At 48.3% G+C, this 52,340-nt stretch overlaps 1 protein-coding gene across 1 annotated transcript; it reads right to left on the bottom strand.

Moving 5' to 3' along the window:
• Nucleotides 1–14,305: 14,305 nt before the first annotated feature.
• Nucleotides 14,306–51,852, bottom strand: FAM207A (family with sequence similarity 207 member A). Its single transcript, XM_039728579.1, has 7 exons — nucleotides 51,718–51,852; nucleotides 51,333–51,371; nucleotides 50,798–50,906; nucleotides 22,646–22,714; nucleotides 19,455–19,608; nucleotides 16,251–16,319; nucleotides 14,306–14,914 (listed from the first exon to the last, which is right to left on the bottom strand). The coding sequence occupies exons 1-7, from the start codon at nucleotides 51,850–51,852 to the stop codon at nucleotides 14,788–14,790; spliced, it is 702 nt and encodes a 233-aa protein (XP_039584513.1). The 3' UTR covers nucleotides 14,306–14,787.
• Nucleotides 51,853–52,340: the final 488 nt, after the last annotated feature.

The following is a 52,340-nucleotide window of genomic DNA, read 5'->3' as shown; positions in this document are numbered from 1 at the left end:
AAAGGACATTATTCCAAACAACTGCAAGAGCCTTCATAGGGAAATTTAAAATCTTTGCTCTGTCTCCCCCGTGCTTCAGCCCCCAGGGGCAGGGTGAGGGACTGTACCCAAACCTTTTGTTTTCTTCCATCACCTATGATGATGCAAGATTGCTTCTTAGATCACTCCTCTTGGCTTTCACAAAGGAAAACAAGGGATACTTAGGAAAATAAGGACCTACCTTTTACTGGAACTACTTATGAAACTTGATTTCCTGTTTGACTCACTACCACAGAGCTCCTCTGATATCCAATAATATTTGCACTCCAGCAACAGCTTTTCTTTCAGCAGGGCACTCATGTGAGATTTCCTTCCTCACACAACTCAGTACTTACCTGTGACAAATCCACTCTCTTGCCAAATATGATGGACTTTTCAAGGTGTTGACCAATTTCCTTCAAGGGCACTAACAGTGTGATGCCAGGCAATGGGAAATTGAGCTTGGAAGCAGAGGAAGACAACCAGAGTTCCCAATAAAGACATTTTTTATGAACCAATCCTGAGCTGGAAGTATAGACAGCTCTCAACCACAAAGAGAGCTACCCTGGAGCATCAGGGAAGACATTTATCCAAAAGAAAAACAAAGCACCCTTCCTCTTCAAGCACATAAAGCTTAAAAAAATAATTTTAAAAATAAGTAAGTTAAAATAAAGTGTAAAGAGGGAACACAACCCACAAAGATGAAGCGATAATACTGCACACAGGAGAAGCTTCTTGTCTCAGAGCTCCCTGGCACTTCCACAGATGCTCAGTGTAACACACTAAAAAGGCACAGTAACAGATAACTTCCACCAACACAGAGAATTCAGGAAGGCAGCCCGACATTCCCAAACCCCTGTAAGCAGGTGATACTCACAGAGGACAGCTCTGGAATGAGGTTACAGGCACACCCTGGCTGTGCTGTGCATTGGAGGGGACAGCACTGAGTCACAGCCCTGGGCAGGCAGCACTGACTCAGCCCTGCGCTCCTGCTGGGAACAGAAGCTCAAGGTAACCCCGGCAGCTTTTGTGGAGGAGATGGATTCCCTTGGCTTGGGGACAGACACACACCACAGCTGACCCACAGGCAGAGAACAGGAAAAGAGCCTGAATCCCTCTGCAAGCAGACATTCTTAAGAGGATGACTGTACTGAGCATCCTCTGAGCTCCCACAGTAATAGCAGTTACATGAGTTTCTTTGGGGTTTTTTTAACCTTAATTATTACGTAAATGCACTCATGTGCTGCTGCTCTGGTCAGCTACAGTCCCAAATAATCATATCTGGCTCCTGCTAGCTCCCACAGCCTGCTGATGACCTCTTTAAGGACTTAAATTGCAAAAACAACTATTTCTCATACCTACCATACAAAAAACATTCACTAAAAGGATTTAAAAAATGTTAAACGGCAGGAAAGAGGAAAAAAACCCAGCCACGCTGGCTCCAAACAGGAAAGAAACTTTTGCTTTAGAATGCCATTTCACTTGCTTACATAATCATTTCACCAAGGTTTTTTTTTTTTTTTTGGTCAGGCAGCATTTCTACTATAAAGGTATTTCCTTTAAAACCAAGATACATAAATAACAGCATCCACTGACAAATACAGCCCAAACCTACAGCTTCAATCATCAGTACTTAAATATAAGCTGAAATCCACACTGCAGCAGCTGGATGGCCTGAGTTTCAAACATGCCAAGCACCTACCAGCTTCAGAAGCTGCAGGAATAGCAAGAGCTCTGGTCTCTCTTCATCACAGCAGACATCCTCAGGCAGCCAAACAAAGACCCTCAACTGCACCACCATAACTTCAAACACAAGAGCCTAACAAGGCAAGCACCTGGGGACAACCCATTTGAGCCTCACCTGAAACCACCTGAAATCCAACCCAGCCCTTGTGGCCAGGGAAACATTCCCCACCTGAAGCACAACCAGCACTGCCATCCCCAAAGCCTCCTCAAGGCACACTGACACTGACAGCACTGACTGCTGAGAGGGGATGTCACGCTCATGGGCTCTCTCACAGCAGTGTCTGCATCACCCTGTTCAGCAGAACTCCTCGTTCCCATGCAGAATCTCTGACTGGGAACAACTACAGGCAGCAGCCTGGGGTTTGCCAAGTGTAGGCATCAGTTTGCTAGGGAGTAGCAGAGCCTCACCTGGTCCCAGTCCCAAACTGTCTGAATTAATAAGCCCAGCTATTCAGGCTTTACTCACTTAAACCAAAGAGAAAAAAGTCCCATTTAGTTAAAAGTTCTCCAGAAGACCTTTGTGCTCATAGCAAGCAGAGGCCTGCCACTGAGGGCTTATGGAACTGCATTTCCATTCCCAAAACACAGCCCACAAAAGGGTGCTCAACTTCCAACTGAGCAGATAAAACTGGATAACTGGGGGCAGCATCAAAATGGGTTGGGGTCTGTGAGCAGTGTGACCAAAGCTGAGACAGTCCTCTTTCCAACACTGAGCACAAGGGTACCTTCTCAGAAAACAAGTGCTCACAGAGCAAACACTGCTTCTGGTGAAAAAGTTGGTGATTTTTTCCTCTCTCAAGCTGAGGAGCCAGCACTTTTGAACGTCAGCAACACAGAGAAGCCTTGGCCAGCATGCTGGCTGCTGAAAACAAACCCCAAAAAGCACGTGCACTGGAAACAAACCCCAAAAAGCACGTGCACGTGAGAGGCTGGGCCAATGCTCACCCGTCACGCTCTGATAAACCACCCAGCACAACGTGAGAACACTCCTCGTGCCATCCTCCCTCCTAACTCCTGAGAGCAAGGACGGTGTGCTCGCACAGCTGCACCCTGGGACACTTGGAAGGCATCCCAGGAAGGACCAGCACAACCAGGATCACACCCGAGCTGCTCCGTCCCCGTCTCACGGAAAACTGTGGGGTTGGAGCACGGATGAACGGGGCCCTGTGCTGAATTCACTGCCTCAGAGCAGCGCTGATGCAGCCACCTGGCAGAGCCCACTGCTAGCCATCTCCAGCTGAGCATGGATTTCATGGGAAAACCAGGACTGCCCAAGCCTGGGCTGTCACAGGAGCAGTGGGAAGCTTTTCTGTGCAGCTGTGCCAGCCCTGAACAGCGAGGGTTACTGAGCCTTGCCTCTGGTCAGTGCATACAACTGGCACAAGGGCCAAGAAACATAGTTCACTGCAGAGGAAAAAAAAAAAAGTTAGAAGATTTGGCAAATCCCCCAAAGGCATCTGTCTTGGACATCCCAAAAGTAACAACAGTCATTCAAAATATGACTTGTTTACACTACGAGGCTCATTACAGAGGCCTGCCTATTTTTAGAGGTAGATATCGCTACAACTGAGTGCTAGATAAACCCAAACAATTATTTTAAAGGGGTATTCCATCACTAATTATTCTAAACATCTTGTGCGTCCAGGAAGGTTGGCCTGCTGCCACTCTCCAGCATAAAACAGCTCCAAGAACAATGCTACAGCTTCACTCTCGGGAGTGAAGAGTAACTCACAGAGCAAGCAGGGCGCCTGGGAGATCCCAACAGCTCCAGTAAGCTCGCCACCACTTGGGCAAAATAAAAAACAGTAAGAAACGAAACCCTAATATTGTTTATGCTAAAAAATTACATGGAGTTGTTTTTTCCTTTATATACCACCACAAAGTAGATAAAAATTTAAAAAGAATAAATCTAAGCCCAGGCCAAGGACCAGCATGATTGATGGTGGCTCATCCATCGATTCTGTGGTTTCACCAGCCTGAGTGCAGAGTCCTGGATGCTCTGTAGACCCTCTCTGCCATGACCAGGGCTTCCCTCACCTGAGTCCTGACAGCGACAAGGTGAGATGGGCAGAGAGCAGGAGCAGCCCAGCCCAGCGGTGCCCCTCGGCACCAGACAGGCGCCCTCTGCAAGCCTTTCATCCCTGTTATTTTAAGCAAAGCACACTTTGAAAAGCACAACCACAGATCGCACGACTGCAGTTTTGCTCCGGCACACCACAAATCCCAAAGGAACACCGAAACCCACCGGGGGCCACGGCAACAGATGGAGCAGGGCTCTGCCGGGGTCATCCGGCCGGGAGGGAAGGCGCTGGGATGTGCAGCCGCGTTTCACGCCCGAGCTGCTCTCCAAGGACGCGCCGCCTCCCCACTGCAGAGGGCGGGCGGCGGTGCCGGGGGCGGCCGGACCCGGCGACGCCGGCGGAGCTCGGCGGCGGCCCGGGGCTCCCGGGAGAAGGGCAGGGCGGCCAAACCTTCCCCCGCGGCGGCGGCTGCCCCGCACGGGGCTTCTCCGCTCCCCGCGACCCCGGGCGGGCGCTCTGAGCCGCTGCGGAGCTGCCGCGGCTCGGGCGGCCGGGGCCAAACTTCCCGTGGCTCCCGGGGGGCGGGGCCGCGCGGTGCAGGGTCCGCGCCCCCCCCCAGCGCCCACAGCCCGAGCCCCGCCGGGCCCCGCAGCCCCGGCCGCACCCCAGAGCCCTCAGCGAACGGGGCCCGCACCCCAGACCCCTCACCCGAACGGGCCCCGCACCCCAGAGCCCTCAGCGAACGGGCCCCGCACCCCAGACCCCTCAGCGAACGGGTCCCGCACCAGCCCGGGGCGCCAGCATCTCCCACGGGGCCCAAGGACCGAGCCGCTGCCGTTCCAGCGGCATCCTGGATGCGGTGTCCGCGTCCCAGCGCGCCGGGAGGAGAAGGCCAAACGGTGTTTTCCAGAAGCGGTGGGAGATGTCCACCCTAACACCGTCAGTCAGGCTCGGCGGTGCTTCCAACGCGTGCATGGCTCTTGATGTGCGCTAGGGCTTCATTCTCCTGCGGAACGGGGGATCCGAAAAGGAATAAATAAGTGCTTTAAACCTTGGCTGTGTGTGACAGCAGGCTGGGAATGAAGGCAGGGGGTCACACAGGGAGCAGGTTTTTGACCTGCACTTTGCTCCTGACAGAGAATCCCAGAATGGATCAGGTTGGAAGGGACCTTCAAGCTGTTCCCATTCCAGCCTCTGCCACGGGCAAGGGCACCTTCCACCATTTGCTCCAAGCTCTGTCCAAAGTGGCCTGGAACACTTCAGGCATGGGGCGACCACATCTCCTCTGGGCAACCTGCCTCACCAGCCTCACAGCCACGAATTTTGTCCCAATATCCAATCCAAACCTACTCCCTGTCAGCTAAATCCACTGCAGGTCATTGCAGTTTAAGGACACCCGCAGGTCCTGAGCCCAGCCATCCCTCAGCCCGTGGGATGCTGCAGGACACACAGGAATGCAACGCTGGCCTTGCTCTCCCCAGTTTTTGTGGCACAGGATCTTTACCCCACCAGAAGCTGGGATTCAGGCTTGCAGCCTGATATCATTCCTCATCTCTTCCCTTCAGAGCACTTTCATCATGTCCCAAAATCTCATTCCTGGCCGCAGCTGACTACAGACATCAGGTGGTCAGAGAAATCTTAACTTTGCCAGCTTTCTGTCCCTTTGAGGTTACCTGACCACCTTTTAGTGAAGGAACTTTTCCCACTATCTAATCTAAACCTCTCCTGGTACAGCTCTAGGCCATCTCCTATGGTCCTGGATATGTGCTGACACGTGCTGCTGCATCAACCACCTTGGCATTACTAAAACGTGGTGCTGAGAACCCTGTGTGCTTTCTCACCTGTCTCTCCAGAGTGTTTAGGGGGTGAAACCCACATTACCACGTCCTTTCAGTGCCCAGCGTGGGCTCCAGATGCAGCACTGAGAGGCTCGTGGCTTCTTCCTCCTCTCCCAGTTCCTGGTGAGGTAAAGATCCACGCAGGGAGAGGGTAAAGAGGATCAACACAAAAGCAGTTCTGGAAACAACAACCTATTTTTATACTTCCTTCTCTCAAGGCACCGCCCTTCGCCTCTGCCCTGCTCAGGAGCAGCAGGAAAAACGGGCAGGCAGCTTTTGGCTGCTGATGCCTTCACCTCTGGGAATGCCTGTCTGTGTTTCCTTATCCCATTCTGCACTCAGGAAATTTAACACCAACTACTGCATTTTTTACTCTGCCTCACGATCAGCAGTGAAGCCACGAAACAAAACCACGCTCCTCAGTTCCACCTCTGTGTCACCAGAGTGGTTGTGTTTCCCTCCAGGATGTTGGAAAAATCACTGCTGGACACAGTCCTGTGCCGTGTGCTCTGGGATGATCCTGAGCTGGGAGGTTGGACCGGGTGGTCCCTTCCAAGCTGACCCCAAAATGTGGCAGGGACAAGGCTGGGGTGGGAGGCACAGCGTGTTCCCAGGCTCCTCATCCTGCTCAATGGCAGACCCAGCTCCACCATGGATTAGTTGGCTCCCTGCCACTGTGGAATGAGAGGGGCTCCCTCCCCAAAAAGCACTGGCCTTGCTGAGCTGAGCCACTGTGACTCAGCTGCTGGTGCTTATGAAACATCACAGTTTTCCAAGTAATTCAAACCTTGGTGTGGGTATTTTTTTTTTTATTGGTCGGGTTTTTTTGGCTTGGTTTGTTTTCTGTAAACCCACTTTAATAAATGAATGGCTCTTTAACAATGGCTTTTTCATCAAAGTCCTGGGAAATTGGAAATATTAGGCAGTCACTCGTAGAAGCAAGCACGGCACATTTCAAACACCCCAAGTCAAAAGCAGCTTCACGGTTTCCACACTCTGACAGTGATTTTCCACCTCAGGGAAACACGATTTGCAAACTGTTCTTGCTCCTTGTGGTCCCCAGATGTGCTGAGCACATCCCTGTGTGCTGGTCCTGGAGCACGGTTCCGCAAGGATTTGGATGGATTCTCCATCCACACCCACCGTACTGCAGACACACCTTGCATCCAGCATGCCAGCTCACACAGACCTACTTTTGGAGTCCTTAACCTCACCTGAGGATGTGGTGGATGTACTGCCAGACCCAGCACCTCCTCCACCATTCTGTGCCACCAACCCAACAGAAGCTGCATCCCTGAAAAGCCCTGGCAGCAGATCCAAGCTTGGGAGTTTCTCCCTGCTGTCGCCATATGATCCTCAGCGGGGCAGCTGCCAAGCCTGGGGAACCTGTTTCCAAATCCATGCTGCAAAGAGAAGGAGGGAGGATGTTTAACCCATTCCTTGCTGAGTGGCAGGCTGGCAGTCCTGTGGAAGGACAGTGGCATTGTCACCGGGGTGGTGGCTGCTGCTGCAGGACAACTGGGGAGCGTAGCTGCCTGATCAAAGACTCAGCTGCTTCACAGATGGTGTGTAACAGGGATTTCTAAGGCCAGCACATGCTTCAAGGCAGTTTGGCAGCTCCTCTTGCAGCAACCTGCTTGTGTAGACCCCTGAACAATGCCAGGGTGTGTCCTGAGCTGGGTCTGCAGGCAGGATGGTGGTGCCAGACTGCCTGTGGCCAAGCAGAGTGCCCTGCCTGGTGGCATCCAAGGGAAGAGCTGGATCAGGGCAGCCCCAGGACAGAGAGGCCCCACACTGGGCTGGGAACACATCCTAAAGACAGGGATCTCCATCCACAGGGAACTCCATCCTTGGGGTTGGAGGAAGAGTGACATGCAATGCAATGTCACAGGAGCACCAATGGTCCTGGTCTGTTCACCCCACCTGCAGGGACCCCACTGCAGTACAGGGCAGAGGAAGGACTCTGCTCCTCATCCTCTCACACCCCCAGGCTGGGCATGGGACTGTGTGGTGCCACCCATGGCAAAATGTGCCCTTGGGGTCACAGAGGGCAGGCAGCACCAGACACCAAAATGCAGAACTGCCCTGGGGACAGTCTGAGCACTGCCCAGAAACAGGTCGTGAACCAACCTGCTCAGTGACCAATACAAGGCCAGTTTTTAAACCATGAGCACCCAGGGAGGTTCTGGTCATGGCAGATGAGCTCCAGTGTAGGCTGGCTGTTACTGCTCAGCTGCAAGGCCCTGGCACCAAGACAGACCAAGCTGACCTTTTGTGGAATTGTGACAAAGACTGGTCAAAAAAATAAAAAAAATGAAGTTAACATTGGGAATTAGGAGGAGGAAAAACTGGAAGCAAGATCCAGCAAGTACAAGACAAGACATCTCCAGCTCAGAAGCCCCAAGACATGAGAAGTTGGAAAAATGCATGGAAAAGGACTGCTTGAATTGGTTCACCACTTCTGTTTACTCTGGTCACCAGCAGCAGCAGCATCCAGAGCTCACCCCAGGTTCCTGCAGCATCCACTGCTTGTCTGATGCACCTGCACTGCACACTGAGCAATGATGAGCGTCCCAGTGCTCTCTTGGAGCCCACCACCACCATCAGGCATCGTGGCACAGCACCCTGAAAGCAGCACGAGCTCTGCCTTTACAGAGAGGGCCAAAAGGTGGAGGAACATCAACAGAGCTGCAAGAGTTAAGTGTCTTCCCACAGTAACACCTCCTGCTCCCAAAGCAAAGGGATTCATGAGCAGGCATGGGTTGTTTCACCAGTGAAGTGGAAGGTGTTTAGATGAACCATCACATTGGTGAGCAGTGATTACATGCACCCAGGACAGCTGTTAAGTGTATCCAAAACAGCTGTAAACACAGCCACGTCCCCTCTGCCTGGAGCACCAACACTGCTTCCAGCCTGCAGCCGCCAACACAGCTGCAGGCCGTGGCTCCAGGGCTGTGGATGTGCTCATAAACCCGCCTGGGCTCGCAGCTGGGGGCACTGCTGCCCCCCGGCCCTGCCCCACAGCAGGCTCTGAGCAGCCCCTTCCTCCAGCCGAGCCTGCAGACAGCAAGACCAGGAGCAGCAGCATCCCCCGGGGATGCAACTCTTGCCTTTCCCCTTCCGTGGGTTGGCTTCTGTCCATCAACCCCTCAAACAGCTCCTGCTAATGCCAGACAAGCCACACTTTAAATACAGATCAAGTGTTCAGCTGAGAACCCTCTGTCCATCCCCCCAGCACCCCCACCCCCAGGCTGGCTGAGCTGGAACAAAGAGGAGACTGCCCCGGGGTGATTATCTCTTCCTTCATCTCCTTCACTTGGGAGGATATCCTGGTATCATCTGCTTTTACCTGCTTGGGGCCTGACATTTGTTCCCTTTCTAGCACCTTCCTGTTTGGGACATTTCTTTGTCTAAGCTTCCTCTCCTACTTGAGTTGCTGAAACCAAGTCCAGGGAGCACCAGGCAAACAAAGTGTTGTACATCACTGTCAACATCCTCCATAGCAAACCCACTCCTTGAGCAGACAGACCAGCAGCAAACCCCTGTCATGGCTTACTCAGTCTCAAAGAGAACCTGCTCTGCATTAAACCACAGAAATTCTCAATTCAGGAACACTGAGCATGGATCCAGACCCCACTCCTCACTGCCCACCATCAGGCACAACTGTGGCTCCCCAGATGTTTGGATACAGGCAGACCTGTATGGTTCATGTACAAATCACACAGAGTTCAAACAAGGTCACCAATACACCCCAGCTGGCACAGAACACCAATCGTTAAAGCAGAGAGAAACCCTTAGATAATATTTTATGCATCCTACTTGTAATCAAACAGGCTGGAAAATCTCAGAGAATCCAGATGCAAAGGTCTAAATCTTAAAAATGCTGCTAGCAAGGCACTGTGTTTTGTTTGCACTATTTAAATATGTTTGCACATATTTAACTTATTTCGTAAGGAAAATTGAATTGATTAAGGAAAAAAAAAAAGACACCACAAAATCCTTGTCACCCTGTCAGCAACATCACTCCTGATGCCAATCCCAGTTTGGGATGCCAGAGCACCCAATGAGGCATCAGGACCAGGCAGAGAGAAACCACAGAGCCACACACCAGCTGCCTCTCCCAGAAAAAAATGTCTGACCAGCATTAAATTGCTCATCAAACTAAAAATACAAAGCCAGGTTTAATGCCTCACATAAAGCAGCCATGGTCCAGAGCACAATCAGCAGATCCCAGATAATTATCTCATTGGGAAGAGTCAGCATGCAGGGCATGGCTTTCCCTCACAAGGAAATGGTGAGTATGGAGATAAGGGTGATCCAATTAACTGGACTTTATGGGGATTTCAAAATGGTATGTGGCAATGTTCTTAAGCACTTAAAGAATACCCAAAAGCTCTTAAAGAAACTCAGCTGCTGTGGGATAAGAGGTAGAGCCCTCCTGGGATTAGCAACTGGTGAAAAGGTCAGGAAGCAGAGAGCAGGAACACGACTGCACCTCTAAGGGAAGGGCTGCTGCACCCTACCTGAGTGCTCTGCAAAGGCCAGGAGCCAGCACTGTGACAGCACATCCATGCACGATGGCCACCAAGGGCAGTGCTGCCAACAGACAAAGGCAAAAACGGTGAAACCTGTTCCTCTGGGCAGGGACAAGTGGGGCTGGGCTCTGAAGCAAAGGCTGGATCAAGTGATTCACCTCTGCCCCTCTCTTATGCAACACCTCAATGAAAGGATCTACTGGTGCCAATCTCATCTGCTTCCAAAACCATCTCACAGCTCAAATTTGCATGCAGTTTTATTTCCTTGGGTTCCCTAAGGCTGATCCTGCAAGCACCCACCCAGGTTGGTTTTAGAGGTAAATAAAAGGCAAAAGAAACAGATACAAGTGTGGGAAATGTAACGATCAAGCAGGGAAGAGGGCAACTGGGAAAGGAAATAACCCCACACAGGGAAAGCACTCACTGCACATGCTGGAACATGCAAGAGTGGCAGGAGGTCAGAAGTACCAAGTCTCTGCTCTGCCAGCCACTTTCTGGGCCAGAAGGAGCAGGAGATGCTGGAGTTTCAACTGTGTGGAGCTCCCTGAGTGCTGGGTCAGCAACACTGCCCACAGTGGGACTGCTGAGGGCCATCCCCATGGCTGGAGGGGTCTGCTGGCACCTGCAGCCACGTCCCTGGCAAGGTGCCCCAGGCAGAGTCTCCTGTGGGCTGGGGTGTGACTGGTGACGTGCAAGGTTATGGAAGGGTAAGGAGTGCAGGTCTTTTTTGTGAGCTGGGAGACAACCTCTCACCCCCAGGCAGCAAACCTAGAGATACACCCCCAAATGACCCACAGAGGCTCAAAGCTCAGCCTGAGCAGTGGCTGTGGTGAGGAAATGCATGGGAAGGCAGTCAGTCCTGCTGTGCCCCAGCCAGGGAGCAGAGAGAGCAACCATACTGCAGCAGGGACCCCATGCTCCCAATATTCCCACTGCTCCTCACCCTAAGCACAGAGTAAGAAGGGGAGCTGAGGGCTGGAGTTGCATGATCCAGGGCCTGCTCTCAGCTGGAGAACCTGGGAGTCACCTCAAGGAGCAGCCCCCAGCCCCACTGCTCCCAGCCAGCACTTGGGATGAGCCATCTGGAGCCCAGCAGCCACAAGGTTTCCGTGGCAGCCTGGGAGGCAGCAGCTCCACCCCAAGATCCACAGCACCAGCCCATGCTTCAGTGCTAGTGAAAGCCATTTCACGTGCTTAGTTAGCTCCAGGGGATCAAAGAAAGCCATGGGCACATAAGGCAGCTCATGGCTTCAAACAGAGTGTAAGCAAAAGTGCTCTCGACCCAGCAAAAGCCACATTTTCCACAGGCAAAGGGGACTTGTGTGAGGTCTGTAAGGAAAACTTTCCTTGCTGGGCAGACGAGCCAGTAAGAGGAAGGAAGAAGGACGTAGGCTATGTGCTCACAGCCCAAGGGATTTCCTAGGGCTGGACTGTGTGTGTATGACTCACTGCACCTTTCCAGGCTGTGCTGCTGCCCCGATGCTCCAGCAGGAACCAGCCAATGGGCCATCGCAGGTACCACGGAGAAACGTGGGAGTAGGAAGAGCAGGGATATTAAAAAATATCCCTGCACACCAACAACACTACCCAGGAGCTGATGGGAAGGGAGAATCCCCTTCCACCCACTGCTCTGTGTGTAGCTGAAAATATCCACTGGTACCACCAGATGGACAGGATACCCTGGCTCCCACTTGCAGGCACAGCTCTGTGAACAGCCTTCAAAGGCGAAATCCCCAACAAGAAAGAGAACAGCTCAAAAAAGTAGCCCCAAATTTCTCCAGAGCCGAGCTGAGATGCATTCACTGCTTACTCACTTCTTGCCAAGACTGGAGCTGCCGGGTTGGGCCCCCACCCACCCCTCTGGCACAACTACTCCTTACAGCTTGGAAGCTATTTTTTTCCCACCCTGCTATCTAGAAAAGAAAAAAAAGGCGTGAAAGCTTTTATCATCCTGAAAACATGCCAACTGCGAAGGCGACTCTGTGTCTCAGACGCCTGTTTCCTGGCAGATTTTAAGTCCTTTGCTCAACTGCTCGGATGGCGGGGGCAGGAGATGCCTGCAGCAGCAGGCTGTGAACTGGAGCTCTAAACACTCACATGTTTAACTGCTGCTGAATTCCTGGGGGACCAACAATTCCAAACACAGGGCTCAGAGCTGCACACACAGCCAAGTGGGCGCCAGCCCATCCAAGGGCCACCAGGCTGGGTACAGGAGGTACTGAGGGGGGGCACTGGCCCAACACCTCCACGTGGGGACAGCTACCAGGCAGTAAAAAAGTTGGGGGTCACCTTGCTCAGCACCTCTACCAGATCAGTCACCCCTGTGCTTCCCACATAATGAGGCTTCAGCTCTGTTGGCTCCCAGAGGTTTGAAGGGAAAGAACGGGATTCAGCAAGCAGGCTGAGCAAGGAGAAAGTGCTGGACAACTCCACTGTTGGTGTCCAAATTTCCAGTGACCAGCTCGGGCCGTATCCACCTAAAGGTCCTGGGAAATCCACGAGCAGCCTGAGGGGTAGTGACCCTACCTTGGTGCCAGCCCAGAAAGACCTACACACACAGAGCCCTTCGTGACAGCAATGCCTTTGAGGGCTCCAAAGTGCTTGGAGCTGGTTTTGCAGAGGTATATCCAAGTTTTGAGTAGGACCCAGGGATTTTTCCATACCACCTCACGTCATCACCAGCGTGAGGAGTAGGGAGTCTCTGGCTTGCAGTCGAAGAAAAACATAGCAGCATTGTCTTATTCATTGTCTCAGGGTCTGGGTGAGCATTTCTGCACATCAATCACCCCCTCTTTTGTACTCTTTTGTTATTAACATTGTTGCTGTTACTGTTCCTTTTCTTATCTCATTGTTTCCAGTTTCCATCCTCCTTTGTACTTAGAATCACAGAACAAGAGAATTATTCAATGGTTGGGGGTTGGAAAGAGCCTTAAAGTTCATCCAGTTCCAACACCTCACCATGGGCAGGAACACTCTCTACTAGACCAGGCTGCTCCAAGCCCCGTCCAAACTGACCTTGAACACTTCCAGGGATGGGGCAGCCACAGCTGCTCTGGGCAACCTGTGCCAGGGCCTCAGCAGCCTCACAGGGAACAATTTCTTCCCAATATCCCAATATCTAACCCAGCCCTCTGCCAGTGTGAAGCCATTCTCCCTTGTCCTGGTCCTGCAGGCCCTTGTCCACAGCCCCTCTCCTGCTCTTTTTGAACACCTACAGGCAATGAGGGTGGGAAGGCTCAGCTTTCTCTTGTCCAGGCTGAACAACCTCAATTCTTGGATGTCTTTGCCTTCTCCATCTCCCACCTTCTCTCCCTTTCTGCGCAGGAATGGCTGCACCAGGGGCTGGCCAGCCTGAGAGCCACAGAATGGAGGATGGGAGAGTCAGCATCTCTCTGCCAGCAGGAAGCTCCTGCCAGGCCCTGTGGGAAGAGGAGTGGCATTCTCTAACAGGCAGAGTCAGCGACAGCGTCTGCACTGCCAGAGCCAAGAGGCACCAGACAAAGCCTTTGTTTAACAGTGCCAGCCTAGAGACAACAGCAGCAGCATTACTACTGAGGCAAGACAAGTGTGATCAAGGTGCCAGCCACCTCCACCGAAGCTGGTTTCAGGCACTAACTTGGGTCAGAGTCAACTGCAGCAGGCTGCTTTCCCAAGGTTAAGAAGCTTCATTAAACTTTTTTTAATGGCTCAAAAGACAGCACTGGTATTTTTGGATGTCAAATTAGGATCATCTCTAATAGGGAATGGCCCTGCCTTCAGTTGTGCTCCATGAAAATTCACTGGGGTTTTGTGAGCATTGGTGTTTGATAAAGGAAAAGCCTGCTCCAGAGGTTCCCAATCCCAAAAATGACCAGCTCAAGTTCACAGCCTGCAGGCTGAACATGTTTTGGGATGCTTCCTGCAGGGCAAGCCAAACACAGCACAAAGGCTGAAAGGGATGAGCATCACTCACAGGAAGCCCCTTCAGGGCAGGAGGAAGGCAAGTTCTGAGTTAGACATGATCTGCAGTCATTTGTCATTGCTTGTAGCAGTCTCCTGATTCACTGCACACATGAAAAGAACAATTATTTTAAGTTATTTTTCCAGAGAAAGAAATAAACTCATATTTTGATTCTTATTTACCAAAACAAGAGCCAGACAAACTCAGTGCTGTATGAAAGTGTGTTTATTCCAAAGCTAAATTTCTCACAGAAAACAATCTCTATGAACAGCAGCACTGGTCATGACAAACTCCAACAGCCTCCTGGGCTTGGGGTCCTGAACAGAGCAAGCAAGAACCTCTTCTCAAAGTTGCCAGGGAGAGAGGGGGAATGACAGAAAACAGATGCATGTCCGTTTGGCACAATTTCAGAAACCATACCTGCTCACAAGAAGAGCAAATGTATCAAGACACTTTGCAGAGAGATCAATGCCTGCACAGGAATCTCTCAGAACACCCTGCTCCATGCAGCCTGCCTGTGAAGAGCAGCTGCCCCTGTCAGGAGAGAGCTGCATTATTCCTGCAGACAGCAAGCAGGGCTCTTGGTTTCCATCATCTGCTGAACTGCTTCCAAGGACCCAAGAGGCTGGGATGTCGTGCCAGGGATGTGCTCCTCTGCAGCCTGTGTATGTCTGGGCCCAGCTGAAGCTCTAGAGGGGTTCCCCTTCTTCCCCCCGCCTCAGCCTCTCAGAGAGATGCTTGCTGATGGCCAGGAGGGGGTTGGCTCTGTACTGGGGATCGCTGATAACCTCTTGAAACCGAGCCACTTCCTCCTCTCTGAGGAAAGAAAAACAACACACCAGTTCTCTAAGTGCCTCATGTGAAAGGAACTGAGCAGATAAGGACCTGCTCATAAAGTAGCAGATTTCTGCTGAGACAGAGTGATCCTGAGTGTAAATCTCAGAGAAAGACAGCGCAAGAATAAACCTAATTTAGCCAAGGGCAAAGCTCGAATTGCTGCCAGCTCCATGGGAGCCAGGGACTTTGATCTCATGCCACAGAGACACAAACAATCACGACAGTGTCCAGCATCACTTGGGAATGTTTTTTTCTAGAGCTTTTTCCCCAGTAAACCAGAAACGAGAGACTGTGGATCTGGTGAATCACTGGGAATGAAAATAACTTCAGATTGCACCAGCACAACATCAAATTCTCTTTAGTGAGCTCCTCTACTGACTCTCTTTATTGCTGAACCTTGAGCCTTGGTAATCCTACATGCAACACTAGCTGGGCACCATGGGAAGAGTGTGACAGAATTACCTCTGCATGCCTGGTCACAGCTGCTTCCTGGGGAAATGGCCTCATCTCAAAAAGCAAGCAAGCAGGGAGGGACAAGAACAGAGCAGGAGTATGAAAAAAAACCCCGTGAGTTTTCACACAGCCACATCCACTACAGCATCCTCATCTCCCTCAGACTGCCAGGCTCTCCACAGCCTCGCCAGACAAACACTTGGTAGTGCTCAGCTACTTCCCTCCCCTTCAATGCTCCTGCCAGAGTAACAGAGAGAAGAGCCAATGCTCCTGAAGCTTGGCTTGTGGTGTTAAGGTGAGGCTTAGGGAACCTCTCATCCAAACTAATATCTTGGGAAAGAAACCTCAAACCTCCTCCGAATTTTTCCCTCCCAAGAAGCATAGACTCGCCAGACCACCAAAAGCAAAGCAAGGCAGAACTGAGTGAGAAAGGCATCCCAGCACCAGCACTGGCCTGCTTCTGACAGAGAAGGCATTCATGGAGAGCAGTGCTGCATCTGTAGCCTGACTGTTCAGCCTCAGTTTGAAGCTGAATGGCTCAAAACTGACAGAAATCCAGGAAACAAGAAAGCAAACACTGCCAGATCACAGAGCCCCAGCCCTAGGAGAGCTGTGCTGAGGGAAAATGAAGATCTTGATGGCAGTATAAACTATCCAACAGATAGGGAATAAGGAGCTGCCAGACCAAGTCCAGGTGTTACTTGGACACATTTAAGTTCTCCCTCCTTGTTGATTTTCAAAAGCCATGTGGACTTGGCTCTTGAGCACAAGGGTTAGACCAGGTCACCCTCACAGGTCCCTTCCCGTCTCAGCCATTCCGTGAGGCTCAGCAGGAACTGGACACTGACAGCTGGGTACTTACAGCACCTGATGTTTCTGGACTTGTTTCATCAGACAGAAGTCTGCTGGTTCTGCCTTTGCTTTTATGTGGCTATGGAGAGAAAAAACAAAACAAGTGAGTGTTAGAGCATTAATTTAGCAATGGCTGTGTAGATGGAAAGAGTCCAGGGGTTCTGCATCTGCCTTTCCAGAAAGAACAGGTAATTAATTGTCCTGCATGGAAATTCTCCTGAAAGGCAATTATTTCCATAGCCAGGCATTGCAGGGAAATGCAAACTCCTTCCGCCCGAGGCTGAGAGAGCAGGAGGCATTACAGGAAAACCAGATCACTCAGAGCCAGCACTGGTCAATAGCTGTCCATGCCCAGATCACTTTCTGCTTATCACTGACCTCCAGGTCAAACTGATCCCATTGCTTAGAGCAAAGACTCCATGGAACCTCCCCTCCCCGCCACACGTGTCACCTCTGCACAGCTCATGTTCCCTCCTGCTGACACTGCAGAGCTCCAGCCTCCACAGCCACCATGGGAACACCAGGGATGCTCAGCAAGAGGAGGGAGCTGCCAGCCCTGCTCTGGTTCCTGCAGTGGGATCACTGGGATATAACGTGCTATAATGCAGGATGGTGCATGTGTGCATGAGAGGCACAGCAGCAGATACCAATCTGGCACCTCTCTATGCATTCCTTATTCCTGGGCAAAGTCCAAGGAGACCAGAGGTGCAATACCATCCCTCGTGACGCCCGATGCCAAGCAGCAGCAGAGATTTACCACAAAGCCAGCACTAAGCCCCAGCAAGGGACACACAGGAAGCACAGAGATTGCTTTTGGGACTTGTGAGAGGAGCTGCCGGTAGAACTAGACATTAGGAAAGGAGAAGAAATTTCCATTTTTCAAGATTTCAGAGATACAAAAGCTAACAGAAGAGAGAGGCTGGGAAAAGGCTGTGCCTCTGTGGCGTAGTGTTAGGTTTCTTTTTCTCAGGCCAGGTCTTATAAACCCTCAAAAGGGAACCTAACACACCAGCTAAAAGGATAGCTCAGCTATTACCTTTTGGGGGCAAATAATAAGCAGGATGGCTTCTGCTGCAGTGTTAGAAACAAAAAGGTTTAATAAAAGGCAAAATAACAAACAGAAAAACTCAAGCCAGGTACAGAGGTCTGCCCCTAGTATAAACACCTCACAAAAGCCACTTAGTTCTTTTGTTCTCTTCTTTTCTACCTGATGGGCCAGGCGGGACTTTTTGGCTTCTATCCAATTAGATGACCCCGAGTTTTTGGTGAAGTCTCTGAGGTCCTATGAGGTGGCTTTTCACCTAATCGTTGAGAGAAACTTCTGGGCTTCTTCCCTTTTTTGGGGGACAAAGGCTAGCTTTGCCTCTCTGTCATTAGGGGGCACACTCCTACAGGGTAGCTCCTCCCCAATTTGCCCTGAAGCAGAGCCCCAGCACACAGGCCAAGGGGGAGAAAGAAATCCCCCCTCTCTGTTGGAGCAGGGGTCAAGGAGGAATATTCCCATAATGGTAGGTGCTGGGGGCTATGGCCACCTCCACCTGATCTGCCCCAAAGGTCAGGAAACACAACAATTTCTCACCTCCTCTTCAAGACAGCAGGACCTGATATCTTGTTACAGTAACCTCCATCTCCTCTTCCTACTTCCCTCTCTGGCATGCTACCCTCCATCCTCTTATTTTGCCTTTTTTCCCTCCTTTCTTCTTACTCCACTTGCCTCACATTCCTTCACGTCACTCACTTCCATCACCCACTGCTATGGCCACCTCCACCTGATCTGCCCCAAAGGTCAGGAAACACAAAAATTTCTCACCTCCTCTTCATGACAGCAGGACCTGGTATCTTGTTACAGTAACCTCCTCTTCGTACTCTTCCTCTCTGGCATGCTACCCTCCCTCCTCTTAGTTTGCCTTTTTTCCCTCCATTCTTCCTTTCTTCTTACTCCCTTTGCCTCACATTCCTTCACGTCAGTCATTTCCATCACCCACCTCTATTCAATCAGTTCCTGCTCATTTTCCTCTCCTCTCCCTCTTCTAATTTTTAACAGCTCAGCACAGGAACAACTTCTGGTCCTAGTTTGCCTGGAATGCTCACAGAAGCTCAGGAAAATCCTTTCTCAAGCTGGATGGCAGCCTTGGTCACCAGAGCAGGGCTTGCCAAACCTCTGTGTGCCACCAAGTCACCATGGCAGTCCCTTCAGAGGTGGGCAGCTCTGCAGAGGGTGACAAAGCCTAAAGGAAAGTTATCCTGGAGTACATTTCCTGCTGGATTTCCCCTCAAAATCACCAGCATGCTGCCTGTTCACTTGGACCCTGTTAGCAGCTCAGCTTCATTACACTTCATTGCCTTCATTCATTATAAAACAGAATAAAAACCTCCCTGTAATGCGCTTTTACCCTGCAGGAGATCAAATTCCTGGAGAATCTAATCTTTTATTAATACTGCTGACAAATCACCAGAGTATTACCCTTCCTTTCTGTAATGATTCAAATCCTATAAAGGCCTCCTCTGATTATTTCAAACACTCCTATGCAGACATTTGGGAAGCCAGCAAGGGGAAGAAGAGCCTGTAGCTCCCCCATGCCAGTAGCAAGGGAGGCTGGTTTGGGGTTAGCAGGTCACAGGCAGTGTAGGTGACATCAGCCCACGTCAAACTCCCACCTCCACTGTGCCAGCTTGGGATTCTAAAAGGAGAGGCTTCTGGCAGAGGTCTGGGATAGGGAGAGAGGGAGCTGACAGTGCACAGGGAACTCAGCCATGCTCTTGGCCGAAGCCACACTACAAAACAAAGATTCTGGCCAGAGCACAAAGGGCACTGCTCAAAGGCTTGAAGTGCTTCAGGATAAAGCCTGGATGAAGGCCTGGAGGGATGCAATGTCAGGCTGCAACGCCACAAGATGAGGTTATCACTGAGCTCAGCAGCATCACAATGTGGACACCTATGTGCCACTCCTGCAAATCCCAGGATATCTGAATGCTCCCAGCCTGTCTCATGCCAAGCCTCATCCAAGCAATATGGCTCCCCTCTCAGCTGTGCGCTCAGAAGACACATTTCATCTTTTTTTACTGTGTCAAATGAAGCACAAAAAGGCTAAAATAGAGTTGCCAATGAGACCCTGCTCTCCTGACCATGGCCTGCAGCTACAAGCCGAGCTGAAGGCCCCTTCACTGTGCAGGAAGAAGGGAAATACACAGCCCATCTCCAAATGGCACATACCTTTTGAGTGGCTTCCTTCCCCTGGCACCTGTGGTCAGGCAAGAGAGCTCAGGCAGGGCTTCCATCAAGGGCTGCATGTCTCCCACCACAGGTGTTGCTTTCCGCTTCGCTTCAGCTTTTAGCTTTTGCTTGGCCATCTTCACACTTTCTATTTCTGTATCAGAAACAAGGCATTACTGGAAGAAGGGGAAACACCTGCAGGAGATAACCCTTGAGCTAAGAAATTCATAAGTTGTTTTACCATTTACAACAGGCCAGAAGTGATTTAAACCAGAGAAAAAATGAACAAAATGCAGCTGGGTCATGCCCTCTATTGATGCATTAGATTGTAACTATATACATCCCTTCTGACATTGCAATGGCAAGTGAAATTCCCAGATTTTCTCTGTTTGCATCCTTTACACTGTTCATTGCTCACAGCAAAACAGCACAGGAGTCCTGGTGTGACAAAAACCACACTGACCTTGCATGGAATTGGGAAACAAGAGGGGAAGGGACAACCCAAATACAGCCAACTCCAAATCTGGCCTTAAACAGGCACAGCCCCCTCCCTGTGTTGCTGTTGGGACCAAACAACAGTCTCCTAGCACAGGCAGGAAAGATGGACTAAATGTCAGTTGTTTACTTAGTCTGAAGCGAGTCAAGGCTCCAACTCAATGACTCATTGTGGAGTGCAAGCAGTCAGATGCTGGATAAAGTGGACCCTTGGAAAAGCTCTGCACCAAGAGGCAGATGCACATGGCTTTTCTCACGACCAGGTTTCCTGGTCTCCCAGCAGCAGCTCTGACAAGAGTGTGGAACAGAAAGCTCCACAAATGTTACATCTGACTCCTTCTTTCTCTTAGAAGGTGGGCATTAAAAGCCACAGGCTTCTGCCTCAGCCCTTGAGGCTCCCTGATGTGGTACTAAGTTCCACAGCTGCTCACACTTCCCAACGCCAGCAGTTTCCAGGCTGAGCACCAGCAGAATATGTCCTTTAGGACAGCCCACAAAAGCCCAGCACTGCTACAGGCCTCCAGCTGAACTCCAAAATGCCCCACCTGACCCACAAATCCCTTGGACAGCTGCAAGTATGAGCCTCAGTGCTGAGCTACAAACTCCTTGTGTGGACATGACAGTGTGCCAGAAGCCACGGGGCTGAGTTGGTGACACAGGGATGCCAACAGCTCCCAAGGCAGCATGGCCACAGAAGCCAGAAGTATTTTTGGTGGGAGCACAAAAGCAGCCAATCCCACTTACAGACCACAATCCTGGGTCTGATCCTGCTTCCACAGTCAAGGAAGCAGAACTCAAATTCAGTGGCTGCTCCTTTAATAGCTTTGCCTTGCTTGTTCTCCAACTCAGCTGAGTAGAAGAGCAACAGTTTTTCATGAACTGCAGTTCTGCTGCACATGGATGTTTGTGACAAATCAGGATTGGAAACACTTCTCCTCACAGCAATCCCTGCCAAGAACACAGCTTTCTGTTCTGCATTACTTCTTTTTTTGGTCTGGCTTTATGAAGCTGACTACTTCAGTGCTTTCATAAACAGTATGTGCTGAAAATTTTCAGACACCTGATTCTGCGCAAACATCCCAAATTCTTTTCCTATGAAGTCTTGTTCATCTGAGGAGCCAGGCAATATATGTATTTTTAAATGTGCATACTTCTAATGTCTGAAGCATTACCTAAGTTTTTTCCCCTCTCTAGTGTCTCCTAAGATTACTTATTGGAATGGAAGAAAGTTTTGCATTTGTACTACTGGGCTGATCTTTGGTTCCCAGGCGTCTTGGCATCCAGTGTCACAAAAGCAGCCCTGGGACAAGAAGGAACAACAAACTCAGATTTAGGAAAACAGAGATGTAGTTGTAACTTCAGCAGTCCAAGCTGGGTTCTCTTGTGGGGGACACAAAGCTCTTTCTCCACAAAGAACTGGCAGAGTTTTTAGGTACTTCTGTACCTGTAAAGCACTTCTAACATCTGATATCTCCTAAGACAGGTAATTCAGCCTGGAGTTTACTGTCTTGGTCTTCTCCTCAAAGCAAAGTCTCTGCATTTCACTTGTATTCCCTCAGTAATTTCAGAGCCAAGAGAAAGAGGCCACAGCAGGGCCAAAATAGCACACATGATCTTGGGAAAGCCTGATGCTACAAGGGCATCAGGAGGCTGGATTAAGACCGTGTAGGGATCCTGCTCCTGGGCTTTTCCAAAGCAGCTGACCTTGACTAGCAAAGCCATCTGTGTTCTGTGTCCAAGCAAGATGTCCAGGCACTCAGCAGCTGCTGGCCGGTTGTTTGGGAGGAGGTTTCCTTCACACTCATGTGAGTTAAATTCATACCTTTTTATCCAAGAAGAGCCAGACACACCTTCAGTGCAGTTGGTGAAATCAAGGTTAATGAGCTTGGGTTCAGAGCTCAGGCACAGAGATCATTTGGTCTAGCACAAAGCCACATCCCTTTGCCCCCAAAATAGTCTGTGCCCAACTCTGTTGGGCAAGAAGGTGTTAGGAGAAAAGCCTGTCCCAAGAACAGCTTCAGGTGACACAAGGAACCCCTCTGCCACACTGGGTACGACAGCATAGTCCTCTACTGTGCTAAGACACTCCAAAAATAGGAAAAGAGAAGCATTTCTGCCATGGGCTGGGTTTGTTCAGCTCATATTTCACTGCCTCGAGAAAGGCCAGACTGTCTGGTGAGCGGGTTCACTGACCTGCAGCATGTGGGAAAGAGCAGTAACACAGCCAGCAGTGTCCAGAGCTCTGCCTCACTGAGGGGGCAGGAGAGCCCACTGTAGGGTCTCACCACAGAGGTCTGGGTTAGCTGGTGGCAGCGTGGAGCTCAGCTCCAGCCTGTCCTGCCATCCCCACGGCTCCTGGGTGAGGAGGAGCTGCACTAGACAGCTACTCACATCTGTACCAGAGTTTTGAAAGATAGAAAAATATGCCAAACTTACATGGGCACAGTGCCCTTCTGGATAAACAAAGGGTTTATGCAGTCACATGTCTTACACATGGTAAAAAATCAAAAGTAGAACTGGGGCAATGACTAAGTCTTGGTGCTAAACACTGAGAAACAATACCTGGAAATTTTATGCCAGTGCTGGGGAGGGATGAAGATTGCTGAGAAGCATTCAGCTTCTTCCATCACCCAAACCCAGAGTACAGAGATCTGTCAGAACTATGCTCTGTGATACCGTGTCACAGGAATACTCACTCTGCAGCCATCTTTCCTTCCTCAGCTTCATCTTCTCTTTTTTAGAAAGTATTGTTTTTTCTTCCAAACCTAGAAGAGAAGAGACATGAGATGGAGCCTGGCTCCTGCATAACAGATTCTGTTCAACCCTTGAAGCTTTTCAACCTGCTGGCACAGCAGGCAGGCTGCAGGCAGATCCAGAGCTACCCTGCAACCCAACTTTTAGCCAAACAAATCAAAACTGCCTGGCTGTGAGTTAAAAAACAAAAGCAAACAAGCAGATCAGATAATCAGCATAGCATCACAGAATGGTATGGATTGGACAGGACCTCAAAGCTCATCCCATTTCAAACCCCCCTTCTGTAGGGCCCAGAACAGCTTGTTCCAAGCCCCGTTCAACCTGGCTTTGGACACTTCCAGGGATGGGGCAGCCACAGCTCCTCTGGGCAACCTGTGCCAGGGCCTCACAAGGAGAAACTTCTGAAATATATCCAGGGCAGCCCTAAGGAGGAGCTGGTCACTAGCAGCTTGTAAACAGGACTAGTACCTACTATTTCCCAAATTCAGTATTTGGAAACCAGCTGTTGAACACTAATATCCAATACAAAGTAAAATACCATCACAAATATTTTTACTGGAGATCTGTTGCAAGTGCTATAAAATGATATCTTATCTCACGTGTTTAAAACAAAATTGACTTTAGCCAACTTTTCTCCTGACATGTGCTGGAAATACCAGAATTCCAATAGAGTGACAAGCTCCCCAAAGATCATGCCATTCATTTTAGCTTCTTCTTAAGTCTGGGGAAGAAAATTACCCCTTCCTCCCCCTCCAACAGAAAGAGAAGAAAGGGCTTCAATACAATTACGAAAACAACTCACTAAGAATAACTTCTCTGAAGCTACAGATCCTTTATGATGATTTCAACAAAAGCATCCTTTAATACTTTCTTAAGAACAGAACAAACCTGCTGGGGCTAAGGCGACCTTCCCATGAAACCAACATTCACCACCATGTTTTGAGTTTCTAAGACAGGGAGAATGAAGCTGGAGCTTCCACAGCCTCATTTCCCAGAAAAACAAATTCCCCAAAAGCACTTACGAAAACCACATTTGTTGTGGTGTCAAAACAGATGCTGAAAGAATAAATTGCATGATCCAATAACCAACTCTTGAGTTACACCCACCCCCGATCACCCCACATTTCTGTGGTTTCAGGGGGAAAAAAGGATGAATTACAGTCAATTATCACACACATTATTATTATTATGGAATTATTATCCCACCCCAATGATCTCCAGAAGGCTGCCTGCACAGACACCACAGCTGCTCCAGCCTGCCCAAATTTCAGCCATGGCAGTGCTGGGAAGATCTGCCCCTCATCTGGAAACACACTCATGACTTCACTGGAAAAACATCGTCTGGCAGCATTTGTTAATGAAAATAAAAAGGCCCAATTCAGCCAGCTGGCCAACCCTAGTAATAACAGCAATTCAGGTTCGGCTTGGTGGTTTTTTTTCCCCAAAACAGTAGTGGAATATTTAAGGAAACACAAAAGCTGTTTTCCTGGCAGGAACCCATCCTTGCTGCTGGCTGGGGGAAGGTGGCCACAGATAACCAGAGGCTGCCTGAGGGCAAGGAGCTGCGTCCCTGCTGTGCCAGCAGCCAGTTCCTGCCCTTTTCCATCACTTGGCTCCCTAGACATTCCAATTTCCATATCCTAGCCTGCCCTCAGAAGGCTGCTCAGCTGCTTGAAGGTGCAAAGTTGTGTTTGGCAGCTTCCAGTTGTGATGTTGAGTGCCAAAACCACTGGAAAGCCACTGGAGGACAGTGAAGGCAGAATTTAGCTAGTTAATTAACAGCACAGACCGTCCCCAAGGTAGCCTTTTGTTTTTATTTAGCTTGCAAGCACCTCTGAGATCAAGCCAAACCACAGCTCCATTTTAATTACTTTCCTGTGAAATCAGAAGGGTTGAACACCCCTCTCCAGCCCACTGCACAGGTAATTTAACAACACTTGCCTTTGAAACCCTGTGCATGGAGGAAAGGTGAGCAAACCCCATTACATTAGCTAAGGGAAATCTCCACACTGTAAATTTGACAATTATTCGTTTTAGCAAGAAGATCTTTTTTTCTTTCTTCCCTCTGATCTGTGCAGTACAAGACATGCCAGATACAAACAGGTTAAAAAAAAACCCCACAATAGCTTTTTGCCACCTACATCAAGCACTTGGTACTACTCCTGGCAATCCTCAGGATGCTGCTTTCATGACAGAGAAGCAGATTTTTGAGGATGGCTTCTTTAATTTCAGAAGTCTTGAGGGTTTTTTGGTAAAGGACTCAGAGTAAAAATAAAATATATACACACACACACACATATATATATATATGACTATTTTTCACAAAGAACTCGTTAGACTAAATATATATCTATAAATCCTACGTTAGAAATCCCCATTTTATCCTTTTTAGGCATTCAGAAAGAAGCTGGAGTGAGTTAAAGCTGTAACACTACAGGCTTCCCTGCCCCACTATTTAATTTTGGCTCCGCAGCCAAGAGGGTTTGACAGTTCCAGGAAACTACACTACTTGGAGCATGTGGCCATTACCAGAAATATTCAATAAACCTGTGCCATGCCACATGGACAGAGGAGGCTCCTTCAGCACCAGGCACTTGCAAGGCTCCTCCTGGGCTATCAGACATTAAGAAACAACACGTAGCATTAATTAATATTCCAAAACCCCAATGATACATAACAGTAAAGCTGTTGCTGCTCAAAACATAGTATTTTGGCAAACTAAAGTTAAATAATAACAGATGTTTTAATTTTAGCCTCAGTTGTGTAACAGCAAGAACGAGCATATGCCTACAGCTGTGGGATGAGTTAATGAAGGAAGTCAGACTACATCCAAAAGCAGAATATTGGGTGTGGTTTGGGTTGTTTTTTTTAAATTACATAGTGTCACTTGTAAATTGTGCAGTGCTCTTGTCCAATGAAAAAGCCTGGGAAATGGTAAGGACACAGTGCTGTGACCTGGCAGCTGTCACTGCACAGCCCCTGAAGGTGTTCTTATTCCTCTAGGAACAGAGTTGAGGGACAGCACGAGCCAGGCAAAAAGCCAGCCAAGATGTCCTCTGGCAGAGAGGATGCTCCACAGCTCCCGCCCTCATCCCACCGACAGCTCCCAGTGCGTGACCTCCAGCTCCACTGCTGCCAAAACCATTGATGCACAAGGGTCACGAGTGTGACCAAGGCCTGGGGGTGGCAAGGACAGGGGCTGTATCCAAACTCTTCGTCCTCTTGCTGTTAGGTGAGCCCCCAGGAACAGCTTGGTACCTGTATGTGGGCACAGAAAACCCATTTGGGTTTTGCCCAGTCTCAGCCCTGCCCACCCTGAGCAGGTTTGGGATCCAGTGCTGGAGGAAAAGGTGCCAGCTCCTGCTGGGCCAGAGCAGGTTTCTCCATGGATACAGCATTTGCTTTTCATGATCTAAAACAAGCTACGTGATTTTTGTTCACACTTAGTAATTACACCAGGTGTTAGGAGAAAAACCTGGTGCTCTTCCTGCCCCAATGTGGAAGGTGTGAGAAACGACCCTCACTTTTAAAATTTTAAAAAGGTTTATTAAACCTTGACAAAAATTACAACAAAGGACTGAATAAGGCAAAATCACAGCACTGGGAGGCCCTCCCCATGACTACCAGCCACGTGGCTCCTCTACAAAATAGATGCTCTGCCTTTTATATCTTTAGCTCCTCTGAAAGCTTTGTCAGTCAACTCTTTCTCTGCCGTCCATTGGTGGAGACTACTTTTTACATCTTGATTGGAGGTCAGGTGTTGTTGTGCCATGCCTCATGGTAACAAGCCAGCCTCCTCTAAATGTCTTGACTACTAAGGCTATGACAAGGGTGGGAGGGAAAGAGGACTATGGAATGACATATTTCAATAACATCATCATACCTTTATATGTATCTATCTACCTATGTACATCTATATTACCTCTTAATTGTGAGAGCCAATTTTTACATGACTTATCTATAACAAAGGTATCCTACAAAAAGTGGGATCTGCATTCTCTGCCCCTTCAGATGCCCTGGTTATCTGAAGCAAAGCCTACTTCCAAGCCTGGCTTGCCCCTGGAAACCCAGAGCAGCAGTGCAGCTCGTGTCCTCACGCCAAGGTCATGGCTCTGTCAGCCTGGTAAACATCCCCAGGCTCCAAGCAGCCCAGCAAGGGCACAAGGCCTCCCAGGGCAGCCCAGCTCAGCCTCAGCTCACAGGGGCACACAAGTGATGTTCCATTAGAGGGGGGAGCACATCCCCTCAGGAGGTGACCGGGAAGTCACAATGTGCACAGCAGGCTGCGAAAGGCGACTTCAGAGGCAAAGCCTGTCCTTACACACGGTGTCTAAAGTGCTGCTGGCACACTCAGCCCCTTCCACAAGGTAAAAGCACCTCCTTCTCCTCCTCTGCCCAAAGCCTTGTCCATTTTAGGTCCTCACCCTGCCCCCCTGCATGTTCTCAGCAGCCCTCCCCAGAAGAGAGGCTGCCCTTCCCAGGCTCACTCACAGACAGGCACACAGAGGATGCTCAAGGTGACCCAGTGTGTCACTGCTCCTAAAGCCACTTGTGCTGCTGAAGGTTATTTTTATAACCAAGGCTGAAATGCCACAGGGAACCCAGATTGCTGAGCCAAGGACTGCAGAATGCCTTGTCTAAGACAGGAGCTTGGTATTGCTATTTCAGGCTCAGAGAATCAAAGAAATCATAGAATGGTTTGGGTTAGAAGGGACCTTAAAGACTAACCCATCACAAACCCCTGCCATGGGGAAAAGAAAAAAGAAAGGAAAATAAAAGGAGAGGTCTCAGTACTCCCTGACATGGAAAACTTCAAAGCCCACAAAACAAATGCAGCAAGGCTCACCCACAGACAGGTGCCCTGGGAAACACATGCCATGTCAGGGACTTACCAAGACCAGGAGTGATGTCCTTCAAGAAACAGGGCTTTCCAGCTTTGGAGAATGAGTCTGCTTACAAGAAAAGACATTTTAACCCCCCACATCCCTTTCCATGTACATGCAACAAGGGTGTGTGCACTTCATTCAACAAAAGAGTTCTCCAAAAGTATCATAAATTACACAGTGCAAATATTCTTATGTGTCAAGGAATGGTATGGCAAAAAAGTTGACTTTTTCCTTGCCATCACTGGCATATATTTGCTCTCTGTGCAGCCCCATAACCAATATAAATACCTGTGATCACAGTGAGTTTAGTTTTATGCCCAGCAGCTCTCAGCAAGTTCTGCTGCAGCTTCCAGACTTACAAAAGGTCACTCAGCCACAAGAGCAGCAGAGGCCACAGCATCAGTGCACCAGCCCTGGAAGCATTCAAAATGTGTGGACGTGGCACATCCTCACTTCCCCAAAGACCAGCCTTCCCAGAGGTGCAGCACCCAGCCCTGGCAGAAGTTTTGCAGATAAGCAACTCCTTGGGATTATACCCACTGTACCTGCTTCCCTGCTCCTGCAGGTCTGACAGGATCTGTAGCACCTCTGTCCCACATCTGGATGTGTGAGGCCACATCTGGAGTGATGGGGCCACTCCTGGGCTCCCCAGGAGAAGGGAGACACACTTGGGCGAGTAAATCCAGGTAAGGGTCACTAAGATGATTAAGGTGTGTCTTTTACTTGAGGAGAGGCTGAGACAGTTGGAGAAGAGGCCTAAAGGAAATGCTATAAATGTGCACAATACCTGATGGAAAGGAAGAAGAGGAGACAGACAGACTATTCCCAATAGTGCCCTATGACAAGAGACAAGGAGCACACACTGAACCACTTGTTTTTGGGATAATTTTTACAATTCTTTAAATTGTCAGGAGGTTATGGAGCCCCCAGGTCTCCATCCATGGAAATATTCAAAATCTGACTAGATACAGTTCTAAACAACCTGCTTTATCTGATCAAAGTGGACCACCAAAGTAGACTCCAGTGAGTATGCAAGAGTCCTTTGTCACAGAGGATAAAAATTTGTATTTTAGCAAAAGAGATACACGCACCATAGCTATTTGTGGGGATGCTGCAGTTTCAATAAAAGCCAGTGAGGAGAACAGAACACCATTTCTATAAAAGCTTGAACAGCAACCAATCTCTGGAATGAGATTTATTCTGAGACCAGGAGTAATTCATGTTTACCAATGGGTAAATTCTCTCCTTAGGGCTTACTAAGGGAGGTAGAATACTGAAACATTGCTATGCTTTTTGACAATGCCTTGCAGGCCTGCATTTGAAAGAGATTTTCCCCCAAATATCCTTTCTTTTCCTGCTAATAAGATTATCTTTGACTATCCTGTCCTTTGAGAAGCTTTAAAAATCAGTAGTTCAGTATCTCTGCAGTATTACACAGTGAAAGATCTAGCTCTGAAATAGTTACACTACTGGATTTTATCTGGTGCTTCTTATTTATCCAAAAAGGCAAGAACAGTTTACCTTAATTTCCTTTTAACTGCATATTAGCCAGTAGACAATTAAATTGGCATTCCCTAGGGATGTTTTCCATCTCCAGCCACTGGTTCCTATAACCCCTCTCATACTGTTTTTGGCACCTGGTGCTTCTTTTACCTATGCCTTCATATATGCTCTTTCAGCACCTATGGGGAGGCAGCTCTGCTCAGCTCTACTTGTTATTACATTCCCAGTGGATGGATTCAGTGGAGACACTGCATCTTATCACAGAATCACAGAATGATTTGGGTTGGAAGGGCACTCAGAAATCATCTAGTTCCAACCACGCCTGCCTCAGGCAGCATTTTATGCTGCATTTCCCCTCAAAGCCAAAGCAGCGGCCTGATGGGGTGGTGGGGAAAGGTGAGAGAGCAGACAAAAAGAGGGAAGAGAGGGAAACAAAATATGGATTTAACGATGCTCAAAGTACAGAAGGACAAAAGCACAGAGGGACAGACTTCCAAGGCACTGTCAGGTGCCACTGCAGCACTGGCAGCAGACCAGCTGCACACAGGAGGAGGTATGAGGCATCACCCAGAATGAGCTGTGGAGTTGTTTCTGTTTCTCAGGGATTACAGCAAACACCAAAATCTGTTACATGCAGAGCCCCACCTTCCCCCCACTCTTACACACAATACATTCCCATGGATTCATTTGTCTGTTAGTAGAAATTCCCAGTTTTCCTCATTTCCTGGAGTCAGCTTTAGCATTCAAAGCCACCTTCCTGGGAAAAACAGGCCATGGAGGGATTCAGACAGATTGCATCATCTGGAATCACTTCTTTAACTGAAATGAGGAAGGACAGGCAACCAGACCGTGTTCACTGTGCAACTTGGTGAAACAAGTGCCTGCAGGAACCACTCCCTCCATCATCTGACAAGGCAGGGATGCAGCCAGTAGCAAGAGCTACAGCTGGACCTTTCCTCAGATGGAGATGGAAAAAAGAGAGGCAGGAGGAACCCCAGGGCTCAGCCCTTCCATCCTGCTAAGCAATGACAGTGCACACTTTACCTGATGGCAAGTGTTGGGGAAAGAAAAGAAACTAATAAAACACATAAAATAAAACAGTACTGCCAGTTGGTCAAAGGAAGGGACTGTCCCACTCTGCTTTGCACTGTTGTGGCCTCACCTCGAGGCCTGTGTGCAGTTTTGGGCACCATAATACCAAAAAAGACATCAAGCTGATAAAAAGTTTCCAAAGAGGGATCACAAGGATGGGAAAGGGTCTGGAGGGGAAGTCTTATGAGGAGTGGCTTCGGTCACTTTGTTCAGCCTTGCAAGACTGAGGGGAGACTTCATTGTGGTTTTCAACATGCCCCTGAGGGCAGACACTGACCTCTTCACTCTCCTGACCAGTGACAGGACTCAAGGAAAGGGCAAGGAGCTGAGTCAGGGGAAATTTAGGTTGGATAGCAGGAAAAGACCTCTATGATCATCAAATCCAAACACCAGTGCAGGTTCCACCATCAGGCCATGTCACTAAGCACCACAGACACCTTCTGAACACTTGCAGGGATGTGAGTCTATCACTGCCACCAAGGCAGCACCTTCCAATGCCTGACCATCCTTTTAGTGAAGAACTTGGGCCCAGTATCCAATCTAAACCCCCCTGGTGCAACATGAAGCCATTTCCTCTGGTCCCTTGCTCCCTGGGAGCAGAGCCCAAGCCCCACCTGGCTGCACCCTCCTGTCAGGGAGTTTTAGAGAGTGATAAGGTCTCCCCTGAGCCTCCTCTTCTCCAGGCTGAGACCCCCCCAGCTCCTCCTCATCAAGCTTTTGCTCCAGACCCTTCCCCAGCTCCACTGCCCTTCTCTGGACACGTGAATAATCTCCCCCCACACACACTGAGGTCAGGCTATGTGATGTTTTACACCATTGTGGCACAGGGGGAGCTGGCAGGGACCATTTCAGGGATATAACACAGCTCCTATTAAAAGCTGCCTTTGGCCAGAGGTTTTTAAAGAATTTTAATGGACAGAATCCAATGTGAACTGGTAGTAATACTTCACAGGAGAGAAACATTTTTTTTCCATATTAAGCCACATATCCACAATGGATGGCCTCTGTAGGGCTAAGGGTGGGGTGGGAGTCAGAGCAGTGAAGAGCACCAGGGAGCAAGGAGAACAAGGTGGATTTTTTGCACTCTCCGTGATGTGGAGGCCTGGGAGACAGACACATCTTCCACCCCATAGCTACTCAGCTCCTCAATCAAGTCAACCACTGGCAGATAGTCTGAGTAAGGGAGGCACTGCCATTTCCCAGGAAGCCCCTGGAAGCAAGATGTTAACTGGGATTACTCCAGGCTGGCTTCCCTGGGACGTAACCACTGAGGCAGTGTAAGGCTTCTGAAAATTTAAGATCAGCAGAGAACAATGAGCAGGAACAGGCAAGAAACAACAGCACCAGCAAAAGTGCAATGCCCAGAGTACCACTGATCAAGGGACTCATAACCATTAAAAGGCAAGAGAGAAAGCAAACACCACTCCAAGGTCCAGCTACACCCTTCCTCTCAACACGCACACACACACACTGTGCCAGCCAGTAGGCAACAAACATTACTGGAATGACAAACTCTTACACTTAATTAATACATTAACTCATTTGACTGCTGAATGCCCAGTGATCAATACTTAATTACATTTCCAGGCAACAACGCCAGCCAGAAACTGCATTGAGTGGAGTCTGCAATATGTAACTCCAGGGTAAAAACAAAACCATCACAAGATCAGCAATAAGTGGGAGTTACATCCAGGAGCTTTACCAGCACAGAGAGGAGAGAAAAGATCACATCACAAATGTCTCCACAGTGAAGGAGGAAGAATTGAGCCATGAAGGTCAAGAGAAGACTGTCAAAAGTGGCTGAAATCATAGTTTCAAATGACAGGAGCATAAGGATGAAGCTCTTGCAGAGAGAAAAAGGGGAGAAGTGGGAACAGCAAGGGAAGGGGCAGAAACAAGGGTATTAAAGTAAACTGGACACCCACAGGACACCATTAAATGTTCAGGGAGGTTTGTCTTCCAATAGAAAGGTGTGGGGCTGCCACAGCAAAACTAAAGCCCAGAGAAAGCCCATCTGGGCAGACAGGGAGAAGAGTTGGCAGGAGGATTATTTCTGTTCCTAGCCTGGTGACTTTCAGCACCTACTCACTAAGCCCTCTCTTCTCCACAGGGCACAGAAGGCACAGACTGGACAGATGCTCTCCTTCCATCAGCTGAGAAGGAATAAGCATTCAGGGGCACAGCAGAAGGCAGAGAAGCGCTGGGAAAGGAGAGAATTCCCCCCCACCATTACTTCCTCAGTGTCTAGTTTGCTAGAAGGGCATCAAGTACTTCACTCCAGCAACTTCCATTTGAGAGGCAATTGTGCTTATGCCAATCAGTGCTTTCCAAAAAAATACAAACCTATGACTTTTGAAATATGACAGCTGACGCAAAAATAACATCCAAGCTGATCTCTGCACCCTTCCATCTCTCATGGCAACAACTCTTCCAACAGCAATATGGACTTGGACTTGCTCAAAGTAGGAAAAGACTAAAAATTCTAACATTTATTCCTGAAACCTTCCATTCTTCACAAGTGTCCAGAAATACAAGGATACAATGAAAGCACATGTGCAAAAACATGAGAAATCCTACAAAAAACATTTGAAGATCCACAAAAGTATTCTTCCCAGCTAACGGTTTCCCTGCTTCTTTTTGGGAGATTTGAGAAATTAACATTTAAAAGGTGTACTGCAAACCAGACCTGAGAAAAGGGATTTTCTGGATGGTTCTGAATGCACCCTTCTAACACTGGCAAGTAGCTATCTCAGGCTGCCTCTTCAGCAGAGAGGATACTCCATCAGTAGGAAGGACCAGCCTGCCATCATTGCTCAGAGAGCTGCACAGCTCAAGGACAAGGAAGCTCAAATGTCACATCTCTGCTTCTCCCCCACCTCCTCAAAAAAGTTCCATTAATCAGAAATAGTGCTTTAGCATCTACAATCAAGCTGGGATTTCACCAAAACTCCCATTCCAAAAAAACTTGTCAGCAGTCAAAAGCCTGAGTGTATTCAGCCACACCTAAGGTAGGCAGCCCTTGCCCTTGGCTGGGTGAGGAGGAAGGAGCCCCAATTTCATTTAGTAAATTCTCTGTTCAGTAAATATGTTTTCCTGGCAAACTGGCAGCCTCTTCCACCACATGCCTGTACAGGCAATATCTCCAGAACACCACTCCAAGGTCTCTGTATGCCAACGCCCCACCTACTGCTAAAGGGATTGCAGACACACTCTCAGCTTCTGTAGTGATGCTGCCAGGATGCTTAGGGTGCTTTGGGGAGCAGGGAAGGGGTCTGCAAAGTGCTGACTTGCTCCAGGGAATACTGAATGCAGTATTGGATTGCTTGGCTCTAATGGAACTAAAGAAAAAAAAAATCAACTGTAATCGACTTCCATGTTAATGACACAGAGGCAGGGCTGCTGCCCCTGGAAAGATCGACATGGAATGTGAAGCAGTATCAATACCACGGGCAGTATCAACACATGACATTTGGAAACTTGGCACAGAGACAGCAGCAAGCAGACTCCACAGCAGCTCAGGGTGCTGGTGAATGAGAGCTTAGCTTGGCTTAGCTTACCCAAGCTTCTGTTGTCAGTTCTTCCAGCCTGCCTCCCCCAGGTCCTGCACACACACCCAACTCCCCTGCACCAGCTTCTTTAACTGAGCCAAACCAGGGGAGATGTGTGGTCAGGAGCACAGGGAGCTCTGTGAGCCAGCTGGACTGATCTTTCAGCCTTCAGTCCCGAGGTCTAAAGTACTCACAATCTATTTCAGACAGAAGTTAAAATTCATCAGTAGCAACATATCTCTAGGCCAGCTGATGCCCCTATTGCAGCCTGACATGAATGAGCACACAAGCAGTCCCAAGTCCCCAGGACAGGTTCACAAGCAAAGACAGAGGGAATGCCTGCAGAACCTCTCACAGCTGGAGGAACAGGGGCACTCAATGGATTTGGCACTGGTGGTACCTACAGCTTTCTACCTGTGCAGTTCACTAGCTTGTTTTTTGTAAGGGTTTTTAGGCAGTGGATGCTTTAAGTACCCAGCTAAGCATTTTGAGGAAAGTGCTGCTTTATACTCCCAAGGTTCTCCCTGCTGGCTGCTGTCAAAAGATGGGAGTGCCCAGTTTGGATACTCTTTTTGCTCTGACACAGCACACCAGCTCCTATGCCAAGCCTTCTTGGTGGGCAGGGATGATCTTGAAAGTGATTCAGCAGTGACAGCACCAACTAAGCCATGAGAAACAAGAGAATCAGGGGAAAATAATTGAAAATAATTGGCAGACCCACCCCAACCCTCACCTTGCAAACACAGCTCTCCCACACACAGGAACAATAGAGAAATACATGTCTGACCATCAGAAGGAAGAAAAAGTCCCTGATCAAACATTCCAGCACCAAGTCTGACTGTGATTGCAGCCTGGGAGCAAAAAACAGAAGCAGCTTCAGAAACAGCTCGGGGGTCAACATCAAGCAGCAGGTTTTGACCTGCTCTAACACCAGCTCATCAACAGCCTGAAAAATCTTCCTTCCTCCCCTATTTCACCTTCTCCTTTAGTCCTTCTAGCTACAGATTTCTAAGCTGTGTTCTGCCTCTTCCCAAGGACGTAATTAGAAGAACAGCCAGCCAAAATGCAGAGGCCACAGGTCCACTGGGAAAAAAGGCAACACGTGGCAAGGGAGAAGGGAAATGACCAGAGACAGGACTTGGCACAACACCACAACTTTGACTTTTTTGATTTCCCAGCCACAGGATTCCAGAAGAACTCCTGTTGTTAGACAGAACATAAAAGAGGGGAGCAGTTGGCAGAGGACTACTACAGAGAAACCTGGATGCACACTCTGAATAAAAAGCTTTGGGAGTGAATTCTATGTCTCCCACATCTGTCTGTTAAACAGTTTCAGTGAACACTGCTACAGCATCTTTTCCTTCTCTTCTTCCCCACAGATTGAGTTAAAGCTGTATAGTTTAGCCTGCTGTGCCTCCCTTCTCCTCCTAAGATCCCATAACTGTTCCAGGAATGAGCTTTCCACCATGCCTACAGTCCTCTCTTATTTTCCTACTCACTCTTTAAGGGTACTGGGATGTCAACACCTCTGCCTTAAAACCCAGAAGGGAGAGCTTGGGGAAAGATTAGCCCACCAAGACTACACAGCAAAAAACTATCAGCTCAAGACTATCAGGAAGCTGGTAGTAAGAGGCTGTGCAAGCCCACTAAGGAGGCAGCATCTTTCAGAAACATAAAACAACAAAGTGCCTGACATGGCTCCTGGAGAGCTGCTGACATGAAAAAAACCATGCAGAGATGTCTGGACACTAGACTTTCCCCCACAGTGACCTCAGGAAAGAGAAAAAAAATACAGTAGATATGCATAAGATTTGGAGACACGCATCTCTGTATCCTGATTGCCACAGCCCTGTAAGTTACATGTTTTTTGTCTGCAAACAGCAGATTCCTGACTGGTCCCAGGCACATGACAGAGCACAGGATACACATAAAACCAGTGCTACTCTCTCAGCCACTCCTCTGCCCTGTGTGGCCCAGGGCACATACCTAGAGAGGAGAATGTGCCTCTAAATTAAAGATGCGAACGTGACAGAAACTTCCCTTCAGATGTGCACAGGGGAATTTTACAAGGAATAAACAGGCACAGCTTGAACTGCAGCATAAGCAAACAAACAGAAGAAAACAGAATTAGAAGAGAAACCCAGCAGAGCACTCAGAGCTCTGGTCTGCTTTATGAATGGAGGTGAGAAGGAAGGCTTGGGAGAAGGCCACACAATCCAAGACTCTGCAGTGTGCAGAGACCAGGATCCAGGGAGACCCAAGCCAGGAGCACAGACACATCCTTTGCTGGGACAAAGTGACAGAGAGAAAGTTCCAGCTTCTTCTAAGGAGTTCCCAGAGCCTGATCCTGGACAAGATCAATGAGAAGTTAAAAAAAAAAAGCCTGGCCCCACCTTACTTTCTTTCTGATGAGGTTTCAGTGCTGCCCTAGTTAATTCAATCAGTCCCTGACCTTTCTAACAGATCCCTGCCTGTGCTTTCCAAACAGCAGCTCTTTCCTGGCCTCCAAACAATGGCATCCCAACCACTTGGGCTCAAGTTACCCTCTTCTGAGGGCAGCAGAGTCAGCATTTCTATTGCTTACTGTATTCTTGCCCATGTTTGCTTGTTGAACTGTAATCTCTCCTCTCCTCCCCAGGGCTAAGTAGCCAACATTTCCAGTCTTGGCCACAGGCCTTATTTTCCAGACAAAACCTGCATATCCTATTTTGAAGCAAGAAATGCAGAGCAGATGCCTGGTAGCTTACAGGAAAAAAAAGCATATTACAATTCTGTACTTAACCTGAGATAGCATTGCCAGCAAATTCCTGCCATGTGCAGTGGACAAATTTCTTCCCCTGCTCTTTTTTCCCAACCAATTAATTCCATGATGGATCTGAAGGACAGCAGGAAGCACAGGAAAGAATAAAGTCAGTACAGGCTAATGACTGCAGAACAGACTGGGAAAATATACCAATATTCTGGCACTTGCAAAAACGTTACAGGCAGAATAGGCAAAAAAGCCCAAAGCTTAACTTGTACCCTCTAAGTATTTTAATCAGCTGTTCTCAGTTCCAGCAGGTCTGCCACAGAATTGTATTAAAAGCATCTACAAGGTCAAATTCTTAACACTTTCATTCCAGTTTTTAAATTGCAACAGAAATACTGCAAAGACAACTTTATGCTAAAATAGTCAAGGGGCAGGGTGACTGCATGAATTTATTTAGAACTGGGATCAGGGCAGGAACAAAAAACTCCACTTTGGCACTGCTTAGCTGTACCAGGGGCAGCCCCTCTGCCCCATCTCCAGTTGTAGGCTCAGGAGACAAAAAAAGCCACTGAAAGTGGCCTGGAGGGAACAGCCACTGGAGCATCCATGGGCAGCCCCCCTGGCCTTCCACCTTGTGTGGCCAGCCACAGGCACAGGCTGCACACCAGCACCTCACAGAGCATTAACAGAAGGCACTTTGAAGACTTCAGCTGGAGCCTGCTGTCCAGCAAATAGCAGCACTGAGCTAAGAACATACCAGCCCTGACCACAGCTGTGTGTAATGCCCAAGTAGAGAGTGCCTGCATGCAGAACCTCCAATGATTTTTTTTTTTTGGAGGATCTGCTTCCAATCCATGTGGGTAGCACAAATGCAGAACAACAACGTGCAAGGGGTCCTGCAACTTAACTGCCATTTTACTGAAGGCTCTTTGCCCACCTTGAACCCAGCATCTTCTAGTTTGTTTTTTCCCCACTTATCTTACTGGAAGACACTGGGAACAAGTTCAGCCTCTGGGGCAAACCTATTTGATTAAACTTCATCAGCTCCTCTTTTCTCAATTGATCAGAGCTCTTTTCCAAGCAAAAGAGCTCTGATCAATTGAGTCATTGCTCATATTTCTCACTCTTGGCATCAATGCCAAAAACCTGCTCTGCAGATAAATGTGAAAGCTCAGGAAGGACAGCACTGGCTGCAGGCCCTGCTGTGAGCTCCTACACCTCCTCTGAGGTGAGGCACATGGGCTTTTCCTGCCCCTGTGCTAAGGAAGCTCAGTGAACCTGGCATCACGCTCACAGTCACAAGGACCTGGGCAATGCCTACACACCAGCAGAGAGAAAAGCAAAAGGAGAGTTTCTAGAGACACTTCCTGCCTGCTCCAATCAATTCTTTTTATGAAGTAATTACTCTGAACCTTACTCAGAGCTTTAGGACCATGGCAAAATTTCCGCTGTGTTATTTTAACTGTTGATTAATTCTCCTCTCCTGGCACTCCTCCTTGGATTCTCTAACATGCCTGGTCTCAGGCTCCCTGTGGCGTGAGTTAGCTTCCCCACTCACAACACTCCATGCATTGACAGTGAAATGAAAAAAGTAATCACATGTCAGAGCTTGCCCTTGATTGTTAAGTCTGTGTGGCAGATTAGCGTAGTGTGGTCCCCTCCCCAGGCTGCCCTATCTATTGCACAACCATACGTCAAGGAGTTAATCCCACCATCTGCAGCTGTCAGAGCTCCCACACTCCAGGAAACCCACGCACCTGCACTTTGGGAGCACTGAGGAAACACCAAGTCCAGCCACATCTTCTACCACTGAGCAGACACATATAAAATATAATCATACTCATTTCTTTTACCCAATAGTCTGTTTAGGCAATATATACAAAGTAATTTTAGATTTAGACACAGAAAAGAGCACCACAACTAAACCAGTATAACGCCAGCAGACTTTCATAATTTATATCATTTAAGAATTATTCGCTCGATGCTGTCACATTCTGATCAGTCAGTTCAAACACCACTTGCATCATAAGTGGCTTTATAAACTGCTGCACACACAGAGGACTAAAACACTAAAGTAAGGAGGGTGAGAATACCCAGGAAAGCTTCCCAAATAGCTTGTGCCAGGAATATATTTGATCTGCAACCCCCAGCCCAGCTGGGCAACACCTGACACGCAGGATTGGCAATGCAGAACACTCCCCATTATTTCCCTTTTTAGGGGCACACACAGCATATTTCAAAACTGGGAAGCATTTGAAGAATAAGCTGGAAAAATAACCACCTGGAGAAGTACAAGGCATAATATCCTTGCTCTTCTGATCTGTGATTGAGGTGGAAATGGAACTCAAGCCCACTCTCAGCATCTATTGCAGCTTAGCATCTACTGAACCCAGGCACCCCCTCCTGCCCCACAGGAGCACAGCCTTCCCTGCTCAGAGGGTTTCTGTCTAGACCAGAAACAAGGTTTTTTTTACCACAGCACTGTACAACTGAGTACCATCAATAAGGAACTGTTTCACCACAAGGTCAAGACTGAAGCTGCCAGGCAGAAGCCCCTAAAGGACAGATCAAGGTGATCCTATGTCTGCACAAAGCCTCTGTGTGATCATAATGGCACTTGAACCTTGAAAAGGTCTTAATAGCTGTAGCATTCAAACATGACACAGTGAACTACCAGTTCTGATGGGGTTTTTTTCATGGTGGCGATGTTGATTAAACAGTTCAACAAGCCTAGCCCATGAAAACACTCATTCCAGGTGGTGCCCAAGCATGTCAGGTCTCCTTCCCTCCTCCTGGGAGCACAGACTGCTCTGTAAATGGAACTGGTCCAAACACTGCTTCACATCTCTTCTGGCTGCCACTGCCACTTCTGGTGGCTGCTGCTTCTGTGCTGTCTCAACTGCTCTTCCGCTTCAGCTGACAATTCAGAGCTCCCAAAAGCCCTGAGGCACCAACAGGATCACCAGCTCTGTCATCTTACATAACACAGACACTCAAACAGCATCTTCCCCCCTGGACAGACCTACATCCACACCCCGCTCCCACTCCTCCTCTGGCTCCAGGGACACAGGGCACCATCCCAACAGACCCCTGGGACCATCACCTCACTGCAGACCTCCCACAGAACTCTTCATCTCCTGACAGAGCTAGGCTTGCCCCCTGTCAGGGAGCTCTTTGTCTGGCCCACAACGATTCTCACACAAGACTTGTTTTTCAGAAAAGATCTTAGAGCAAGCCTCTCTACTCCAGTATACCTATTTGGCTCACTTAAATGCAGAAGAAGTCTTTTAAAAAAGGACAATCAAGGTCTGGGCCCCTCTAGAAGAGGTAGAAGCTGTTTTGTTGGTTTTTTGTTTCCTCCAGCCCATCACCTCTTCACCTTTACTTTATTTCAGCTCTGCAGGTCAGCATCGGTTCCCCATCTTGGAATGACGTTTTCCCGGTAGAATCTATTTTAAAGCAAGCCAAATTTTTAAAAAGTGACAGGGCTCTGCCACTTTGTACTTGATGCTCTTGCCTGCCAGCAGCACAGGCAGACAATAAAGTCTCATTTACACTGTCTGCACCAGCATCAACAGGTCCAGCCCCATCCACCCCACACAGAGATGAAATCAGCAGCTGCCAGCACAGAGCTGTGGAGAGAACACCCATGATGTTAAAAGGAATAACAGGGGATGGCAAAGGAACAAACTACCATGAGTAGGTGCTTCTCTGACACTCCTTGTCAGCTTTCAGAGCTGCCAGACATTTGGCATTGCCTTGATCTTCTCAGGTCTGGGAATGCAGCAGCAAACCCTGACACTGCCCATCCATGCCCTCACCTCTCAATCAGTGTCCCCACGCTCACAGGGCAACAAGGACTGGCATCCTTCCTGAAAAGAAAGTGCTCCCTGAACAAAAAAGCTGCACACCCCTTACCAAGTAGTATCTGCAATACTTAAGCTCACCACACCCAAAAAAAACCACCTACATCCCCAACAAAATACCATGTTAGCTCCCAGGAGAGACTTTGATTACATGAGGGAAGGCAGCAATCTTCCTGCAATGCACAGAAGATGCTGGCAGGAAGAGTGTTGCTCTGCATGAAGAAGGCTGTGGCATGAGCACTGTGCCTGCTAATTTCCTAATATGGATCACAGTCCAATGGAGTTAAATCCACACGCCTACAGACTCATCATGTTTCTCACTTGGTGTAAGACTGAGTTTAATCTTTTTACCCCGCTGACAGGATATTAATTTTACCTAATGGTCCAAGAGCTGCCAAGAGCTATGAGCCATTGTTCACATTTCTACGGCTTTGTTCAGCTTTCCTTCCCTGATGAGGAGCTCCTGTTAGTCCTGACTTTGCTGAAGTGTCACAGCATGACATGAAGAAATGCCAGCTACATGGACGATACCAAACCAGGAGTGCAAAGCACAATCTGGACTTCTCCAGGAGGCAGCACTGATCCAAGCTACTGTGCCAGGAACAACATTTTGACAGTATCAAGAAGGTTGTTCCATTTCAGCAGTTTGTAGGTTTGGATATTGCCACCCTAAAAATAATTCAGGGCAGAATTGTGTTACAAAACCATCAGCAGCCAAGTAGATGTTGCTTTGGTAGAGCCCCCATGCATGTGAGGAACACAAGGCACTCACAAACTCCTGAGGGACCTGTCCCTTTGCACCTTTGGGTAGAGGACAGGGAGATGAAGAAGCCTGCAGGATGGCAAAACACACAGCAGACTGTGGGTAAGAGAGAAAGGTGTCGTGTCTCCCCCTGCCAATCCTCCCACCTGCTCCACCATGTCAGGCCAAGGAGCAAAGATTAGTTAATGAAGCTTTGCTTCCACTGAGGACCTTCCAAAATCAGTCAGCTGTTGGAAGCCAATGGCTGATGCTGCTAAACCTAAAAAACAAAAAATTTCCTGCTATTCCAGCTGTCTTGAACCAGCTTACCTTTTCCAAAAGTCAACATCAGGCAAAACATCTGCAGTAAGATGTGCATGGGAGATGCTCACTCCCAGCCAGGGCTCGCACCCAGCTCTTCCAGAAGCCTGAAACATCCTGGCTACAAAGTCAGTGCCACAGGCGCCTTCTATGAATGTTACATAATAAATAATGCATTTTAAGTATTGTGATGCTGGACTCCAAATCCCAGCCTCACTTAGCCTTTAAAGACAGTGCCATCATTATTTATAGTATTTACATTCCAGAGGATGGTGGGGGGTGTACTATCAGATCTCATTTAAAGATTACTTTGGATGAAGCAAGACTGGTTCTTTAATATTTTCTTCAAGCAGAAAAAGGTGGCAGTAGCAGCTGGAGTGCAGCAAATAAATCCATAGATGCATATGGACATATAGGTCAAATAAGAATTAAGCTGAGCAAAAAACAAGTTAGCTGTGAAATATTCTTTTGGCTGTTTTTCCACATATTGTGCTGACCATTTTTGGTTTAATCTTAGAGAAGCTCTCTCTCATATGAGCCTGCAACCCCCCCTAAGCTTCAAAGAAGCAACTTTTACTATAAATATTCCATATTTCTTTATACACGCTAAGGTTTTTATATGAGCATTGTTGTTTTGTACACTTAATGCACCAAGAAAAACTGAAGTAGGAACTGGAAAATTTTGTTCTATGCCCTGCAGAGATGAAAAATAATCAAAAATATAGACCTGACCTAGAAAGAGGAAGAGTTATTCTGCTGCCCTCTAATGAGCACATCTAACATCTGAAAAAGAACACTCTCAAAAGAGATCCGTTCTGCACTGCCACAGGTACGTCCTCTTGTGCTACAAAGCTGTCAGCAATGCAGACACAGCTGGAGCAGCATCTACTACACAGCAAAGACAGGCAAAAGAAACACCTAGATGGGCCCAAGAGCTGTTCTGTACTTCCCTGAATTCAGACTGGAGTGTATGGGTCTGTCCTGTTCTGCTCCCCTTCCTTGCCTGAACAGAGGGAGGGGAGCAGTTCCTAATTCTGACCTTCAGGACACAAAGGCCTGTGACCTGTTACAGGGGTACACCTGACCTTGTTACAGGCACACAGAAATGTGGAAGAATGACTTGCTTCAACACCTGTGAGCCTCAATTAAAAGCAAAGGAATTCAGGTCTCTGCATCTGCACAACGCTCAGAAGACATTCATTTGAAAAATGCAGTAAGGAACCACCACGGGGAAAGTTCTACCTGAAAGTACTGAGTTTCATCTCAGTTTCTACTGAGCTACTGTGATGCTGTGTGCTGACCTTGGCCAGCTGCCCACCCAGCTGCTCCCTCCCTCCTCAAAAGAACAGGGGAGAAAAATAAGATGAGAAGTTTGTGGGCTGAGGTAAACAACAGGGAGATCACTCAGCAACTACCATCACAGGCAAAACACATTTGACTCGGGGAAAATTAATGTAATGTACTGCCAATTAAAGTAGAGTCTGAGGATGAAAAGCAAACACTGAAACACCTTCCCCCCACCCATCCCCTTCTCAGCTCCAGTCCTTTATTCTGACTTCTTCATTCCCAGCTCCCTTGAGCAGTGCATGGGGCCAGGGAATAGCATTACAGCCACTCTCTGCTGCTCCCTTCTCCTCACACTCCCCCACTGGGATCCTCGTGACTGGAGCACCTCCATTCCTACTTTTCTGTCCCTGGTCTTTATAGGGCTCTCTCACTTTTTTCCTACTCCTTAACTATATGTTTTCCCAGACACAGCACCATTGTGCCTGACAGGCTCAGCTGTGGCTGCAGTGGATGAACTTCAGCTCTTTGGACCTTGCTGTGCTCAGAATGTGACACCTCTGGCTTCTGTCCTGTTACCAAAACCCTACCACTTACACCCAACACAGGTAAACAGGCCAATGCCCTCTATTTTGGAGGAAGAAAATACATGAAATACATGAAGAAGTTATAATAACTCCCACATAAACAGTATCTAGACATCTGTATGCTATTTCCATAAATGAAAACCCACTCAGGTACAGACACTAAAACAACAAGCACACCTGCAGCTGCAGAGGAGCACACATAAGCCCAGCCCTGCCCAAACCCAGCCCTGCAGCCACAAATTACTGGCATGAATCAAAAGAAATAGCCAGAGGCTCTGCTGAGCAAAATGCAGAAGTGTCACTGAACAAAGCAATCTAAAATTATGATTTCTGACAACAGAATTCCTGCAGTGTGGAAAAGCCTTCCCACATCTCCCTGTCGACAGGCACACCAGGCTATTTCAACTCAAACCACATTGTGAAATAACTGCTGCGTGTACAGACAGAGCCTGTACCCACTGCAGCTGGGAATGTCCTCTCCATGCTAAAGAAGCCCATTCTCGTTACATAAGAACACTCAGTGACCTGAATTTACAAATAACCTTGGAGAGGAAAATAGACATAAGGAAAAACAGAGCGAAAAAGCCATGGAGCTAGGAAATGCAACAGAAATCAGCCCAGAGCATGTACATGCACAGCCACACCAGGCACAAACATTCATGATCATAGAAGCCAAAATTCTTTATGCAGATCTATGGATTTGCTGTGTGTTCTCCAAGCAATCAAGCACAGCACACATGGGTCAGGAAATAAGTCTGTATGCCCCATTTTCCCTCAAATTTCCTGCCTGGGACTCTCTGAAACACCACATTTCACTGGAGCTGGTTATCACTATCACTACATGCCTTCCAGCTCACAGATCCTTCTTGTCTGAAGAACTGCTTGGATAGCCTGTTCTTCTGCAGCAGGATTTTCTCCAGAATTTTCTGTGGTTTACCTTACAGAACATTTGCAGCACTGCTAGTTCAATCTAAATCTGTCCAAATTATAATTTTAAACAACCCAGAATATTCCAGTACCCACTGCATTTAATCCCTGCATTGCTGTGTTTCCTACATTTAGCTCAGAGAATGCACATTGAGATTTACTGTGTTAAAAGCTTCATTAAAAAAAAAACAAAAACAACAAAAACCCCTTTCTACAAGCCACTTCACTAAAAACCTAAGCCCAAATTAGATGTTATTACCAGTTATGCCACATATGAGCATCAGCAGTGCCACTCTGAAATGCTGAAGAGGATAAACACATCTTCAGCTGCCACATGCATTTCACCCAAGCATAAAGAAAACCTCAGTCCATAAATTGCTCACAAAGACCAGAAAAAAGGATAACTTGCACAGAATAGGAAAACACTACAGATCTCACTAGGTCTGAATGACAGCTAGGAACTTTTGAGATTGCCCTGTAACACAGCCTTTAACTCAGTAAGACCCACATTAGTAGGGCAGAGATTTATCTCGGTAAATCAGAAATGTGATTTATATAGCATAGAAGTAAAAAAAAAAAAAAGGCAGGTTTTCACCTAGGCATTTCCCAGAGGGGTAAGGAGAAGGCTCACTTATTCCTGCACCTCAGAAACATATCAAGACAAGTCAGAAGGGGCAACCCAAAGAGGGAAACCTCTCACGCCATCCACCCTTCACCAATTTTCTAAACAGAGTATTTATTAAACTCCCAGGACACGTATTTCAGAGAGACATTTGACAGTTTGACACAACACCATTCCACTGCTGATGACAAGGAAATGGCTCTGACTTCCAGAGCTATCAACCTGCCCTTCCCACAAGTGCTTCCTCACTCCTCTTCAGATTTGCTTTCTTAATTCCTGCAGTGTTGAGCCATCCCTCTCACATCCCACAAGAGATTTGCATTATTGAAACTTGTGCTGGGAGGTCCTTTTGGCACCAGTGCAGAGCCATTCCACCTCTCTCTTTGTAGAATTTATAGTTTTAAAAGTTAATTATGTTAAAGCTTTAACATTAGTTAAAGCAAAGCAAAGACAAGGACTTCAAACCCTCTTTTGTAACACCACAGCTGCAGTACCCTCCTCAGCAGCGCTGATCTATTTTTGTGTAAGGATGTCCAACCATTTTAAACTCATTTCATAGGAGAATACCAGGCTAGATCAGTATCTTTTTAAAGCCCCAGGAATCGTGATCACACAGAGCAAGACAAGGCATGACATGCAACTGCCATGTCCCACCACTCCTGGCCAGGAAGGAAGGGGTCACCCTGGCCTCAAATTCAGCAAGCCCTTCAGTGGCACAAGGCACTGATAAGTTTGACCTAAAAAGCTCATGTTTGAGCACCCAACTTTCACAAAGTCTGGAGGAAGGCTTTAAAAAGCACAGAGCAGCACCTCAGGAGCTTCTCCAAAGAAGTCTCCAATCCCTCACTGAGCCATATCCTGCTCTCCATCCATCCAGCAGCATGGAAAGGCTGCTCCAGGGCAGGCATGTACCTTCCACCAGTGCTGCTGGTGAGCATTACACAGCAGGCACAGCCAAGGAACCCAACCATAATAAGAAACTGGAGCGATCTGACACATCCTTCAAACTGCTAGGACTCATTTCAAGCTCTTCCCACTGACAGCCTCCTCCCCTGGAGCAGGCTGCAGAACATTTTGGAAGGTTTGGGCTCTCTGGAAAATGTTTGTGTTTGTGTAGTGCTCAACCATGAGCTAATTGGAGTCTTTTGGTTTTTTAATGTTAATTTTAAGAACAGAGACTTAGCCACAGCTAGAGGGAGGGAAAGAAAACAAAAAAGTTAATTGGTTCCATAAATATTAACACAACTGATTCCTGTGATCTGGCAGAAGGCACTCACAACATGGAAAGGCTCTGTTTGCAGAAGGGAAGTAAAAGCACTGAAAACAGTGCAAGCTTCAGACGCTCATTTACTGCTTCTCAATTAATTGCATTTACTTTAATTAAAGTGGAGCTTCCCACAGCTATTCTCACAGCCAGCACCACACTGTACAGACAAATCGTTAAAGCAGCATTAAGCAGCACGGATTTTTAACCTTTTTTTAAAAATTATTATTATTTAAGGCACCAATGTCTTCAGCTTCCAGTAGGATCCCAACTCAACAGTTCCCCAGAAACCACAGCAGGTCTGTTCTCCATTTCAACCAAACCCCACAGCTGTTTACCACTGATACAGAACTTGCTCAGTCTGACTGCTGAAGTGAGATCCCACTGACTTTAATTCTTTGGACTAGAGGAACAGAAAAACCTTCTGGCTTTTGAGGCGAGTTGTTGGGAGCTACACAATCTGTTTGAGGTGTCCTGCAGACTGAGGTCATCTGACCTCACTGGAGAGACTTCCCAGATGACAAACCACTATCTCAGCTCCTCCCAAACACAGTGCAGCTTTCTAACAGCCTGTTAGAAAACTCTCAGACACCAAATCTGCCCTTAAAAGGTGATCTGGCATTGTCAAGATAAAAGCAAGTCCTAATGATGCAGTCAAAAAAACCCAAATAAATTTCAGCTGAACAGCATATCTGGCGTTGTCAAGATAAAAGCAAGTCCTAATGATGCAGACAAAAAAAAAACAAATAAATTTCAGCTGAACAACACGACAGAAGGAATGTACAGTAATTTGCTACCTAAAGTAATTTAACCAGATATTGTAAACTGCCATCTGTCACTTTATCAAGCTACCATGGTGGCCAGCCTTGGTCTGGAGGAGAGGTAAAGAGTTTAATCCCCACACAGCATTCTCCTTTCCCTGGGAACTTTTCCTTTCTTGCAAATTTCATTACTGGAGGTTTCAAACACTTTCACATACAATGTCAGAAGCAACACCAGCTTGTGCAGGGAAGGTTCCCCTTTGAGCTGAGACATGCACATTCAGTCCTGGGACACATCCTGGACCTGTGCAGGTGACACAAAGGACACAGGCACATTGCAGAAGGTATGGGGTGGAGGGAGGGGGAAGCTAAAGCAGGAATTCCCAGCTCAAACACCACTCAAACAGCTGCTCCTTCCAGGGCAGCACCCACACACCCATCAGGTATTTTCAAAGGCATTTAAACAGTTTCAGAGCTACACCACCAAGGGCATCACTGCCAGCATCAGGGGCAGCATTTCACCACTCCCCAAAGAGAGAGCCCAAAACTTGGGCAGCTAATAACAAAGACAGATGGAGGAGGAACACCTCATCACTTGGGTCTAGCACAGCACACAGGCATTTCCCAGGGAGCTCTCACCAACACGTTGGAGGTGCTGCAGCCGCTCCCTGCCATCCTCAGCGTGAGGAGCAGCCCGTTTACACCCTCCTATCCCATCTGAGCTGTGTTACTGTGGGGAACAGCTTGAGGAAGGCGTTCTGCACAAAACAAACACGAGACAGGCCTGACAACTGCCAGCACAAAATGAAAAGCTGAAGAAAAGCAACTGCAGCAGAATTGGGAGGATCCAGCAGCTTTCCACACCAGAGATGTGAATGACCAACACAAGCAGATTTCGAAAGTCCCCAAGTATGCATTAAGAAAAAGCAGCACAGGTTTAGAACTGATATTCAGAACAGATAAATTCATTAAAACAAACAGGATTAATTTTTTTTAAGCCTTCAATTGTTAAACACCCCAGTATGCCAAAAGAGTAGGGAAAAAAAAACAACAAACCATCAAATCAAAACAGAGGAAAGGTGATGAGGGATGAGGACAAAAGAGGAGGAACCTTAATATTTAAAGGTTATAAACATGCAGAAATCCAATCAACAGACAGGAATAAACTATAGGACACAAAGATTGGCACCCTGTCAAGAGCTCCTGAAGAGTAATGGGGGTTTGGCCACTGCTGCAATTTTTCCACACTGGTGTGGATCTACTTCAGGTATAACCACGAGTACAGACACTGCAATGCTGTCAGAGGAGAGGTCTTACAGGGACTCTGTAACATTCTGGTACAACACCCATAAAAAAGCCCTCAAAACTGGACAGGAAATTGTATTGCATGAAGCTAATGCAGGAGCAACCAACCACAGCTTTTCTGCTTCTCTTGGAGGCTATAAAAGGAGAACAGAATTGGACAAGTGGGTGCAGAGCCCAAGCAGAAGCAGATAAGGTGACAGACCCAGCAGATCTGGAACTCCAGAGCAGAAGCTGAGGTGCAAAACAGAAGGAATCTGTCAGTGACTTTGCAAACAGAGGCTTGGTATCAAAAGAAACTCACAGAAAACCTCAGAAAGGAGCAAAGCAAGGCTGTACACAGCCTGCAGACCCCAGAAATTGACTGCTGTCTGAGAATTCCTGCTTAGTCTAATTTTATCATCTCCTATCTCCACATTTCTTCAGGAGGAGAAGGGAATTCTTTCTTTGTCAGATGCTCCCTCCTCTACACCCCCGTGTGCCACTGACAGTGGCTCTCGTGCTGCAAGACAGTCCTGGACTTCAGAGCACAACCTCTGCTCATGACCTACCTGCCTCTATGCTTCACACCCTGCTATAGAATCACAGACCCACAGAGTGGCCTGGGTTGGAAGAAACCTGCAGAGAGCATTATTTAAACCCCCTCTTTCACGTGTCATTATCTCAGGTTGCTCCATCCAAGCCCCATCCAACCTGGCCTTGAACACTTCCAGGGATGGGGCAGCCACAGCTTCTCTGGGCATCCTGTGCCAGGGCCTCATCACCCTCACTGTAAAATGAGAAGTCTTTCTTTATGTCCAATCCAACCTCAAAAATCAGCATGATTTTGCAGCAGGTTTTGCAAACAATTATGAACTTGCTGTTGTTGCACTTTTGTTTTCTCAACAACACAGCCTTGTCACCGTTCCCTTCTGGAGTAGCTGAAAATAAAGCAGGAAGCTACCAATCCAGTTGTTCATATCATTCCACAACTGATTCATCATCCACTCCAAACAGAGACATTCACAGGCTTTGCTCTGGCTTTGCTCAGCCAGAGCCAAGCTTGAATAGGCTCTTACTTCAAGGGGCAAACACTGACGAGGGAAAGCTAAAGAAAACAAGAAAAAATGAGCAGCAGCACCCCCGATATGACAGGCCATTATTTTTGACTTGGTAGGAAACATTTAATTCCCACGCTACAGAGGCTCACCCAAATGAGATTTATCCTCTCACTCGAGCCACAGAGGTCCCTGCGTGGATTAGATTACGGCAAAGCCTTTGGTTTACATTACGTCAGTGGCTAAGTAAACTGCACTGACAGGAAGCAATCACTGAGCACAGAGTAACTCACGGACTGAACTGCAGCATTCCCAGGGATGGCACTGCCTTCTGTTACCTATACACGTGTGGAAATCATCTGGAAGCTGGTGTTAAGCTGAGCTAATGATTAAAGACAAAAAGCAGAGCAGGGGAAAGCAGTGGCAGCAGGTCTGCTTCACAGCACGACACAGCTCAGAGCTACCATATTAAAATACTTTCCTTTTTAGACCACTGGCTTTTTATATCGCATAACGCAAGGCTCACCTACAATGAATTCCATTTTGGTGACATTTTTCATTACAGTTCCACCCTCTCCTTCTCCTGCCACAAGGATTACTGATGCCAGAACAGCCTGTGCTGGTACCTCACACTAATCACAAGCACACTGAATCAGCCTTGTCTCTAAAGGAAGCAACAGACCACTACCATGAGTAGCAGATACTTCCACAGGGCACCCTGCCTCAACCAGATGTACCAACAATCCTCAGAAAGCCTCTGAGAAACAAGGCCTTCAGCCAACAAGAACCAACACCACCAGTTTATCCTCCCACAAAAAGAGGCCTCACTCCTTTCAGCCACAGCACACACAAGCACTCCTGCTAACTGGGATAACCCTGCTAGAGACTCTGAACTTTCCAATTTAAACATCATGTTCCTCCCTATTCCCTCAAAAACTACCACAGCCAAAAGAGCAGCAAAACCTGCTCACTAACAAATTGAGGAAAACCATGAGGAAAAAACTGTAGAGAGAGGTGTCCTCTCTTGTTGGCAACCGCAGCAAACAGCCCTCAGGCCCCTGCTCACTGACAAACTGAGGAAAACTAGGAGGAAAAAACTGTAGAGAGAGGTGTCCTCTCTTGTTGGCAACCACAGCCAACAGCCCTCAAGCCCCAGCACTGCAGTGGCCTGGCTTCCTACAGGAATGCAGCCCTTTGGCTCTGACACATCAAAACAGCTGTTCCAGGTGAAGCCTTTCATCTCAATAAAGTAACCATGCTCTGCTGTTGGTTAGTTAGGCAAAAGCAGCCACAAAGCAAGCCCAGAGATGAGGTTAAAACCCTGGCTCTGCTGTGCTCTCAGCCCTGGCAGGGTTTTGGCTGCACCAGGATATCCCACAGACTGCCTGAAGCTAGTCCCCCGCCTGGGGATCACTGAGCACATCCATGCAGAAACCCAAACAAAAACAAACCTCTCCTAAAAACATTCAGAGGAACACAGGAAGCAATGTTTGCATTATAGCTCTCTAAGCTTCCTGGGGCAGCCACTAAAAGCCACTGCAAATACAGTCCCCAGTGTCTTTGCTCCCAACCTAAAGCAGCACTCGTTCAAAATACAACAAACCTGTTCTGGAGGAGACGATGCTTCTGGAGTCCAAGTCAAGCTTCTTTACTAGGGTATCAGGGTCAATCTTCAGCCCAGAAAATACACCAGAGGATGAGAAGTCCCAGTCCTTATGCAAAAGAAACATAAAGCAGGAATCAGTACACACACTACCAGGCAAAACTTGTTTAAAAAGTTTAAAAACCAAACCTAGCACCATCCAGATGGGAACAGAGTGGTAGTGAGCAGGTGTCTCTCTTGAGCAGGCAAAGGCACAAAGGCACCCTACTGTCCTACCACCCAGCTCTTCCACACAGAAGGAAGTTTCCCAAAGTCTCATTTTGGACTGTTCTGTTCCTAAAAGCTTCCTGCCTCAACTCAACCTCACCTCACTCAAGTGCATTCACTTCCAGAAGGGCTGGGAACAGCATCCTTAGGAAAGGACAGATTTATTACAGGTACAGAACAATATAGATAAGCAACAAATGAGAAGATTAGGGGATTAAAGCCTAAATCAATGGACATTAAGCAGATTCACTTACTACTAGCAACTCACCAAATCTTCAGCATCATGCTTTAAGCACGCAATGCCTCCCTAAGATCTGCAGTAGCTACTCTGGCTGGATTAGAATTTATTACTTTACCCAACACTATCCACCTCACAATGGTATAAACCCAGCTGTATTCACACACGCAATTCCTCCCTCCTCACAAGGAAAGCTCAGGCACATAAAAAACATTTACTGGCGTCGTGTCCTTGCCGTGAGGGGGCGGCACCTGAACCGTGTATTCAAAACACAGCTGGGGAAAACAGAATAACCTAAATAATTCTGCATAAACAGCTGAAGGAACGCACTGCAAGGCTCCCCTCCTCTCCCAGTGCTAGTTAACAATCCCCACTGCTGCACACAAGTTGCCCCACGGCAAGGCAGCCCAGGCACCCTGGCTGCAGGGGCAGCAGCAGCGCTGGGACACGCGTGTCCCTGAGGGGACAGGCGTGTCACTGAGGACACCGCGGTGCTGCCACGGCACAGCTGCAGCTCCGCACCGCCGGTACTGCACGCTGGGCCTGCCATGGTGCTGGAGCGGCTCCGGCTCCCTCGTGTCACCTCCCTCACGCTCCCAGGCTGGGCACGACCAGGGCTTCAACAGGGCTCCCATGCCCACAGGGACCGGCCTGCGCCATCCCCTCAGCCGCCGCCTCGCCACGGCAGGCACGGAGCTACCGACGGACACCCCGCGGCCAGGACAGACCCACAGCAGCCCGAGAGCGGCTGGGGCTGTGCGGGGACCGGCCCTTTCTGCAGGGGCAAGGCGGAGAAGCCACTGCGAGGCGGCCGCTGCCAGCCCCCGCCCGCCGCCGCTCCGCGTGTCCCCGCCCCCGGTACCTTCCCGGCCGCCGCGGGCCGGGGGGCGGCGCGGTGCAGCCGCGGGCGCTTGGCTTTGCCCACCATGGCGGCGCGGGACGGAAAGGGCCGGGCCGGGCGGGACCTTCCGGCTGCGCCCTCACCGCGCCCGCCGCCCCGGGAAATTTGCCTTCCTCCCCTGCACGGGCGGAGCTGCG

Source organism: Passer montanus, unplaced genomic scaffold, assembly GCF_014805655.1.
Source record: "Passer montanus isolate IOZ18808 unplaced genomic scaffold, ASM1480565v1 scaffold66, whole genome shotgun sequence".
Classification (NCBI taxonomy): Eukaryota; Metazoa; Chordata; class Aves; order Passeriformes; family Passeridae; genus Passer; species Passer montanus.
The sequence above is the reverse complement of the archived record's forward strand: the minus strand, read 5'-3'. Positions and strand labels throughout refer to the sequence as shown.

Excerpts from the sequence above, each read along its gene's own strand:
- FAM207A (XM_039728579.1), bottom strand. The coding sequence starts at position 51,852 with ATGGCAGGCCCAGCGTGCAGTACCGGCGGTGCGGAGCTGCAGCTGTGC. Across the intron at positions 51,372-51,717 it reads CTGCTGCCCCTGCAGCCAGG|GGAGGCATTGCGTGCTTAAA; the intron begins GTGCCTGGGCTG and ends TGCAGATCTTAG. Across the intron at positions 14,915-16,250 it reads GTCCAGAAACATCAGGTGCT|AGAGGAGGAAGTGGCTCGGT; the intron begins GTAAGTACCCAG and ends TTCTTTCCTCAG.